The sequence below is a fragment of the Nyctibius grandis genome, chromosome 33 (assembly GCF_013368605.1).
Source record: "Nyctibius grandis isolate bNycGra1 chromosome 33, bNycGra1.pri, whole genome shotgun sequence".
NCBI classification, from domain to species: domain Eukaryota; kingdom Metazoa; phylum Chordata; class Aves; order Nyctibiiformes; family Nyctibiidae; genus Nyctibius; species Nyctibius grandis.
Window position 1 is genome coordinate 5,219,170 of NC_090690.1, and position 67,439 is coordinate 5,286,608.

Genomic DNA, 67,439 nt, shown 5'->3' on the forward strand with positions numbered 1-67,439 from the left:
TACTAGGGGTCCCCAGGCCATGATGTGGGTCCCCAGGCCATATGAGGGATCCCCAGGCCATGGCGGAGTCCCCAGGCCATAGTGAGGGTCCCCAGGCCATACTAGGTGTCTTTAGGCCATGATAGAGGTCACCAGGCTGTGGTGAGGGTCCCCAGGCCATGGTGGGGGCCCTCAGGCCATGGTGGGAGTCCTCAGGCCATACTATGGGTCCTCAGGCCATGGTGAGGGTCCCCAGGACATACGAGGGATCCGCAGGCCATAATGGGGGTCCCCAGGCCATACTAGGTGTCCCCAGGCCGTGGCGAGGGTCCCCAGGCCATAGTGGGGGTCCCCAGGCCGTGCCACCCAGGCCTGGTTCGAGGGCCGCGCCGCGCAAGCACGCCGACCGCCCCACCCTGGCCCCCGCCGCCTAAGCCCCGCCCCACGCATGGCCCCGCCCCCGGAGGTTTGGCCCCGCCCCCGGGAGGTTTCTCCCCGCCCAGCGCGCGCGGCGCTTTGGGGCTGGGCCCGGAGGGGGCGCGGCGGCACGCGGAAGGGGGCGCGGCGACGATGTGACGCAGCGTTCGGGGCGGGGCGGCGCGGGGCGGGGCGGCAGCCGGCAGTTGGGGGCCGCTGTCAGAGCCGGGGCCACGAGCGTGGCGGACGGGCGGACGTGCCGGTGGGTACCGCGCGGGGCCGGGTCCGGCAGCGGGGCGGGGCCGGGCCGGGGCGAGGGCCAGGGCCGGAAGGCGGCGGGAGGGCGCGGCGGGCTGGGGGGGGCCGCGGCCGCTCCCCGGTGTCCTTGGCGCCGCCGCCCGGGCGCCTCGGGGCGGGACTACCGCTAGAAGGGCAGCCCGGCGCAGCCAATGAGAAGGCGGCTCGGCGCTTCACGCTGCTCCTATAGGCGGCGAGACGCGCGATGTCCGGGCGGCGGCGGCGAGCGCTGATTGGCGGGCGCATGAGCGGGGGCGGGCCCCGCGCGCCCGCGTGGGGCCGTGCGCGGCGGGCGGGGGGGTCCCGCGCCCCCTTCCCGCGCCCGCCCGCGCCTGAGGGACCCTGGGACCCCCCCGAGACCCCGCGGACCCCCCGGGGTGCCCCGTCCCGCCCGGCGGGTGGATCCCCCGCTCCCACCCGGGGCGGCCTCGGAGGGCTCAGACCGGGGCGGGGGGGCGATGGTGCAGCCCCCCGGAGAGGGTCAGCGCCTGCCCCGGGGCCCTCGGCTGCTGCGGGCCCAGCGGTGCTGGAGCGGCTGCACCGGGAGCCCGCGGCTCTCTGGGACAGCGCCGGCCCCGCCGCTTCCATTAATGCTGAATTTGTTGTGATTTTAACCCAAAAAAACAAGCGCAGTTCTCAGCCGAGAGCCTTGTGCGGCGGGCGTCATGGATGGCGGCTGCCAGAGGTCAAGTTTAGTGCCTCAGTGTGCGCTCTCAGCTGTTAACGGGGTGAATGTTTGTGTCGTTCGACGTCTTGGTGAGATCTGGGGTGTGATGGGGCCGTTGCCACGAGGGCCCGGCCCACAAACCCCCGGCTCCCTCTCCTTAACGCCTCTTGAGCTTTGTGTTCACGCGTGACCCCGATATCGCTGATCTCAGCCTCGATTTCCTACATCCTTCCTCCTGGTCGTCGTGCGCTGTTTTGATTTGCCTCAGAAAACATCCCTGCTCTGAGCTCACCCTGCTCCGCGGCACCGCCTGGGCTTCCGCGCCTCGGGGAAGCCAACCCTCGCTGCAAGAGGCCCTCAGAGACCGCCCGGTTCTGCTCCGTTTTGGCTCAAACCCTGGCATTAACCCTGCTCTTTTCCAGAGAGGTCACCGGGACGCTGCTGAGCGGCCGCACCGAAACCGGACACCAAAGCCGGAGACGCCGCCGACGCTTTCGTCCTAAAGCTTCTTCTCCCCCTACGCGCGTCCCTGCGCACCGACACCCGCTTCAGTCAGCTCTCTAAAATATCTGCGGGTGTTTTGCTGCTTAAATCCGAGGGGGGTGAGCTGGGAAAACCTCTAGTGCTGCCCCACTCGCTGTCTGGCACCCGCCCGCCGTTTCTTGCCTGTTACAGAATCCCAGAATCACTGAGGTTGGAAGAGCCCTCTGGGCTCATCGAGTCCAACCGTTGCCCTGACACCACCATGGCAACTAGACCAGGGCACTAAGTGCCATGTCCAGTCTTTCCTTAAACCCCTCCAGAGATGGTGACTCCACCACCTCCCTGGGCAGCCCCTTCCAATGGCTAATGACCCTTGCTGAGAAGAAATGCTTCCTAATGTCCAACCTGACCCTCCCCTGGCGCAGCTTGAGGCTGTGTCCTCTTGTCCTATCGCTGGTTGCCTGGGAGAAGAGGCTGACTCCCACCCTGCTACACCCTCCCTTCAGGTAGTTGTAGACTGCACTAAGGTCACCTCTGAGGCCCTGGTTTGGCTGTGAGCAGAAGTGAGCGAGCGGGGTGGAAAGGACGAGTGGTTTCCCTTCTTTCATCGGATAAATCTGTAAAACACTGAATTAGAATTAGAGCAATTCCTGAGGCTCTTTGGACCAAAATCTTGTGTTTTGAGGTGGGAAACGTCGCTGCTGCCGTGGCGAGTAGCCAGAACTAAACTCAGCGAGGCAAATCTGGAAGCTGGGCTGATGAAGCACCGCTAACGAAGGTGTATTTTTGTTTTTTCAATCCCGTTTGCTGCGAAACTTCATTTTAATCTGGTGGACGCACGATAGCTGCTTTGACATTGGGCTGCTGCTCGTTAAACTGCTCAGGCATATGGAAAGCGGCCAGTTGGGTCACCTCCAGCCTCGGGTCCTGCCTCTTGCAGGAGGAGCTGGGTGGAAAGGGCAGCTCCAAGAAGAGCTGGCTCCAAGCGCCGGCGTTTTCCCCGGGACGATCTTGCTCCAGCGCTTTCCCTTGGGCTGCGGCCGTCGGGCAGATGCTTGTGACGAGGAGCATGGTTAACCCCAGGCCTGTGCACCCACCGAGAGCTGCAAGGTGGACATTGCTGGGGGACCACTGAGAGGTCCCACGCTGGCTCTGGGTTGCTTTTCTGGGTTCTCTGGGCAGGGGAGAGCCCTTCTCTGGGTCTGTCATCTGCGTCAGCCTTGGGTCTGAGCTTTAAGGAGAAGTGATCTGTCCTGGAGCCCCCATCCCAAGCGCTTTGCACCATCACACCTCTACTTGGCAAAGGGTTTTCCCCGTAGACTGTTTCTTCCCAGCTTTACCCTGGTGCACGTAACACGAATGGGCGAGAGGAAAACCTTGGCCAAGAAGAGCGGCCGCGGGGTGAGTAACGCAGCAAAAATCGAAGCTGAGACCTTCAAAAAGCTTCCATGGTGGGTCGCCGTGATGAGAGTTGTCCTCCTGTGGCTTGCACAGACCTGGAGGAGCGCTCCCCACTGACTCGCTCAGCTCGACGTGAAGGAAGATGTAATATTCAGCATTAAAATCCAGCTGGTAACAGGTTTTTTCCAGCACCATTCTGGGCAGGGTGCTTTCAAGGGCTTTGCTTTAAACTCGTACGACCGTCTGCGTTGCTGAGAAATGGGAGGTTGAAGGGCCAAAGTTGGAGGCTGAGTTTCCTAGAGAGGATTTTCCTGTTTAAAACGAACAAAAAGAGGATTCTCAGAGGAAGAATTAAAAAAAATCAACAGAAATCAAAGAATGCTTTATGAGTTTATTATTGGAAAAGTGGTAGATGATGTTGGCTAAGGAACTGAAGAAGAAAGCACCGGGGGAACGTGATACCTTATACTGTTAATCCAGGCTGCATTTCACCGTCCAATGGACTTTGTTTCGTACGAAGGTGCCGATATAAAAGGGTGTGGGTGGCTTTGACGCGCAGCCACTCGTGGGTACCCCACCGAGCAAATCTGCTTTTCACCGTCGCGTCGGGGGAGACGACGGTGCCGTGCCGGGACGGGGGAGGCAGACCCAGCCGCGCCGAGCGTCTTGAGCAAAAGCTGCGTGTCCCAGCCCTCGGGGACTCAACCGTGGGATGGGGTGGATGGATTGATCCGAATTAAAAGCTGATCCGAAGCTCAGTTCTCCGTGCTCGGGGCTGACGGGGGGTGTGTGGGGGGTGGTCTCTGCTCTGTGTTCTCCTGCAATAATTTCTAACCCACTTTTCCCTTCCTCTCCCAACAGGAACTTGCGTGAGGCGACGGGACAAACATGCTTAACTTAAGGACTTGTGCAGCAAAGCTGAGGCCGTTGACGGCCTCGCAGACTGTAAAGACAATTTCCCGACACAGGCCGGCAGCGCCCAGGACGTTTCAACAGATCAGGTGCTACAGCGCGCCGGTGGCTGCCGAGCCTTTTTTGAGTGGGACTAGTTCGAGCTACGTGGAGGAAATGTATTACGCTTGGCTGGAAAATCCTAAAAGTGTACATAAGGTAAGGAGCAACCTCGCCAGGATCTTGCCTTCGCTCCTCTCTCTGTGTGCTGGGTGGTGGGTTCAGGTAAGTGCCCGCGTCCTGAGGAGGACTGAATTCAACCGGAGGGGTCGGATGGTTGTGGATGTTCCTTCTGCCTCGCTTTGCCTGAAAGAAACGTCAGCGATTCCTTGAGCAAGAGCCAAGAGGAGCTTCTCTTTGAAGAGGGGACGCCGTGGGCTTGTGGGACGCAGCAGCATCCTGGATCGCAAGCGGATACAAGGAACAGCTACTCCTGGGAATCCACCTTTAACGAGCTCCTGATGCTTTGTTTTTCCCAGTTCTGACGACTCCTCAGGAGGGTTTATTCTGGAGCGGAGGGTGGGGGGAGGCAGGGAGGGTGTTGTCCACATCTTGCCTGGTTTCCTTTTCGTTTCAGGCACAGGGGGTGTGTTACACGTTGGGGCAGACGGACTGGAGCTAAGCTTGACTCTGAGCTTGTGTGCATCAAGCCAGAGCGTTGATCTGCAGCCTGGGGAGGGGGAAGTGGGTCTGGTGGCCAGAGGGATTCCCACCAGCTGCTCCCAAACTTAAAACTGGGAAACCAACCCAGCCATGGGCAGTATGCGTCGAGGTCTGTCTTGGTCTGAATTACTGAAGCTCCTCCAGCGAGGAGAAGGTCAGCTCTTCTACGTAGAGTCCAGCAGGTGGGGGCTCAGCTGGGAAAAGGATTTCTGAAACCCAGCTGCATTTTTCATTTCATAAGGAAAATGTTCCTCTAGTGACTAAGCCTCAGCATAACCTGAGGGGTTTTTAAGACAATTTTGTACATGTGCTGATGTAGAGCAGGGATTTTCTTTGTTCAGTAGCGTGTGAGCAGTCTGTAAACCAGGATGCGATGGTTAAATGAGCAGTCAAGGGTGAGTAAGGGATCTCATGCCCCAACGCCTGCATCAGCGTTGAGCGTGTTGTCGGTGGCACCGATCCCACTCATCCAAAACACATGGGTGCTTTAAAGCTCTTAAGGTGGGATCAAAGCCGGGTTTTCACACATGGTGTTGACTTTATGCTTCTTTCGAGGCAAATGGGTAGCAGAGCTGGGCAATACGGACTCGGAAAACACAAAGTATGTTGGTTTGGGTTGTGTCCTTTGTCAAAGAGCGACTTGAAAGCCAGCCAAGCACACGCCTGTGGTGCAGCCCCGTCCTGCAGAGGCAGGATGTTGAACTAAAAGCCATGAATGTAGTCTGATTGAAAAATGAGCGAGGGTGACGCCACACTTGTCCCAGCGACAGGCACGCTTGTGTCTTTGGCGAAGAGTCTTCACGGTTTGATACCGGCTCTTTGATCTACAGACCCTGCTCAAGTCTTGAAGGTTGCTTTGAGCAGATGTGAGAGTAAATATCAGGAGTAAGGGGGGCAGATGGCTGGGAAGTGTGTTTGGGTCCCAAGGCCGGACCTCTGAGTCTCTTCTGGTCTTGTCTCCACTTTAATGTAGCCCCTGTAGCTTCATCAGCTCGCCTGTAGGTAGGCAGTGCATGCGGTGCCATACAGGAGTCCTCATGGACGCTTGGCTGAAGAAACTGGGGGAGAACTTAGGTTGGAAGGAGCCTCTGGAGGTTCTGCTCTGGTGTGGGTGGCTTGGAGGTGGCATCCAATTTCATGGCCAGACCAGGTCGCTCAGGGTTTTGTGCGGTCAAGTTTTAAGCATCTACAAGGGTGGAGCTCCCACCACCTCTCCAGGACTCCGGTCCAAAGTTTATGGTGAAGAATTGCAAGTGTGTATTAGTCACCCCTGGAAATCAATGTCCCTTGAAGTACTTTTAAGCGCTTGGAGGGCAGTGCAGGAGTTGACTTAAGATTTTGCCTCCAGTGCAGCTGGGCAGGAAGGAAAATCAGCATGAAATGAAACGGGGTCTTATCGCTGCCAGGAAGCGAACCTGACGTTAGCAGTGTAAAAATCAAGTCTTACTGACTGCTTTTTAACCAAAATCAAGCTGGCGTCCTGCTTGGCAGAAAGGAGGTTGGACCAGATGATCTTTGAAGGTCCCAACCCAAACCGTTCTGTGATCCTATGAAATCCAGCTCCAGGTCCCAAAACTGCTGGTGGGGTTGATCCCTGAGGTTTGGTGTGGACTGTGCTGTTGCCCCTTGATGCACTTGACCCTCATACTTGACTCATCTCTCCGGGGTGGATCCCACCTCGTTCCAGTGACCGCTTCCCAGCTCCTAGCTGGGCCCCTTTCTCCTCTCCGTACTTTTTCATGGCTCACCCTGTCCCTGCTGGGACACCGAGCTGTTGCTGTGTGATTGGGATTGTGACCATCCCAGGTCTCAGCTCACGAGTGGTCCCCATCAGCCTGCGTCCCCTCCGACGCGACAGTGGAGCGTGTCACCCCCGTCCCCGATAAACGTTGGCTTCCATCCCATCAGATGTAGGGTCAGATCCGAGGGTGGAGTCTGGCCGTCACACAGACCTGCCTGCGGCTTATCTGTTCCCTGCACGGAGCAGACGGGCTGCGCCTCGCCGGGCTGCTTTTTGCTGGTGAGGGGGAGACCGTCTGCCAGGGAAGAGCTGGGGTTTCTTCGCTGTTGTCACCAAAAACCTAGTAGACTTCCAGCCCTGGCTGGGCAAAATGAATTCAGTTCCTCCATGAGACACTGGTGGTTTAAACTTAAATTTGTTTAGAGTAGAGAAGATTATTTTTTTTTTAAAAAAAAAGCTATTTTAGGTTGTTTTCTGTGTGCAGTCCTTCAGCTGAACTCTGGTTTCTGAGTCTGATGAGCAGATAAGAGCAGAGGTGAGGGTGTGGGGTGTCGGTGGGCTGCTGGGGGTCAGTGCTGCTTGCTCCCAGGACTGCTTCCCCGGGGAAGGCCTCCTTCTGCCCCGCTCTCTGCCAGCTGCTGGTGCTGGCGATGCTGGGCACGGCCCATGCCATCTCCACAGGACCCCGAGCAAGTTGGTTGCTTCAGGGCAGGTGGTGGGAGAGCTTTGGTTGCAGGAGGATGATCATGGAATCATAGTTTTGGTTGGAAAGGACCTTTAAGCTCATCGAGTCCAACCGTCACCCCAGCACTGCCCAGCCCACCACTAACCCATGTCCCTCAGCACCACATCTACACGGCTTTTAAATCCCCCCAGGGATGGTGACTCCACCACTGCCCTGGGCAGCCTGTGCCAGTGCTTGACAACCCTTTCCATGAAGAAATTGTCCCTGATCTCCAATCTAAACCTCCCGTGGGGCAACTTGAGGCCGTTTCTCTCATCCTGTCTCTTGTTACTTGGGAGAAGAGACCAACACCCAGTGTGATACCAACAGTCGTACATCCACGGCAGGTTTAGCCTTCTTAAACAGCAGCCCCTGTGTTCAGGTTAAACTGGTGTAGAGAGATACAGCTCTCCCATATGTACGTACATAGAATCACAGACTGGTTTGGGTTGGAAGGGACCTTAAAGCCCATCTAGTTCCAACCCCCTGTCACGGGCAGGGACACCTTCCACCAGCCCAGGTTGCTCCCAGCCCCATCCAACCTGGCCTTGAACACTGCCAGGGAGGGGGCAGCCACAGCTTCTCTGGGCAACCTGGGCCAGGCTCTCACCACCCTCACAGCAAAGAATTTCTTCCTCAGATCTCATCTCAATCTCCCCTCTTTCAGTTTAAAACTGTTACCCCTCGTCCTGTCACTCCACGCCCTTGTAAAAAGCCCCTCTCCAGCTTTCCTGTAGCCCCTTCAGGCACTGGAAGGTGCTAGAAGGTCTCCCCGGAGCCTTCTCTTCTCCAGGCTGAACAGCCCCAGCTCTCTCAGCCTGTCTCCAGAGCAGAGGGGCTCCAGCCCTCTGAGCATCTTCGTGGCCTCCTCTGGACTCGCTCCAACAGCTCCGTGTCCTTCTTCTGTTGGGGGCCCAGAGCTGGACGCAGCCCTGCAGGGGGGGTCTCCCGAGAGCGGAGCAGAGGGGCAGAATCCCTTCCCTGGACATCAAACAGTCTTTGACATGGACTTGTTAATATGTTTTGTTTTTTTTTTATTGAAAGTGGTTTTATGACCACGCCGTGTTTAGGCCATGCCGTGTGACCCCAGCTTCACCGACACGATGGCAGGAACCCGCAGCAAGGCCAGACCCCCACGCCCAGCCCCAGGAGGTGCCTTTGCTGCGTCCTTTGCCGTTGTGCTCACAAATAGGGGCTGAATTTGGTAGGATTCTCACTTGAGAGTTTGAAACGTTTGGGTTTCATCCCCTGTCTTCAAAAAGGAGCACCCCGGAGAACTGAAAGTCCTTGTTTGTGTTGATAAGGGACAAGGTGATGTGCAGAGCATAAGCTGCTTGACTCTCTACTCTCAGCAAAGGTTACCACCATAAGTTTGGTTTCGGCTCTTCGTCTTCCAGCCTTAAGCTCTGATGTTCCTCCTCTTCTCCCTGCTAAAGCAGGAGGTGCCGCCTGCTTTGCCAACCACGCGGAGCAGGTCTGGTCGGTGCCTTCTGTCCCCTGGTATCCGTGGCAGGAGAAGGAGCAGGGACACAGCCCGAGCTGGAGGTAGAGGCCATGCGTCCCTTGTGCATCTCCCAGCCTGGAGCAGCCCTAGCCCAATCTGAGGTGGGAGATGTCACCCCTCTCCCCTTGCCGTGCGTGCGTGACATCCAAACCGGCTTTGTGGCCGTGGCTGGATCCCACAAGCCTTTTCCAGGAACCGAGACTGATAAACGAAGTGAAAGATGCTGGTTTTGCTTGGTGAGCTGTTTTTGGGGCCGTTCCCAGCAGAGAAGCCCGCGGCGAGCTCTGCTCTCAGAGCTCAGCTCAAAATCCCCCTAAAGCCTGAGCTCTCCGGGCTCACCGCGGTCACTTGGCTCTCTGTCCCGCTTTGCCTGGGCGAACGGCGGGGACGTTCTTGTCCTTGGGTGAGACAAGGGACAAGAACCTTGTCCCTCGGGTGAACGCCTTGTGCCGTGGCTGTGGTGGGACGTGTGGCTGTGGGATGGTCACAGCAGGGGCCTGGGGTTGGTGGCCTTGAGCGTGCTGAGACCTGGGGGCTGCCCGCGTGCTTCGGAGCGGGGAGGTGGCGGCTTCGAGCCCTCTGTGTAAGAGTGAGGTGAAACTGAGCTCTCTTACACCCTATATACACACACCTTATACTCTCTCTGTGTAGGTTATAAACTGGAGGAGCTTTCGCAGGGCTGCCGTGGGCACGGAGAGGCTCGGAGGGGAACAACCTGATGAGCTTTATTACCGCTGTTACCTTTGACAAGTGCTGGATTAAGGCAAAGTCCTTCCCGTGATAAGAGCAGGATAACGCTGATGGGGCTATTCAGCCTCTCCCGTGCGGATACGTGAGCTGCAGAGACACCTCGTGAGCTCCAGGGGCACCTCCCTGGCACCTCCCTGGGTCACCAGAAACCCCCGGGGTGGCCCTCGAATACTCTTGAATTTCGAAACCGAATCAGGAACTTGAAAGCTGACATTTTTATAGCTCTTTATCAGGGCCGCAGCCTTCGCCCGGGGGGGCAAAGCCTGAAATTCTCTGTAATTAATGTTGGGCAATAAAGCGAAAGTGCCCGAGCTGACCGGGCCAGTGCCGCACCTTGTTTGCGAAGCTTAAAATGAACTTTTTCTTTCAGAACAGTAGCAAATTGCCATCTCCAAGAGGTTAATATTGTTGAATGTCAGAAGAGAGGAGGTTATAAAGGCGATATCTGCCTCCTGGCTCTGTCCCTGTCCCGCCGCAGCGCTGCCAGCCCCCTCCCTGGGCTAGCAGATGCTCCCATCCTCTTGCCTCTGTTTTCCAGTACATTAAACAACCTTAAATCACGGAGCAAAGCAGCCATCCAGATTCCTCCCCATCCCGAGGGCACGGAGCCCATCCTGGGGTGCTCGTCCCTCCGATGGCTTCTGGGGCACCCATGAGCTCTGCGAGCCCGGGGAAGGGAAGGGGCTTGGGCTGCTCTCGCAGGCGGCCAGGAGTCAGGATCGTACAAAAGCAGCTCTCCCTCTTTTCCTACTGCCATTTCCTTTAGCAGGCAGCAATCAGAGCTGGGATGGATGTTTTCTCTCTTTGCTTTTTGTTTTGTTTTTCTTCTTTTTTTTTCCTTTGGGGGAGCTATTGTTTATCAGTTACGGTGCCAGATTGTTCCAGATTTTATTTATGTTCCTTCAACGTGACCCGTTTCTAAATTTAATCACCTTGCGCAGCCGTGTGATGGGGCGTCCGGGTAAATCCCGGCTGGAAATAGCTTCCTGGGGCATGTGATGGGCGCTGCAGCCGGAGGAGCTCCAGGGAAGGGGGAGACCTGATGCTCCTCTGGCAAAGGTCAGGTTTTCAGTCCCTTCCACCCTGCTACCAGGCTGCAAAAGCTGCTTTTTCTCCCCCAAACCACCACCGAAGCTGCTCCGAAGGCTCTTTTTGGCTTGATTTAAAGCTGATGGGGTTGGCTGCTGGGTTGGGGTTGGTGCTGGGTTGGGTTTGGTGCTGGGTTGCGTTTGGTGCTCCCCACAGACCTGACGTTGAGGGGTGCGCAGGGTGCTGAGCGCTGGGCTCTTGCTCTTGGTCAGCGGAGAGACCCTTGGGCTAAAACCAGCGTGGATCCGATGGGGTTGGTTTGCTCTAGCTGGCGTCTCGGGCACGTGGAGATGCCACTCTGCTTCGCCCCCGTCCTTTGCTATTGCTCGGTGGCACGTGGGAAGAGGGCAAGGGTGGGAGCGTGATGGGAGGACGTGGACTTGGACTTTGCTCTGCTGGGCTCTTCCCCTTCCCCAGGTGCCTCTTCAAGCAGGCAGATTAGCTCAGGTTTGGCCTGGGATGCCTCGGGGCTCTTCAGGCAGCGCTGGATAAGTCCCACAAAGTTACACCAAGTCTGTCGAGGGCTTTTTTTGGGGGGGTTTTGCTTTGTTTTCTTAACACCTAGAAACGCCCGTCTGCAGAGGAGTGCAGGAACAGAGGTGGTGTCTGCATTGCTAAGGGGGGAGCTGGAACGGGAGTATCCGTGTAGCGCTGGCGTCCCCGTCGCTGAGAGGATGGGGAGAAATGGGAGAGGGGACGGAAAAAGTAAGAAGCCATTGCTGGGACAGCACGGGTCGTGCTGCAACCTGGGGCTCAGGCCGTTTAGACCATGGAAAAGAGGAAGAAGTGTGTTTGATTAAAGGGTAAAAAATACTTTTCAGAACATATTGTGGGTATTCAGAGTGCAAACTCCTGCCCTGGAGAGAAGGGAACGAGAGCCTGAAGACCAGGCTGGGGCTCATTGCTCAGAGTAGTGGTTTTGAGCTGAGCCAGGCATGGGGTGTCACCTGTGTCCTGTCCTGAGCGCTGCTGCCCAGGGAGGGTGGGCTCTGGGGATGGGCTCGTGCCAAAAATAACTGTCCAGATGGATGGGAAGTGGGATAATGGTGTAACTGGAGTAGTGGGAGAGCTTTAGTGCTTTTCTGTCCAAGGCAGGTGGGTGCCTTTGGCAGCGGCTGCGTGGGGCTGGGGCGGAGGGGATGAGGCAGCTCTGCCCCAGGGGGATTTACTCCCCACTGTGGCAATTGAGCTGAGAACCCGTAACTGGGTCGGGGCGATCCCAAGCACAAATCCAGGCTGGCTGGAGAATGGATTGAGAGCAGCCCTGAGGAGAAGGACTTGGGGTGATGGGTGACGAGAAGCTCACCATGAGCCGGCAACGTGCGCTCGCAGCCCAAAGCCACCCGTGTCCTGGGCTGCATCCCCAGCAGCGTGGCCAGCAGGGCGAGGGAGGGGATTCTGCCCCTCTGCTCCGCTCTCGTGAGACCCCCCCTGCAGTGCTGCGTCCAGCTCTGGGGCCCAACAGAAGAAGGACACGGAGCTGTTGGAGCGAGTCCAGAGGAGGCCACGGAGATGCTCAGAGGGCTGGAGCCCCTCTGCTCTGGAGACAGGCTGAGAGAGCTGGGGCTGTTCAACCTGGAGGAGAGAAGGCTGCGGGGAGACCTTCTAGCACCTTCCAGTGCCTGAAGGGGCTACAGGAAAGCGGGAGAGGGACTTTTGACAAGGACATGGAGTGACAGGATGAGGGGGAATGGTTTTAAACTGCAAGAGGGGAGACTGAGATGAGATCTGAGGAAGAAATTCTTTGCTGTGAGGGTGGTGAGAGCCTGGCCCAGGTTGCCCAGAGAAGCTGTGGCTGCCCCCTCCCTGGCAGTGTTCAAGGCCAGGTTGGATGGGGCTTGGAGCAACCTGGTCTGGTGGAAGGTGTCCCTGCCTGTGGCAGGGGGTTGGAACGAGATGGGCTTTAAGGTCCCTTCCAACCCAAACCAGTCTGTGATTCTGTGATTCTATAACCTCAAATGAGGAGGCGTTTGGGTTGCGGGTAATGACCCTGTCACCTCTCTTCTTTCCCTTTTCCTAGTCATGGGACATCTTCTTTCGCAACGCCAATGCTGGAGCTGCTCCAGGCACCGCTTACCAAAGCCCCCCTCCACTGAGTACCAGCCTTTCCATGCTGTCCCAAGCCCAGTTCCTGGTTCAAGCGCAGCCCAACGTAGATAAACTGGTGGAGGACCATCTCGCAGTGCAATCTCTTATCCGGGCGTATCAGGTAAGGAGATGGGCTTTGCGCTGAGGAGGAGTGTGTCCACCACAGAGGGTGGTTGAGGTGGGCTGGGGTTAGGGCGGTCGATGCATGTGTTTTTCATGGAGAGCGTTCAGGATGCGTGCTGGGCTGCCTGGTTGTTAACAGGAGCTGCTGATCTGTTGGGGCAGAAGCTCAGCTGATGCTTTGCTGCATAATAGGAAGATTAAAGCTATTGTCACCCAAACAGAACAATGCCGGTGGCAGGGAGGGGGAGGTCTTCTCCGTGCAGGGTGGTTTGCTGGCTTCTAGAATGATGCTCCTGTGCGGTGGGCTCCTGCCATGCTCAGCAGCAGTGTGGGACACCTATCCCGCTGAGAGAGCTTCTGAGGTCCTAAAAGAAAGAGTTCAGGAAACATTTCCTTGTGATTTGTGACCTGGAAGAGGGCTGCAAGTGGGACTGGTGCTGCCAAAGTCAGCCTTTTGGGAGAAACATCCTCCGGCTGGGGAATGGCCAGTCAATATTTGAACTCGAGAGAACATCTAGATGTGTTTCTACATCTGTGTTGTCCTTTCACCTTTGGGTTGCACTCTGGTTTGTCAGGCATGGGGGCTTTAATTGGGGCTGCGGTGAGAAGTTAACAAACCCAGCTGCTGTCGAGGTGTGACCATGATCTTCTCACCTATTCCTGCAAAGAAGCACGTGGTGCAGGTCATGTTCCTGCTTGGGTACGGGCAAAATCCAACGTACAAGGCCACGGGTTAAGGCAAGAACTGCAGCACTGGGCAGTTCCAAAGGTCTGCCCAGCTTGGCCCTGCTCTCTGCGTTGAAGAAAGTGCCCCTGCCCTGCTCACCTCCGCAGCCGAGGTGCCGACGTCACCGCTGGGGCTCTGCCCTGCTTTTCTTTAAGAAGGGGAAGGTGGGACGTGTTGGTGAGGACCTGCCTCTTCCCTCGTGGCTGATTTCATGGGAGGTGACTGCCCTGCCAGCTCTCTCCAGCTCGGGCGGATCCTGGTGAGCTGTTTCTAAAGGCCATGCAGCTCTCCCTGGTGGAACAAGCGGGAAGATGCCAAGTTCAAGAAAGTGACTGATACAGTTGGAGGCAGCAGCTCCAAGTCAGCGATTTGAACGCAAACTCTGTACCCTCTTCTGCGTTCCTGTCACCTCCTCCATCTCCGAACGGCAGCACTGGGAGGTGATCGCTCTTGGATGTCTCTTCTAAGCTGTCTGCAGGGAGAAACCCACCTCCCTTCCCACCGCGGCGTCACTGTAGGGCTGTAGCTGCAGTGGGGTGTCCAGCTGGGAAAGTTCAGCCCAGTGTATGGAGGTATGAAAGAGCAGGCAGGCAGGAGGAAGCCCTGCCAGTGATGGGTAACCTCCTTAAAACACCAGACAATTAATTTATTAATTGGATTGAGCTGGATTGTCCCTGTAATTATAGGTGAGCAGTGACCCTGCTTGGCTGCGGCATCAGTGATGGCTTCTTAATTGTAGCTGTGGTTGCATGTCCAAGTCATCATTTCTTTTTGAATCACAGGATGGTTTGGGTTGGAAGGGACCTCAAAGCCCATCTCGTTCCAACCCCCCTGCCACAGGCAGGGACACCTTCCACCAGCCCAGGTTGCTCCAAGCCCCATCCAACCTGGCCTTGAACACTGCCAGGGAGGGGGCAGCCACAGCTTCTCTGGGCAACCTGGACCAGGGTCTCACCACCCTCACAGGTGCACGTGGCTGGCTCATGGTGAGCTTCTCGTCACCCATCACCCCAAGTCCTTCTCCTCAGGGCTGCTCTCAATCCATTCTCTGCCCAGCCTGTGTTTGTGCTTGGGATCGCCCCGACCCACATGCAGGACCTTGCACTTGGCCTTGTTGAACTCCATGCGGTTCGCACAGGCCCAGCTCTCCAGCCTGTCCAGGTCCCTCTCGATGCCATCCCTTCCCTCCAGCGTGGCGACCGCACCGCACAGCTCGGGGTCGTCCCCAAACTCACTGAGGGTGCACTCAGTCCCACTGTCCGTGTCCCCACCAAAGATGTTAAACAGGACCGGTCCCAATCCCGACCCCTGAGGAACGCCACCCGTCACTGGTGCCCCCTTGGCCATCGAGCCGTTGACCGTAACTCTTTGAGCGCGACCATCCAGCCATTCCGTATCCCCCGAGTGCTCCATCCGTCAAGGCCGTGTCTCTCCAGCTTAGAGCCAAGGATGTCGTGCGGGACAGTGTCAAATGATTTGCACAACTCCAGGTAGATGACATCAGTCACTCTTCCCTTATCCATCAACTCTGTAACCCTGTTGTAGAAGGCCACCAAGTTTGTCAGGCATGATTTGCCCTTAGTGCAGCCATGTTGGCTGTCACCAACCACCTTTCTGTTTTCGATGTGCCTTAGCGTAGTTTCCAGGAGGATCTGCTCCGTGATCTTGCTGGGCACACAGGTGAGACTGACTGGCCTGTAGTTCCCCGGGTCTTCCTTTTTTCCCCTGTTAAAAATGGGGGTTATGTTTCCCCTTTTCCAGTCAGTGGGAACTTCACCAGACTGCCACGACTTCTCAAAAATGATGGATAGCGGCTTACCAACTTCATCCACCAGTTCCTTCAGGACCCTCAGATGTATCTCATCAGGTCCCACGGACTTGTGCACCTTTAGGTTCCTTAGATGGTTTCGAACCTGATCTTCTCCTATGGTGAGATCAGGAGAATGCCTTTGGATTCTACGACTTGGGTCGTGAGGCTAGAGCACTTGCCGGTGAAGACTGAGGCAAAAAAGGCGTTGAATCACAGAATCACAGAATGTTAGGGATTGGAAGGGACCTCGAAAGATCATCTAGTCCAATCCCCCTGCCGGGGCAGGATTGCCTAGACCATACCACACAGGAACGCGTCCAGGCGGGTTTTGAATGTCTCCAGAGAAGGAGACTCCACAACCTCTCTGGGCAGCCTGTTCCAGTGTTCAGTCACCCTTACAGTAAAGAAGTTTTTCCTCAAATTTAAGTGGAACCTCCTGTGCTCCAGCTTGCACCCATTGCCCCTTGTCCTGTCAAGGGATGTCACTGAGAAGAGCCTGGCTCCATCCTCTTGACACTTGCCCTTTACATATTTATAAACATTAATGAGGTCACCCCTCAGTCTCCTCTTCTCTAAGCTAAAGAGACCCAGCTCCCTCAGCCTCTCCTCATAAGGGAGATGTTCCACCCCCTTAATCATCTTCGTGGCTCTGCGCTGGACTCTCTCTAGCAGTTCCCTGTCCTTCTTGAACTGAGGGGCCCAGAACTGGACACAATAGTCCAGATGCGGCCTCACCAGGGCAGAGTAGAGGGGGAGGAGAACCTCTCTTGACCTGCTGACCACACCCCTTCTAATACACTCCAGGATGCCATTGGCCTTCTTGGCCACAAGGGCACACTGCTGGCTCATGGTCATCCTGCTGTCCACTAGGACCCCCAGGTCCCTTTCCCCTACGCTGCTCTCCAACAGCTCTGTCCCCAACTTGTACTGGTACATGGGGTTGTTCTTGCCCAGATGCAGGACTCTACACTTGCCCTTGTTAAATTTCATTAAATTTCTCCCCGCCCAACTCTCCAGCCTGTCCAGGTCTCTCTGAATGGCTGCGCAGCCTTCCGGCGCATCAGCCACTCCTCCCAGTTTTGTGTCATCAGCGAACTTGCTGACAGCGCACTCTAATCCCTCATCCAAGTCATTAATGAATATATTGAATAGAACTGGTCCCAGAACCGACCCTTGCGGAACTCCGCTAGACACAGACCTCCAACTGGACTCTGTCCCATTGACCACCACTCTCTGGCTTCTTTCCTTCAGCCAGTTCACAATCCACCTCACTACCCGATCATCCAGACCACACTTCCTCAGTTTAGCTGCGAGGATGCTGTGGGAGACCGTGTCAAACGCTTTACTGAAATCGAGATAGACCACATCCACAGCTTTACCATCATCTATCCACCGGGTAACATCCTCATAAAAGGCTATCAAGTTGGTTGAGCAAGACTTCCCGTTGGTGAAGCCATGCTGAGTGCCCCTAATGATCCCCCTATCCTTGATGTGCCTAGAGACAGCACCAAGAACAAGTTGTTCCATCACCTTTCCGGGGATGGAGGTGAGGCTGACCGGTCTATAGTTACCCGGGTCCTCCTTCCTGCCCTTTTTGAAGACTGGAGTGACATTCGCTTTCCTCCAGTCCTCAGGCACCTCTCCTGTTGCCCATGACTTAGCAAAGATGATGGAGAGTGGCCTAGCAATGACTTCCGCCAGCTCCCTCAGCACCCGCGGATGCATCCCATCAGGGCCCATGGATTTATGGACGTCCAGGTTGCTTAATTGGTCCCTGACCCAGCCCTCATCAACCAAGACAGATTCCTCCTCTATCCTGACTTCTTCTGAGGCCGCAGGGGTCCAGGGCTCCTCAGGACAGCTTCCAACAGTATAGACAGAGGCAAAGAAGGCATTCAGTAACTCCGCCTTCTTTTTATCCTCTGTCTCCAGGACCCCCACCTCATTCATCAGTGGGCCTACATTGCCTCTAGTGTTGGCTTTACCTGCAATGTATTTGAAGAAGCCCTTTCTGTTGTCCTTGACCTCTCTTGCAAGGTTTAATTCCAAGGAGGCCTTAGCTTTCCTAGTTGCCTCCCTACATCCTCTGACAACAGACTTATATTCCTCCCAAGTGGCCAGCCCCTCCTTCCACGATCTGTACACCTTCTTCTTCCACTTGAGTTTGCCCAGCAGTTCCCTGTTTAACCATGCAGGTCTCCTGGTACCCTTCCTTGACTTCCTACCTGTTGGGATGCTCTGATCTTGAGCTCGGAAGAAGCAGTCCTTGAACGCTAACCAACTATCTTGGGCCCCCTTACCTTCTAGTACCCTGTCCCATGGGATTTCCCCTAGCAATTGCCTGAAAAGGCCAAAGTTGGCCCTCCTGAAGTTCAGGGTTGCGATTCTGCTAGCTATTCTGTTCCTGCCACATGAGATCCTGAACTCTACCATCTCATGGTCGCTACAACCAAGGCTGCCCTCAACCTTCACCTCTTCAACCAGACCCTCCTTGTTAGTGAGGATCAGATCCAGCAGCGCTCCTCTCCTAGTTGGCTCATCCACCATTTGCATCAGAAAGTTATCATCAATGCACTGGAGGAACCTCCTGGACTGGGGATGGCTGGCTGAGTAGGCCTCCCAGCAAATATCAGGGTAGTTGAAATCCCCCACAACAACCAGGCCCTGTAATTGCGAGACTGCTCTCAGCTGCCTGTAGAAGGCCTCATCACCGTCCTCATCCTGATCCGGTGGCCTGTAATAGACACCCACAACAGTATCACCCCTGCCAGCCTGCCCCTTAATTCGCACCCACAGACTCTCAACTCGCTCCTGATCTGCCTCTGGACAGAACTCAATACATTCTAGCTGCTCACTCACATAAAGAGCAACTCCACCACCTCTCCTTAGCGGCCTGTCTTTCCTGAACAGGACATAGCCATCCATGACCACATTCCAGTCATGCGAGGCGTCCCACCAAGTCTCTGTAATTGCCACTAGATCATAGCCCCCCGACCGAACACGGATTTCTAACTCCTCCTGCTTATTTTCCCAATACTTCAGCCTTCTCCATATCCCAGGTGACCAAGTCTCCCGTGTCCTTCCGGAGAGGGCCCACATTTTCCCTGGTCTTCCTTTTATCACTGACATACCTATAGAAGCTTTTCTTGTGGCCCATGACGTCCCTGGGCAGATTTAATTCCATCAGGGCTTTAGCTTTCCTACCCTGATCCCTGGCTGCTCAGACAAGTTCTCTGTATTCCTCCCAGGCTACCTGCCCTTGCTTCCACCCTCTGTAGGCTTCTTTCTTGTGCCTGAGTTTATCCAGGAGCTCCTTGTTCATCCATGCAGGTCTCTTGGTGTTTTGGCCTGACTTTCTCTTTGTTGAGTTGCATCGCTCCTGAGCCTGGAGGAGGTGCTCCTTGAATACTAACCAGCTTCCTTGGGCCTCTAGGGCTTTATCCCAAGGTACTCTCACAAGCAGGTCCCTGAAGAGGCCAAAGTCTGCTCTCCTGAAGTCCAGGGTGGTGAGCTGGCTGTGCGCCCTCCTTGCTGCCCTAAGGATCCTGAACTCCACCATTTCATGGTCACTGCAGCCAGGGCCATATCTCCCAGCTCTCATTCACTCCTTTGCTTCCAAGGGCAGTTTCCCAAGGGATCCCATGCACTAGTGCCCTAAACAGCCAAAATTTGGCCTTTCTGAGGTGTAGGGTCCTGATTCTGCCTTTTACCCATCCCGTACCCTTCAAGTTTGAGAATTCGACCAGGGTATGATCGCTGCAGCCTGGGCTACCTCCAGTGTTGACCTCTCCGATAAGTTCTTCCGCATTAGTGAGCAACAGGTCCAGCAGTACCTCTCCTCTGGTTGGGCTCTCCATCATCTCTACTAGGAGGTTGTCCTCAACGCACTCCAGTAGTTTCCTGGACTGCTCGTAGTTCTCTGTGCCGCTTTTCCAGCCGATGTCCGGGTGGTTGAAGTCCTCTATCAGTACCAGGGCCTGCGAGCATGATGCTTCCTGCAAATATCTGCTGTGGTCTTGTTCTGGGTTGGAGGCTTCTTGTGTTGGCTTGCGTTGCATGTGCAGAATAACAAGCACCATGGCTCCTACGGGGGAAGAGACCTTCTCTTTGCTCCCACACTGATTTGAGGATTTTCTGTGTACCTGCAAACTGCTGAGTTGACCTCAAAGCCACTGGACACCTCAAGCTCAAAGCTGTTTGCCAGACAAAGTGGCCTCCTGGTCCTGGTGAGAACATCCTGGCCATGGGGAACAGCGTGGTGAGCTTGTGTCCTGCCAACTGCTAAATGATGGGCTAGCCCTGTGCTTTGTTGCAAGATGGGCGAGCAAATAATTCCTAGACAAAGCTGGCCCAGGAGAAGAGCTTTCTGTGTGGCCACCAGTGCTCAAGGGCACGTCATCATCTGGCCCTGCGGAGAGCGTGGCGGGGGATCAGTCTCAGCCATTTGCCTTAACGTCGATGGTTGGTTTTGGGCTCTTTGGCTGGTGAAAACACAAAAATCCTTTCCCAAAATCCCCTTGGGATGCTCTGAACAGGGACAGCTCTCTGGCAAATAAGGTCCAATCGGTGTGTCTGGGTTGTATGAGAGGTTTAGGAATCCCCTCGTATGCGAGTGATTTTTTGAACTGATACCAGATTTGATGGCCACGAGTATCGTTGTCACAGCGTGAAGGCACCATCACACCCTGTACCACGGCAGTAGGGTTTCCTGCCCCGCTCCCAGCATAGCTGAGCCTGAAGCTTCGAGAACAGGAGCTGTCAAGAAAGAAACCATGGCTTGTCAGTTGGAGAGCGCTGGCCACCAAGAGGAAATGAGTTTGCCCATCGAGGTGTGCTGGGGTCCATCTCTGGGCACCATCTCCTCCTGGGAAGGTCAAAAGCAAAACTCCTTGTTACCTCTCATTAGTCTCCGTGGCTCCTGGCATGGTGACTCCTGGCCCTGACTACCACCACCGGGAGCCATCAAGGCTCTCTTGGTGCCAAAGCTCTTCAGTATTTCCACACCTGCCCTTTCCCAGAAGAGTGCTCCAAGTCCTGCTGTGGGCTTCTCTCTCTGGAAGGATGCTGTGAGCTGCTGACCTCTAATAGCACACACAGGCAGATGTTCCTCAGACACGTTCCTCTGCCTTTCACGAGCTGCTGCTGCTGGTGGCAAAGCTTGTTTTCTCTGCGACGTTGGCAGGAGAGCACCTAGACCTGCCAAAATCTGGAAAATTGCCTCTTTCTTTGCTCTGATGCTTAGGAGGAAACCATCGGTGTGGAGTTACTGCATCTGTAGAGAGGAGGTGCTCAGGTTGGACACCAGGCAAGCAGCGGGAGACCCTCGGACCTCAGTTCTGGAAGGTCTCTACTGTGAAGAAGACCTCCGTCTCCCTGCCTGGCTTCAGGCAGAGCAGAGCGGTCCTTGCAGCTGGTGGCACTCACGCCTATGTGCTGTAGCTGAAAGTAAATCCAACTTCTTCCAGGCTTCAGTTGCAGCCAGAAATTGGGGTGGTTCTGCAGAAAATGTAGAGAGGGAAGCTGTTCTGCATGGCTAAAAAAAAAAAAAGGCATGACTTCTTTTCTTTTAAGGAATGTCTTTTCAATTAACCTGTTTTAATGACTAATCTGTGTTATTGCTTCTAGGTCAGGGGTCATCACATTGCAAAGCTTGATCCTCTCGGCATTAGTTGTGTAAATTTTGATGATGCACCCGTAACTGTTTCTCCAAACGTGGGTGAGAATTACTCTGCAAATTAATTCTAAAGTAATTTAACTTTTTTACCCCTCCCCTCTTTTTGTTTTTCTCCCTTTCCCCTTCTCCCCTCTCTTGGTACCTGTTCTCCTTTCCATTCCCGGCCCATTTCATAGATTCGAGGGCATCATGTAGCACAACTCGACCCACTGGGCATCTTGGATGCAGATCTGGACTCCTCCCTTCCAGGCGATATTATCACATCCACAGACAAACTGGGTGAGGGCTTTGAGAGCAGTTAGTGCTGCATTGCTTGAGCTCCTCTTCTCTCTCACGGCTTCGTAGGTAGATCGCTTCACCAGTAAAAGGGAAAAGGTCTTAAGTTTCCTTAGTAATGATCACTTGAAATTTACAGTCGAGCCGGCCGCCGCGGAGCAGTTCTGCCCCCGTCCGGCTGTCACGGCGAATGGGTCTGGTGCCAAAACCCTATTGCTCGGCTCATGTTTCTCCTCCAACCTGTGCCAATTAATTATGTCATTGAACTCGCTCATCCGGGGCTGGCAGCAATTGCATCTTCTGGAAATGCGAAGCAGAGAGGTTTTGTGTTGGGAAGAGCTGGAGTTCTGTTCCCATGGCTCCTCTTGCTGCTCTTGGGGGACCTGAGCGCTGGGTGGGGGGCAACAGGCTGGCTTCGTCTCCGTGGGGCTGAGAAGCGCCTTTTGGCGTGCCCCTGCGGCGATGCCCTGCCCTCCCTCGCTCCCAGCTTTGCTGCAGCATCCATAAATCCCTGAATTGCCCCCTTTTTTTCCAAGACTTGAGCCATGAGTCCCTGCCGGTGATCATAACAAGGAAGCTTTGGGATGCGTTCCCGTCCGAGCAGAGAGGTGGAAATCCCAGTGCCTTCGAGCGAGCGGTGCATGAGTGTCGCACGGAAGCGTGTGTGTGTGTGTGCTGCTTAGGACTTGAAACCCTAATATGAAAGCGCTTCAACTCGGCACCTCTCCACGTGCTTTAGATTTGATCTCTGTAGTTAGTCACGCTGCCAATCCTTCTGAGCTAGAGCGAGGTCGCGGCGCTGAGCTGTTCCACCTTGCCGGTGCTTTCCAAGGGTGGTCACGCCGGCGCCCCGGAGGCATGCTTCTAACGTAGAGTAGAGGTCATGATTACTAACCTTGCACAACCGAAACGGCTGATCAGAGCGTGTGGTGCATGTCAACGATCTTGATTCCTCGTTCAGCCACCAGCGCAGGGACACACCAGCCCTGGACCTGCTGGACCTTCGTACAGGATTACCCGTACTGGGAGTTGGTAGGGAAGGGTTAGGTTTTGGTTGTCCCAGCTTGCTTGGATGATGGAGGAGCTGCTTCATCCTGAGGTCTGGACTTCTGATGTGCTTGTCTGGAGGACCAAGCCTTGGCTGTGCCTTGGGAGCTGACCGGCTCTGCGTTGGAGCAAGCCCTGTGCCTCGGAGGTTTTGATGGGAAGAGGTGGGGAGGTGATGGCCGTGAACCCAGGGGCAGGAGAGGACACAAGTACTTGTAATTGGCACTGTGAGGGGAGCAGGGAGACTTTTTTAGGTGACTTTGAAGCCACCTCCAGTGGCTGGGGAGAGGAAAGGGTGAGGAAAGCATTTTCTAGCTCAGGGTTTTTGGTCTCTGCTGTGGGTGTTGTGGTCCTGAAGCAGAGCAGCAGAAAGCCCTCAAGCCCTGTGCCTGGTAGATGTATTTCCCTTTTGAGAGGTCAGGAGGGTCTGCATGAAACCCAGCACTGGCTGGCTGCAGGTGGTGGCAGCGGTGGCTCTCCCTGAAGAGAAGTGGGAGCTGGGTGTGGGGAGCAGAGGTACCGTGCTGCTCAGTAAGTCATAGACACACAGACTGGTTTGGGTTGGAAGGGACCTTAAAGCCCATCTCGTTCCAACCCCCCCGCCACGGGCAGGGACACCTTCCACCAGCCCAGGTTGCTCCCAGCCCCATCCAACCTGGCCTTGAACACTGCCAGGGAGGGGGCAGCCACAGCTTCTCTGGGCAGCCTGGGCCAGGGTCTCACCCCCTCACAGCAAAGAATTTCTTCCTCAGATCTCATCTCAATCTCCCCTCTTTCAGTTTAAAACCGTTCCCCCTCGTCCTGTCACTCCATGCCCTTGTAAAAAGCCCCTCTCCAGCTTTCCTGTAGCCCCTTCAGGCACTGGAAGGTGCTAGAAGGTCTCCCCGGAGCCTTCTCTTCTCCAGGCTGAACAGCCCCAGCTCTCTCAGCCTGTCTCCAGAGCAGAGGGGCTCCAGCCCTCTCAGCATCTCCGTGGCCTCGTCTGGACTCGCTCCAACAGCTCCGTGTCCTTCTTCTGTTGGGCCCCAGAGCTGGACGCAGCACTGCAGGGGGGGTCTCCCGAGAGCGGAGCAGAGGGGCAGAATCCCCTCCCTCGCCCTGCTGGCCACGCTGCTGGGGATGCAGCCCAGGACACGGGTGGCTTTGGGCTGCGAGCGCACGTTGCCGGCTCATGGTGAGCTTCTCGTCACCCATCACCCCAAGTCCTTCTCCTCAGGGCTGCTCTCAATCCATTCTCCGCCCAGCCTGGATTTGTGCTTGGGATCGCCCCGACCCACGTGCAGGACCTTGCCCTTGGCCTTGTTAAACTCCATGCGGTTCGCACAGGCCCAGCTCTCCAGCCTGTCCAGGTCCCTCTCGATGCCATCCCTTCCCTCCAGCGTGGCGACCGCACTGCACAGCTTGGGGTCGTCCCCAAACTCGCTGAGGGCGCACTCGATCCCACTGTCCATGTCCCCATCAAAGATGTTAAACAGGACCGGTCCCAATCCCGACCCCTGAGGAACGCCACTCGTCACTGGTGCCCCCTTGGCCATCGAGCCGTTGACCGTAACTCTCTGAGTGCGACCATCCAGCCAGTTCCGTACCCCCCAAGTGCTCCATCCGTCAAGTCCGTGTCTCTCCAGTTTAGAGCCAAGGATGTTGTGTGGGACAGTGTCAAATGATTTGCACAACTCCCGGCAGATGACATCGGTCACTCTTCCCTTATCCACCAACGCTGTAACCCCGTTGCAGAAGGCCGGCAAATTTGTCTGGCGCAATTTGCCCTCAGTTTCTGTTTCTTTGTGGCTTTCATACTGAGATATCTGCAACTGGGGTTCCTGATTTAATTACCAGGAATCCATGAATTCGTAGGAAGTAACGAGCCCTGGGACAAAGCTATGCTGGTATCAGCTGGTCGCTCACGCTGGGGTTGTGTCCTGTGGTAGGACCCCAGATTCAAATGGCCGTGTCTAATTAGAGGAGGCTTTATTATCTTGCTGTAAGCATTATTTATGACTGAATAGGCTTTGCCCTGCTATCCCCATCCTGGGAAACCTCATCTGGTCCATCTTCAAATACAATTTGGTGAACATAGCTTGCAAACAACGCTCAGCAAGAGGGGAGGAGAGCAGTGCTGGTGCAGAGCTCCGGCCAAGCCTAAGATCTGGTGTCGCTTGCTTGGGGCAGAGAAAGCCAATTTCTAAGCAGATCCTGCTGGCTTTTTTTTTTTTTTTGCTTTGAAAGAGTCTTTCTTAACGCTTGACAGAGCAGTTAATGACAGGAGTGGTTTTGAGACTTGGAAACAATCTTGTTTCCTCTTTCTGAGCAGCGGAATCCCTAAAGGTCAGCTTTTTGTGGGGCGAGCTCTGCTGCCAACACCTTCAACCGTGGCCGGGCAGTGCTGGGAATTGAAAGGAGCTGCATGGTTAATCTCAGAAATTGATCTTTCTTCTCAATTGCCTTTTGTTTAGCAACTGGTTTGTGTCTGGTTTGGAAGCTCTCTTTGGATGAAGCTTTGGAGAAAATGTAAGGGGGAGAAAACCCGCCCTGGGGGTACTCGGTCTGAGGGAGTGGTGGGGCTGGAGCCACCCAATTCCTCTTTCTCTTGGCTTTTCTTTTTTAAACAAAGTAATCTCATCCTGGTCTTCTGCTGCAGCTGATCTGGCATGGTAAGTGGTGTGAAACAAGGACAAGATGACTGCAGGAGCTTGATGTGAGCTCTCCAAGGAAGTAATCCCTTAGCACGTGGTGTGTGGAAGGCGGTGTGTGTCTGAGCTCTGTCTGTCTGTCTTTCCGTGGAAGGCAGCTGCTCCTGCCTCTTGCCCAGGGGAATTGATGGCAATTGTCCTCCAGCTCAGGAAAAGCCAGGCGAGCCCCTGCGGGGGGATGCGCTGGGAGTGCTGCCTCCTCCCCTTTCCCCGCTTTGAGACCTCACTAACCCAACGTCTCACCTAAATGTACAATTTTTTTCCCCGCTGACCAAAAGGAGAAGTGTTTCCAAAGCCTTTCTTGTAGGTGAGATTGAGGCACTCGGGTCAACTAACCTAGCCAGATAGCTCAGCTCCGGTGACGCACCCTGCGGCAGCCCTGCCTGCACCCGTCCCGGCGTCACCGCGCTTCCACCCACGCTGAGCGTGCTCGAGAAGTCACAGAGTCCCAGCCTGGCTGGGGTCAGAAGGCACCTCTGGAGATCATCCAGCCCAACCCCTGCCAAAGCAGGATCACCCACAGCACGTTGCACAGGGTCACGTCCAGGCGGGTTTGAATATCTCCAGAGAAGGAGACTCCCCCCCTCCCTGGGCAGCTTGTGCCAGAGCTCTGGCACCCTCACAGTGAAGAAGTTTTTCCTCATATTCAGGTGGAACTTCCCATGTTTCAGTTTGTGCCCATTGCCCCTTGTCCTGTCGCTGGGCACCACTGAGAAGAGTCTGGCCCCATCCCCTTGACACCCCCCCTGAGGTATCTGTGAGCATTGATAAGATCCCCCCTCAGTCTGCTCTTCTCTAGCTGAACAGCCCCAGCCCCCTCAGCCTCTCCTCGCAGCAGAGATGCTCCAGCCCTCTGACCGTCTCCGTACCCCTCCACTGGACTCTCTCCAGTAGTTCCTTGTCTCTCTTGAACTGCGGGGCCCAGAACTGGACCCAGTTACTCCAGATGTAGCCTCACCAGGGCAGTGTAGAGGGGCAGGAGAACCTCCCTTGACCTGCTGCCCATACTCTTCCTCACGCATCCCAGGACACTGTTGCCCTTCCTGGCCCCGAGGGCACCTTGTTGGCTCACGGGGAACTTGGTGTCCCCCAGAACTCCCAGGTCCTTCTCCGCAGAGCTGACGGTGTTGTGCGTGCCTGCCTCACCCTTGGTCTTCCTCATTAACAGCCTCCTCATTAACACCCTCCTGCCTGTGCGTGGGCAGCAGCGGTGCCTCCTTGGGGGTGACCTTGAAATCCTCCCAGCAGCGAGGAGCAGAGCAAAACCCACCGGGAGCAGATGGTGGTGGGAGGCAGTTCCCTGCTCTGCAGAGGATAACGCTCCCCTTGGCACAGCGTGGCGAGAAGATACCTGCCTCTTGGTCGTAGGGAAGGTGCCTTTTGGTCGTAGCAGGTGAAGACGCCGTGCCGGGCTGTCTCCCTCTCCCATCCCAGGTGTCCATGTGAGAGGAGGTCTCAAACCATGCAGCTCAACTGCTCCCCAGTGTCTGATGCCCCCGTCCCCCTCCCTACTCCTCCTCCCTCCTCTTGCCAGACTTCCCACGGGGATTTTCTTTTCCACCTAGCGTGTAGTCATCCTCCGTCCCACCCTTCTGCCTCTAATGGTTTTGAACTGTATTTTAAATACTGTATTTTTTTTTGACTTGTGCTTTCCACGACTAGTTTTCACTGTTCCAGGTTGTGGTTTTTTTTTCTTTTTTTTTTTTAACTAACTTTGACTGCGTCTCTCTATCTTCTCCCTTTCTGCACCCCTTTCCCTGCCCACCCCAGATCTCGCAGTATTCAAGGAGCGGCTGAGAGTGTTAACAGTAGGAGGTATGCAATTAATGAGCCTTTAACCCTCTGGAGTGCAGGACTCTCTTTGAATAGGTTATTCTGGGCATGAACCAAGCCGGTAAAGCTGTCCCCTCCCGTCTCGCACCACTCTTGAGTTTTGTAACGTGTTTATTTTTAATTTATCCCGCTAAAAGTCTCCATGTAGGTGCTTGGTTAGTGATGCTTCACCTGTAGAGATCCCCAGCTTAGAGCCTTTTCCCTCCTGTGTGTTTGCATGCCTGGAGTACATGTTTTATTGTGAACGTTCATTTTACGAGGCCTCAATCTCCCCTGGTTGATTCGATTCTCCTAAAAATCCACCCTCTCTCCTGCCTCTGCCCTGGTTTTGTCGCGGTGAAGGTTTGGCGGCTCATCCCCCACCACATCTGATGGTATTGCTGCCTATAAATACTGAGCACCATCAAAAAAAGAGCTGGCAGGCTGCAGCAAAGCAGAAGCAGAGATGTTTAGAGCCCTGAAAACTCCTTGTAAAATCGAACGCCTCCCGCAAAGCGCGCCCGAGGCTTCAAACCCAAACCCTGCGCCGTGGGGCTGGGAGCCGCAGCGAGTTACCGAGGCTTCCCCGAAACCTCCAGCCAGCGGCTTGACTGGGATGCTCCGTCCTAACGCCGCCTCTCTCCAGGGCTTCTGCTCGGATGGGAACCGTGGAGGAGTCCTGGAGCCGCGGGGCCAAACCCTCAGCTCCTGCCAGCCGCGGTTCAGCGCTCCCGCGGCAGCGCGGCTCCGGAGCTGAGCTCCCCGGGCACTGGCTTCCTCCTTCTCCAGGGTCTGGCAGCGTCCAGGAGGGTGATGTGGGCAGAGGAGGGGGTGGACGGCAGCGGCACCAAGGAAAACCTCCGCTCCGGGCTTGCTGTGGGGTGTCCCCAGCCTCCGGCAAGCGCCGTCCTCGAGGCCGCGCAGGGACCAGCCGTGGCCAGCCCTGTCTCCAGCTCGTTCCTGACCGGCGAGCGAGGGGTAGGCTCTTTTTAAGATCAAGTTCAAGGAGGGTCAGCTCTGGAGGGGCCGATTTCTGCCTCCCTTTGCCCGAAGGAAGGTGGGTTACGCCGCCCTGCGGCCTTTAGGCGGTGGCATCCCCCGCACCCTCCCTAAAGGAGACCCCAGTTGGGGTGTTGGGCTGGTTTGGAGGGAGCTGGGTCACCCTTTTAATGCAAACAAACCTATTTTTGTTGGTGGAAATGATTCTTTTGACCTTGCAAGGCAAGGACCTCCTCTGGGGCTCCTGCCCTGGGTTAGAAACCAGCTTGAAACTTGGCAGCTCTGCTCGTCTGCCCCGCTTCCAGCCAAGCTTCTGCTTCGAAAGGGCCTTGGGACTCCTCAGTCCCCTTCCCCGCTCTGCTTCTGCCTTGCTGCATCGGTCCAGCGAGTTCATTGACCCTCCTCCTCCTCCGTGCCTCAGTTTCCCCAAAGACAACCATGAGCTTCAGCCCCCCTCCGATGGCTTTGGGGTGCCGTGGAGCTGCTGCGGGGCCTGGCAGGGACCTGTAACAGCACCAGGTGTTGGAGGTTTCACCTCTAAAACCCCACGTTCGGCTCCCAGTCCTGCTCAGCACCTTCCCCGGGCGCCCACTTAGGAGCTGCCTACAAACCACGAGGTACCAGCACCAAAAAGGAAGGGGTTTGCTGAGCAGAGCTCGGCTAAACCCTTAATTAAAAGGTGGTTAATTGAACGAGGGCAGCAAAACCTGCTGAGGGGCCGGCTGGCCGCCCCGCTCCCGGGCTGAGCTATTCAGGAGAGTCCGTCGCAGCGCCCTGACGCCGGTTTTTCTCTTTCTTGCTTCTCTTTCTCTCCCTCTTTGGGGTTTTGTCTGTTTAACCGTTTCCTTCTCCGCGTTGACTCTTCGTTTTTAATTCCCACCGTGTGACGACACCTCTCTTGTGCTCGGTGACTCCTCGATTCGTCTGTATTTTTCTCTCCCCTCTGTTATAATTTATGGTGTCTTTTTTTTTTTTCCCCGCGTTCTTGGGGCTACAAACTTCCTGACTCTCACCCTGGATTTTAATTACCAATTTACATGTGTATATATATTGCTTTGTGTTTTCGTGTCCTCCGTTACCTTCCGTAATAACCTTGTTGTTCTGCGCTTCATGTCTTTTTGTTTAATTACGGCTTGGTTTTTATCCATATAAACCTCCTTCATGCTTATTTTTGGTTTTATGCTGCTTTTTTTCTTTTTTTTGGCCCTTCCCCACCTCTCCCAAACGTCCCTGCGTGACGGCGTGTCCCCGTCCGCCTTCCTTCCTTCTCTCTCTTGCTTTCGCTTGTCCCACCCATGAAAAATCCTACAGGCTTTTACGGGTTGGATGAATCTGACCTCGACAAGGTCTTCCACTTGCCCACAACCACATTCATCGGTGGAAATGAATCGGCTCTTCCGCTCCGGGAAATCATCCGTCGCCTGGAGGTGAGGAGGGCAGGGGAAGGGCTGCGTGAGTCCTGTTCGCAGCCCCGGGGTCGGGGCAGAGCAGTTGCTTTTTGAAGGTCCTGGGCCCTGCTGCTGCCCCCAGCTTGGGCCAACCTGTAGATTTTAAGCTTTTCAGGTTGGGAGCTGCTCCTCAGCGCTTGCCCCCGCTCGTAGCAGCTGCCCCGTGTTACCTGGTCATCTCTGATCGCCTCCAGCTTCATGCTGCAGTGGGGCAACACATTTGGTGTACCCAAGGTGGAGCGAACCCCAGGCCACTAAATATTGCATTTTTGGAAACCTCTCCAGCTCTATTTTCCAGTTTAAAGCAGCAAATGGTGCTGGGAGAGCACAGGAGCGGGCTGGAGGCAGGCGATACCCCCCTCCGTGAGCTGCCGTGTTGCTGCTGCCCTGCGTGGGGGTCCCTTGGAGGGTCTCAGTGCAGGAGCAGCTCCAGCCTGGGGTTTCCAGCTCTTGCAGCTGGTTTGCTTTTCCTGCCAAATTTCCTACCCTGCTGTGCCCGGTCTGGGAGCGCAGACGGCTCCCAGGCGCGCTCAGATGGTCTCTGCCGAGACAGATTGACCTTGGGAGAAGCAAAACTGCGTCAACGTCTTAGATAAGCTGTGAAAACAGGCTCCTTCTTTTCTGGGGGGGAGGTTCTCTTGCTGATTCTCTCCCTGCCATCCAACGTGGGGTTGTGGGTCACAGCTGATGGCACCGAGAGGGGAAAAAATCTTCCCTCCGAGGTGGATGTGAAGGACGCGAGGGTCTTATCCTGTGCCCCTCGGGGAAAGGGAATTAAACATTTTGATGCTGGGTCACGTGCTGCCCTGCAGCATCCCGGGACGTCCCTTGCAGCATCCCCTTTCCTGGGAGAACAGCTCAAAGCAGGGTCCTGAAACGGGGCTGGCGCAGTGCTCGGGGGTCCCATCGCAGGCAGCACTTGCCGACAGTGCGGCTGCCGGGCAGGAGGGGTTGTGTCTCTGCTGCTTGGTGTCTTGCTGCAAGGTTTAAGAGGGGAATGGAAGAGTCCCTGGCCCCGTGGTTCAATTGATGCCGCACGTGCCGGTCTTTATGGGGGGACGAGGAGGTGCTGAAGCCCTGGCTGTTGTCTCACGGCCCTTTTTCTCCCGTCGGGGTGCGGGGGTGCAGATGGCATACTGCCAGCACATCGGCGTGGAGTTCATGTTCATCAACGACCTGGAGCAGTGCCAGTGGATCCGGCAGAAGTTTGAGACCCCCGGCATCATGCAGTTCACCAACGAAGAGAAACGCACGCTGTTGGCCAGGCTGGTCCGCTCTACCAGGTACCCCGGGACGCTCTTCACCTTCCCCTCATCTCCCCTCGCTGTGCTCAGCTCCCAGCTGGAGCGACGCGGTCACCACCTGAGTCACATCTTGACGTCATCTGTCACGGTCGACTTCATCAGCAGGGTCTGGCAGGCTCAGGTGCTGGCAAAAAGCCCTGAAAACATGGATGATGCTGAAAGAAAAGGTCTAAAAATAAAGGTTTAAATGCAGCACAGTGTCGGGGTGGGGGAGCAGCCAGCCGGGCTCTGCGGGAGGAGACCAGGGTGACCGGGAAGGCTCTCAGGCTGCTGCGTGATGCCTGTTTAAGCATTGTTGGGTGCTGTGGCTCCCTTGGTGCGCTCCCCATCCTTTCTCTGGTTTCTGCCCTCAGCTGGAGCCCTGGCACAGATCCCTCTCTCCCTTTGCCTTCCAGGTTTGAGGAGTTCCTCCATCGGAAATGGTCTTCGGAGAAGCGTTTCGGTCTGGAGGGCTGCGAGGTGTTGATTCCAGCCTTAAAGACCATTATCGATAAGTCGAGTGAGAAGGGAGTGGATTATGTTATCATGGGGATGCCCCACAGGTAACCCTGCCTCCCTCCGCGGCGGTGCTTGGGGCACGGAGGAGGGGGATGCTGCCGGGGTTCGGTACTGGAGGGCACACTGGTTTCTGCCATCACCTAACCTGGGTTTGGCTGGTGGTGAACCTTGGCTGGAGAGCTCAGGCCTTGGCTTCTCTCTGCTCATCACGGTGTTTTCAGCTCCAGCTCTTTTGTAAATTCATCTGGAAGAAGGGGGGTAGCTCAAGGGGCAGAGCTGGGATCCCAGAGCAGGATTCAGCCTGCCCGCTCTGGGGCAGCGGTTGGGATGCTGCTCACGACAAGAAAGACCTCGAGGTGCTGGAGCGAGTCCAGAGAAGGGCAACGGAGGTGGTGAAGGGTCTGGAGCACAAGGAGAAGGGTCTGGAGAGCTTGTGAGGAGCGGCTGAGGGACCTGGGGGGGTTTAGCCTGGAGAAAAGGAGTGACAGGATGAGAGGAACCGGCCTCAAGTTGCCCCAGGGGAGGTTTAGGTTGGAGATCAGGGACAATTTCTCCATGGAAAGGGTTGTCAAGCGCTGGCACAGGCTGCCCAGGGCAGTGGTGGAGTCCCTGTCCCTGGGGGGATTTAAAAGCTGTGTAGATGTGGTGCTGAGGGCCATGGGTTAGTGGTGGCCTTGGCAGTGCTGGGGTAACGGTTGGACTTGATGAGCTTAAAGGTCCTTTTCCAACCAAAACGATTCTATGCAGTGGCAGCCAGTCCATCCCCGTGCTGAGGGGTCTGCGGTCTCGGGTGAAACCACAGAGCCCCCTCCCCGGCTGACCCTACAGCTGTCGTGAGAGGTGTGGGGTTGTCACACCGCCTCTGCGTGACGAGGGGGGATGGCAGGTCACCGTCAGTGCTCCATGCCAGGCTGGCGCTGCTGGTTGCCAACGACGGTCTCGCTTTTGCAGGGGACGCCTGAATGTTCTCGCCAACGTGATCAGGAAAGAGCTGGAGCAGATCTTCTGCCAGTTCGACTCCAAGCTGGAGGCTGCTGATGAGGTGAGTGTCCTCCTCTGCCTGTAGCACGTTGCTGTCGCCTGTCCCCGTGCGGTCCCCCAAGTCTGTGACCATGCAGCGTGAGCTCTCCATGGGCGTACAGCAGCCTTGAGGTGAACAGAATCACAGACTCAATGAGGTTGGAAGAGCCCTCTGGGATCATCGAGTCCAACCATTGCCCTGACACCACCACGGCAACTAGACCAGGGCACTAAGTTCTTAAACCCCTCCAGAGATGGTGACTCCACCACCTCCCTGGGCAGCCCCTTCCAATGGCTAATGACCCTTGCTGAGAAGAAATGCTTCCTAATGTCCAACCTGAACCTCCCCTGGTGAAGCTTGATGCTAAGGACGAGATGAAGGCAAGGTGGCCAGGAGCAGAAGTTGGCTTGTACCCTTGCAGCAGCCCCTGGTCCCCGTATGGGGCCCTAAAGCAGCTCCAAAAGCCCCAAGGCTCGAATCGCTTGTGCCGCAGCCTCTGTTGCTGCGATGCACTCGTGCTCCGGAGCTTCCAGCACCATAAACGGGATGATTTGGCTTTTGGAGAGCTGGGCTGGGCTGGCTTTATCCTGCCGTGCCCTTCAGGTGGGGTTTTGGGGTGAGAAAGCAGCAGCCTGGGTCATCGAGGTGCCCTGACAGGGAGCTGCAGCGTAGTACAAGTGGTGCCAGGGCCGGTTGTACTGCTTGGGTGAGCGTTATCCCAGCTCTGTTTGCCAGCGTCTTCCCCAAACCCACCACACTTATTTCTTCCCCTGCGCCTAGAACCTCACCTAGACAGGCTTGACAAGTGCCTGAGGTTTGTTGGCAGTTTGGTGCCTCAAACAGGCAACTTTTGCCTTGCTGAATGCCAGGTCAGCTCCTAAAGTGAGTGCCTGCTGCTTTCTGCCAGTGCCTCCCGAAAATGCCCCCCTTTTTCCAGCCCCTGGGGTCAGCACCACCCTGCCTCAGGTCTCCTTCCCTGTCCCAAAAGCTGCTCGCGTTCCTGGGGGTGACTCGCACAGAATCACAGACTGATTTGGGTTGGAAGGGACCTCAAAGCCCATCTTGTTCCAACCCCCCCACCACAGGCAGGGACACCTTCCACCAGCCCAGGTTGCTCCCAGCCCCATCCAGCCTGGCCTTGAACACTGCCAGGGAGGGGGCAGCCACAGCTTCTCTGGGCAACCTGGGCCAGGGTCTCACCACCCTCGCAGCAAAGAATTTCTTCCTCAGATCTCATCTCAATCTCCCCTCTTTCAGTTTAAAACCATTCCCCCTCGTCCCATCACTCCATGTCCTTGTAAAAAGCCCCTCTCCCACTTTCCTGTAGCCCCTTCAGGCACTGGAAGGTGCTAGAAGGTCTCCCCGGAGCCTTCTCTTCTCCAGGCTGAACAGCCCCAGCTCTCTCAGCCTGTCTCCAGAGCAGAGGGGCTCCAGCCCTCTGAGCATCTCCGTGGCCTCCTCTGGACTCGCTCCAACAGCTCCATGACTCTCCTTTCCTCTCCCCTCCGTCAGGGCTCCGGTGATGTGAAGTACCACCTGGGAATGTACCACCGGCGCATTAACCGCGTCACCGACAGGAACATCACCCTTTCCTTGGTGGCAAACCCTTCGCACTTGGAGGCAGCTGATCCTGTGGTTCAAGGCAAGACTAAAGCAGAGCAGTTTTACTCCGGGGACACAGAAGGGAAGAAGGTGAGTGGTGCTGAGATGCCCACAGTGAAGTGGCCTGGGCTGGATGGGGTTTGGTGAGAGGCAGGCTGGTGGGAGAGCGAAGAAACCCAGCTGGTTTTTGTTTGCCGTGCCCCTTCCCCTGCTGTCACCCTGACTTTGCTCCCCCATCCTTCTCTGCTGCCTTTGGGGACAACGTTGGTAGGGGCTCACCCACCCTGGGCTCCCATTGCTGCTTCCATCTCTGAGCGACCGGCTCAGCCAGGCTGTGGGGTGCAGCACACCCCAACCCCCTGGGTGGAGAGCAGGGAGATAAGGGGCGCTCCCGAAAGCCACCCCGAGTGTCACAGCTCGAGGGGCTTGGCTGTAGGAGCCTCAAGCTGAAGGATCTCAACGTGACCAGGGAGAACCATTCCTGGGGCTGGGGAAGCTGGAGGTGGCACCCAGCACCTGCACCCAGGTGGGAGCTGGGCTGGGCTGGGGGGTTTTATTTGGGGTGTGACGCCAAGAAGTGGAAAGGTGAGAGCAAAAATGCTTCTTGTCCTCCTACACCCCGAGGGCTGGATATAAATAGACAAACTGTGTCCTCGTCTGGCAGCCAGCCCTCGGGTACGACGGCAAAGTAACGTCACCGAAGGCGGAGCGAGCTCCTGGCCCGGCTCCTGCCCAGGGGTCTGACGGGGTGAAAGCGTGGGGGAAAGGGGCTTTTTCCTCATCTTCCCCAGTTAGAATTAGGCTTTGCTTTGAGAAGGGTGGGAACCTCGTGAAGTTCAGCAAAGGCAAGTGTAGGGTCCTGCACCTCGGGAGAAGTAACCCCATGCACCGGTACAGGCTGGGGGTGACCTGCTGGGAAGCAGCAGAGAAGGGAGTTCTGGGGGACACCAAGTTCCCCGTGAGCCAACAAGGTGCCCTCGGGGCCAGGAAGGGCAATGGTGTCCTGGGGTGCGTGAGGAAGAGTGTGGGCAGCAGGTCGAGGGAGGTTCTCCTCCCCCTCTACGCTGCCCTGGTGAGGCCACGCCTGGAGTAACTGGGTCCAGTTCTGGGCCCCGCAGTTCAAGAGAGACAAGGAACTACTGGAGAGAGTCCAGCGGAGGGGTACGGAGATGGTCAGAGGGCTGGAGCATCTCTGCTACGAGGAGAGGCTGAGGGAGCTGGGGCTGTTCAGCTGGAGAAGAGCAGACTGAGGGGGGATCTTATCAATGCTCACAGATACCTCAGGGGCGGGTGTCAAGGGGATGGGGCCAGACTCTCCTCAGTGGTGCCCAGCGACAGGACAAGGGGCAATGGGCACAAACTGAGACACGGGAAATTCCATCTCAATGTGAGGAAAAACTTCTTCACTGTGAGGGTGCCAGAGCCCTGGCACAGGCTGCCCAGGGAGGGGGGAGTCTCCTTCTCTGGAGATATTCAAACCTGCCTGGACACGACCTTGTGCAACGTGCTGTGGGTGACCCTGCTTTGACAGGGGTTGGGCTGGGGGATCTCAGAGGGCCCTTCCGACCCCAACCAGGCTGGGATTCTGTGATTCTCTGGGTGTTTGGGAATGGGACTCGCCTCCCAGCCGCTGTGTGCTGGGTGCCGTCTCGCTGCCCAGTCGAGGTGCCTCGAGCGTGCTGCTCTTGCTCGGGGGAGAACTGGTGGCCACAGCCTTCTCCCCGGCGGCCCTGCCAGCCATGGGCAGCTCCACTCCAATCCCCGAGAAAACATTGGATGCGTTGACGAGCTGCTCCGTGTCTGGGTCCCAGTTCTGGGCCCCGCACTTCAAGAGAGATGTTGAGCTGTTGGAGCGAGTGCAGAGGAGGGCGACCAAGCTGGTGAAGGGTCTGGAGGGTCTGACCTCCGAGGAACGGCTGAGGGAGCTGGGGGTGTTTAGCCTGGAGAAGAGGAGGCTCAGAGGTGACCTTATTGCAGTCTACAACTACCTGAAGGGAGGTTGTAGCGGGGTGGGAGTTGGCCTCTTCTCCCAGGCAACCAGCGATAGGACAAGAGGACACAGCCTCAAGCTTCGCCAGGGGAGGGTCAGGTTGGACATCAGGAAGCATTTCTTCTCAGCAAGGGTCATTAGACACTGGAAGGGGCTGCCCAGGGAGGTGGTGGAGTCACCATCTCTGGAGGGGTTTAAGAAAAGCCTGGACATGGCACTTAGTGCCCTGGTCTAGTTGCCATGGTGGTGTCAGGGCAACGGTTGGACTCGATGATCCCAGAGGGCTCTTCCAACCTCATTGATTCTGTGATTCTGTGTCCTTTCTGGGACACCGAAGGCTCATGGAGTGAGGCCTGGGCCCTTTCCTGGTGGCTGCCCCACCACTGCAGGAGCGGTCCGGGTCCCCAGTCCGTCCCCGCAGAGCCCCTCCTGACTGCCGTTCCTTCCTGTCTCCCAGGTGATGTCCATCCTCCTGCACGGAGATGCCGCTTTCGCTGGCCAGGGCATCGTGTATGAGACGTTCCACTTGAGCGACCTGCCTTCCTACACCACCCATGGCACCGTGCACGTTGTGGTGAACAACCAGGTGAGGAGCAAATCCCCTGCGTCCGTGGGGTCCGTCACAGACCAGCCTCTGCAGGCTTGGGTCTGGATGGCAGCTGGCAGCGGGCAGTCGCTGTTTCCCAGCCGATGTTCTTGGCAGGAGCCATGGGGTTGGCAGGGGGGACTTTATGCCCAGCTGCTCAACGGGAGCAGCTTTTGAGTCCAGCCTGGCACAGAGGTGGCGCAACCTGATGCTCAGCGTGCGAGATCACTTAGGGACAGCAGGATGGCCATGAGCCAGCAATGTGCCCTTGTGGCCAAGAAGGCCAATGGCCTCCTGGGGTGTATTAGAAGGGGTGTGGTTAGCAGGTCAAGAGAGGTTCTCCTCCCCCTCTACTCTGCCCTGGTGAGGCTGCATCTGGAATATTGTGTCCAGTTCTGGGCCCCTCAGTTCAAGAAGGACAGGGAACTGCTAGAGAGAGTCCAGCACAGAGCCATGAAGGTGATTAAGGGAGTGGAACATCTCCCTTGTGAGGAGAGGCTGAGGGAGCTGGGTCTCCTTACCTTGGAGAAGAGGAGACTGAGGGGTGACCTCATTAATGTTTATAAATATGTAAAGGGCAAGTGTCATGAGGATGGAGCCAGGCTCTTCTCAGTGACATCCATTGACAGGACAAGGGGCAACGGGTGCAAGCTGGAACACAGGACGTTCCACATAAACATGAGGAAAAACAGAGCCGTGTTCCAAATCCTGACCTCTGTGCTGCTCCTGTTCCCTCTCGCCCGCTACAGATCGGCTTCACGACAGACCCCCGCATGGCCCGTTCCTCCCCGTACCCGACCGACGTCGCCCGTGTGGTGAACGCGCCCATTTTCCACGTCAACGCCGACGACCCGGAGGCCGTTGTCTACGTGTGCAACGTGGCAGCGGAGTGGAGAAGCACCTTCCATAAGGACGTGGTGGTGGATTTGGTGAGGAATGTGTCGCGAGGCTTTACCCTCAAGCTGTGGCTGCTCGCTGGTGCCTCCTGGGGTGTATTTTGTGGAAGCTGAGGTTTCTCTTCAGGGCTTGTGAGAGGAGGGAGGAGGTGGTGTAAAGCAAGGCAACGAGGCTGTAATAGCACTTGGAGAGGCGAAACTGTCCCTGTGTGGACATCCCTGTGTTGGGGAGGACACGCTTGGGTCCCTCCTGGGCTGTTTCAGACCCTTCCTAGCACAGACCCAGGTGCTTCTGACCTCAAGCCGTTGCTTTCAAACACTTTTTCCCTTCCCGACAGGTTTGTTACAGGCGTAACGGTCACAACGAGATGGACGAACCCATGTTCACGCAGCCCCTGATGTACAAACAGATCCGGAAACAGAAGCCGGTGCTGCAGAAATACGCAGAGCTGCTGATTTCCCAGGGGGTGGTAAATCAGCTGGAGTACGAGGTACCGACCCCTCGGGGCCTGGGAGGAAAACTGTGGGCGGCATCTGGGTGTGAACGATGTGACAGGGCCCGTGTCTGCTTGTCCTTGTCACCTAAAGGTGGCAGAGCTCTGCTAGGGTTGGGTGAGCACCGCAGACCCGGCAGAGATGGGCTTGGGTGCTCGTCCTTGGACCGTGCCAGCTCTGAACAGCACAGGAACATCTAGTTCAAGGATTGCCCTGGGATCGCTGCAGCACAGACCACGTGGTGCTGAGCCACTGCGGCACGGCTGGGACCCCGGGGAGAGATGGGCTCTGCAGTGCCTGGGCTCGCTGTGGCCTCGGGGTATCTGGGGCAGGTCCCCAGCCCTGGCTCTGCTGCCCTGGCAGCAAGCGTGGCAGCAGCTCTGCCGGCTCTTCCTTGCCCCGGTACCACTTCGGAGCATCTTTAGGGTTGAATGAGGGACTGATGTCGTCTACCAAAGCATTTGACACTGTCCCGCACGACATCCTTGTCTCTAAACTGGAGAGACACGGCCTTGACGGATGGAGCACTCGGGGGATACGGAATGGCTGGATGGTCGCACTCAGAGAGTTACGGTCAACGGCTCGATGGCCAAGGGGGCACCAGTGACGAGTGGCGTTCCTCACGGGTCAGGGTTGGGACCGGTCCTGTTTAAGATCTTTGGTGGGGACATGGACAGTGGGATCAAGTGCGCCCTCAGCGAGTTTGGGGACGACCCCGAGCTGTGCGGTGCAGTCGCCACGCTGGAGGGAAGGGATGGCATCGAGAGGGACCTGGACAGGCTGGAGAGCTGGGCCTGTGCGAACCACATGGAGTTCAACAAGGCCAAGGGCAAGGTCCTGCACGTGGGTCGGGGCGATCCCAAGCACAAATCCAGGCTGGGCGGAGAATGGATTGAGAGCAGCCCTGAGGAGAAGGACTTGGGGTGATGGGTGATGAGAAGCTCACCATGAGCCGGCAACGTGCGCTGGCAGCCCAAAGCCACCCGTGTCCTGGGCTGCATCCCCAGCAGCGTGGCCAGCAGGGCGAGGGAGGGGATTCTGCCCCTCTGCTCCACTCTCGGGAGACCCCCCTGCAGTGCTGCATCCAGCTCTGGGCCCCAACAGAAGAAGGACACGGAGCTGTTGGAGCGAGTCCAGAGGAGGCCACGGAGCTGCTCAGAGGGCTGTAGCCCCTCTGCTCTGGAGACAGGCTGAGAGAGCTGGGGCTGTTCAGCCTGAAGAAGAGAAGGCTCCAGGGAGACCTTCTAGCACCTTGCAGTGCCTGAAGGGGCTACAGGAAAGCTGGAGAGGGGCTTTTTACAGGGGCATGGAGTGACAGGACGAGGGGGAACGGTTTTAAACTGAAAGAGGGGAGATTGAGATGAGATCTGAGGAAGAAATTCTTTGCTGTGAGGGTGGTGAGAGCCTGGCCCAGGTTGCCCAGAGAAGCTGTGGCTGCCCCCTCCCTGGCAGTGTTCAAGGCCAGGTTGGATGGGGCTGGGAGCAACCTGGTCTGGTGGAAGGTGTCCCTGCCCGTGGCAGGGGGTTGGAATGAGATGGGCTTTAAGGTCCCTTCCAACCCAAACCAGTCTGCGATTCTGTGATTCTATGAATGTGAGTTGTTGGTTCGGACGGCAGTAGAGCTGTCTCTTTGGGGACAGGGGCTCCAGGAGCAGCTCTGCTCTCTAAGGCTGAGCTGTGGGGCCCTGGGCTGCTGTGGGGACCAGCCGTGCCCTCCAGCACCCTCACAAGCTTACTCCGAGTCCCCCAGGCTCGGCACCTCGTTTGGAGACCCCCTCGCTAACGCTTTTCCGCCTCTTGGTTCTGCCTTTCAGGAAGAAATTGCCAAGTATGACAAGATCTGCGAGGAGGCCCATGCGAGATCCAAAGATGAAAAGATCTTGCACATCAAGCACTGGCTGGACTCACCCTGGCCTGGTAAGTTGCTAACCATGTTTTGGAGGTCCCTAGCAAAGAGCTTGGCTTCTCTAGAGCCATGGCGGCTGTTTTCTAGTAAATCACTCTGGTGGGAAGGTAGGGTGATGCTCTCCGCTCCTGGCATCCCCACTCTTGCTTGAGGGTGTCCATGACCATGTACCAGCACTAGTGTGGCCAGCAGGACCAGGGCAGGGATCGTCCCCCTGGACTCGGCACTGGTGAGGCCGCACCTCGAATCCTGGGTGCAGTTTTAGGTCCCTCATGACAAGAAAGACCTTGAGGTGCTGGAGCGAGTCCAGAGAAGGGCAACGGGGCTGGTGAAGGGTCTGGAGCACAAGGAGAAGGGTCTGGAGAGCTTGTGAGGAGCAGCTGAGGGACCTGGGGGTGTTTAGCCTGGAGAAAAGGAGGCTGAGGGGAGACCTTCTCGCTCTCTACAACTGCCTGAAAGGAGGGTGTAGCAAGGGGGGTCGGTCTCTTCTCCCAGGGAACAAGCGACAGGACAAGAGGAAATGGCCTCAGGTTGCCCCAGGGGAGGTTTAGATTGGAGATCAGGGACAATTTCACCATGGAAGGGGTTGTCAAGCACTGGCACAGGCTGCCCAGGGCAGTGGTGGAGTCCCCATCCCTGGGGGGATTTAAAAGCCGTGTAGATGTGGTGCTGAGGGACATGGGTTAGTGGTGGCCTTGGCAGTGCTGGTTTAGTGGTTGGACTCGATCTTAAAGGTCCTTTCCAACCAAAACAATTCTGTGGTTCTATGACCTGAGCTCTTCACATGGAGCTGGGCATGGCTCCCACAACCTGGTGGAACCTGCTTCTCCTCCTCCAGGTTTCTTCACTCTGGACGGCCAACCCCGAAGCATGACCTGCCCGTCCACCGGTCTCAAAGAAGAGGACTTGACGCACATCGGTCAAGTGGCCAGCTCGGTGCCGGTGGAGGATTTCACTATCCATGGAGGTAGGAGCTTGTGGAAGCTACGCCAGAGTGGGCATTTGTTCCAGAGAAGATGTGGGATAGGGCTGGAACATAGCCTGGAAGGAAGGGAACTGTTAAGGTGCTTCAATATGTATGGCCAGCAGGGCGAGGGAGGGGATTCTGCCCCTCTGCTCCGCTCTCGGGAGACCCCCCTGCAGTGCTGTGTCCAGCTCTGGGGCCCCCAACAGAAGAAGGACACGGAGCTGTTGGAGCGAGTCCAGAGGAGGCCACGGAGATGCTCAGAGGGCTGGAGCCCCTCTGCTCTGGAGACAGGCTGAGAGAGCTGGGGCTGTTCAGCCTGGAGAAGAGAAGGCTCTGGGGATACCTTACTGCAGCCATTCAGTACTTAAAGGGGGTTGGTAAGAAAGGTGCAGAGAGACTTTTTACCAGGGCCTGTAGTGACAGGAGAAGGGGCGAGGGCTGTAAAGTGGAAGAGGGTTAGTTAGGATTGGACATAAGGAAGAAATGTTTCACGGTGAGGGTGGTGAGACACTGGGACAGGTTGTCTAGAGAAGCTGTGGATGCCCCATCATTGGGGGTGTTTAGTCTGGAGAAAAGGAGGCTGAGGGGAGACCTTCTCGCTCTCTACAACTGCCTGAAAGGAGGGTGAAGTGAGGGGGGGTCGGTCTCCCAGGGAACAAGCAATAGGATGAGAGGAAACGGCCTCAAGTTGTGCCAGGGGAGGTTTAGGTTGGAGATCAGGGACCATTTCTCCATGGGAAGGGTTGTCAAGCACTGGCACAGGCTGCCCAGGGCAGTGGTGAAGTCCCCATCCCTGGGGGGATTTAAAAGCCGTGTAGATGTGGTGCTGAGGGACATGGGTTAGTGGTGGCCTTGGCAGTGCTGGGTTGGCGGGTGGATCGATGAGCTTAAAGGTCCTTTATTCTGTGATTGGCAGTGTTCAAGGCCAGGTTGGATGGGGCTTTGAGCAACCTTATCTAGTGGAAGATGTCCCTGCTCATGGCAGGGGGGTTGGACTAGGTCACCTTTGAAGGTCCCTTCCAACCCAAACCCTCCTGTGAGTCTGTGTGGATTTGTTCATGAGGGAGCTGTGGTTAAGGGCAGTGAACTGAGGAGCAGCTCTTCTTCGGGGCTGCTCCTTCCCTGCAGTCCCCATTCCTCATCCTGCTGGCAGAGGTGGATCCGTTCCTCTGCCCCATGGCATTTGCAGTCTGTGGGCAGGTTGTGGGACAGCAACGGTGTCGCTGGAGCTCCCTCCTGCTCCGGCTACGAACCGGCTTCTATCCCGGCAGGTTTGAGCCGTATTCTGAAAACCCGTGGGGAGATGGTGAAGAACCGGACGGTGGACTGGGCCCTGGCAGAGTACATGGCCTTCGGTTCCCTGCTCAAAGAGGGCATCCACATCCGCCTGAGCGGCCAGGACGTTGAGAGGGGGACGTTCAGGTACAGCCGTGCTTTTGGTGGCCGTAAAAAACGATTCCAGCCTTTCCAGAAGTGAAGGGTGATGAGGAGTAACGCTTTCCCCTCTTCCAGCCATCGCCACCATGTCCTGCACGATCAGAATGTGGACAAGAGGACCTGCATCCCCATGAACCACCTCTGGCCCAACCAGGCTCCTTACACCGTCTGCAACAGCTCGCTGTCGGAGTACGGCGTCCTCGGTGAGCCGGGAGCTCTGCGCCCGCCGCCCCGGGCTGGGCTGAGGCTGCCCCAGGCTGGGGTGAGGCCGCTCGGGGCAGGGTGACCCCCCCTCTCGCTTCTCTCCCACCCCTCAGGATTCGAGCTGGGTTTCGCCATGGCCAGCCCCAACGCCCTGGTGCTTTGGGAAGCTCAGTTCGGCGATTTCCACAACACCGCTCAGTGCATCATCGATCAGTTCATCTGTCCCGGCCAGGCCAAGTGGGTCAGGCAGAACGGCATCGTCCTGCTGCTTCCCCACGGCATGGAGGGCATGGTGAGGACCCCCCACCCACCCCAGCTCGTGGCCACCCAAGGGTGCCCATCGCCTGCCCTGCACCAGAAGCAGAGCCGAGGGCAGTGGCGGCATCGGCTCCTCGTGCCAGCCTTGCCCCCCCCGCTGCTCACTGTCCCCCCGGCTCTGTCCCCGCAGGGTCCCGAGCACTCCTCCGCCCGCCCGGAGCGGTTCCTGCAGATGTGCAACGACGATCCCGACGTCTTCCCCGTGAGTGGCGGCTGCGCTGAGCTCAGCCCGGCCCTACTGGAGCCCACCGCTGCCTTGAAACGGGGATGGGGTGGGGGGAGGCACTAACACCTTCGGTCCTGGCGGGTGTCGTGGGGCTGGAGGCGCGGGAAGCCCTCGGGCTCGTGCTGCAGCCGGGAGGGTTTGGGGAAAGGGGCTGAATGCGGTGCCCGGGCAGCACAGTGTGAGGCCGAGGGGGCCCCAAAAGCGGCGTGGGAGGGGGCTGCTGGCCGCCCCCGTGGCCACCCCAAGGTGGGGGGCACAGACCTGCAGCCTCTCCCGGGTCTCTGTGGGTGTCTGTGAGCTCTGGAGGGGGAGAGGAGGGAGGGCTGGGTGCCCGCCGGAGCTGCGAGGCCAAGAGGCACCGTGTGTTCCCTGAAATCCCCGAGGCAGAAACTGGACGACTTTGACGTGCGCCAGCTCTACGAGTGCAACTGGATCGTCGTGAACTGCTCCACTCCGGCCAACTTCTTCCACGTCCTCCGCCGTCAGATCCTCCTGCCCTTCCGCAAGCCGGTCAGTGCCCGCGGCTCCGTGTCCCGCTCGGTGCCAAGGCCCCCGCGCCCCTGGGGACGGTGCTCGGGGTGGGCTTGTTCTTACACCTGGGTGGCAAACACGGGCACTTTGCATCCGCCTGGGCTGAGGAGCTCGTGGTGCTCGGGGCGGGTTCGGTGCGTGACGTGCCACTGGCCGGCTCGTGCGGGCTTGGGGTGGCTTCGGCGGGGACATCGGGTATCGGTAAATAACCCGGTGCAGCCACGTGCCTTCAGCTCCAACCGTGGGATGGGCAGGTCCCCGGCGGCACCTCGGCCTCTTTCCCAGGGGAAACCCACACTGGGAAAGCTGGCACTGGGGGAACTGGTGCCCAAACGGCGGAGCCCCACAGCCGAGCGAGCAGCAAACCTCCCGTGGCTGCTCCTCTGCTCGGGTGGGGTGGGACGGGACCCCTGCAGCGGGGTGCTCCTGGCCAGGCTGACCCCCTCGCTCTGCCTCTTCTCCCTCCTCCTCCTCCAGCTCATCATCTTCACTCCAAAGTCGCTGCTGCGTCACCCCGAAGCCCGCTCCAGCTTCGACGACATGCTGCCAGGTACAAGCAACCCGGGGGTGGTTGGTTCCCTCCCCGGCTCCGCTCTGCGCAGGGCAGGAGCCGGCTGTGTGGGGTAAAGTCTGCTTGGCAGCGGCCGAGCGAGGCCGAGCTCTGTGCCGGCGCGGCACGCGGGCTGCCTTGCTCCCCTCTGGCACCGCGATGGCGTGCCCGGGGTGTGCCGGCTGCGGGCATCGACCCCGCAAATTGGAGCCGCCCCTCGTTAGCGCCGAGTCTGGCACCCTGGGGAAGACGTGGCTCAGCTTTCTGGGCTTCGCCGCGGTGCTTCCTCCGTCAGCAGCTGCTTCTCACTGCGGGGTTTGGCAGCCCCGCGTCCCAAACAAACAAAACCCGTGATGGTTTGTACTGGGAGCTGGAGTTGGTACGAGCTGGTTTGGCTCTGCCTTTGGGGTTTGCCTGCCCAGGAGGGGCTGGGATGGGGTGCGGGTGCAGGCAGGTGCCGGCGCGGTGGCCCCGGGTGACGGTGCCGTCCTCTCCCTTTGACAGGCACCCACTTTCTCCGCATCATCCCTGACAGCGGCCCCGCGGCGCAGAGCCCCGAGCAGGTGAAGCGGGTGCTGTTCTGCACCGGGAAGGTTTACTACGACCTGACCCGCGAGCGCAAAGCCCGGCAGATGGAGGCCGACGTGGCCATCACCAGGGTGGAGCAGGTGAGCAGGGTCTGGCCACCTCCGAGCCCACGGGCTGGGGGTGCTGTGGCCTCCGTGGCACCGCCATGACACTGCTCCGTGTGCCCCCCGCTCCGCAGCTCTCCCCGTTCCCCTTCGACCTCCTCCAGCGAGAAGCCGAGAAGTACCTGGCTGCGGAGCTGGTGTGGTGCCAGGAGGAGCACAAGAACCAGGGCTACTACGACTACGTCAAACCCCGGCTCCGCACCACCATCAACCGCGCCAAGCCCGTCTGGTAGGGACCTGGGGGGGGGGGATGTGATGGTGTTGGGGGGGTCTGGGGGTTGCAGACCCCCCCCCTCACCCTTCACCCCCTGCAGGTACGCAGGGAGGGAGCCTGCGGCCGCCCCCGCCACCGGCAACAAGAAAACCCACCTGACGGAGCTGCAGCGGCTCCTCGACATGGCCTTCGACCTCGACGCCTTCAAGGACCTGGCCTGAGCGCCAGCGGCAGCATGCGCCCGCCCGTCCCCCTGTCGGTCCCCCCCGTCCCTCTGTCCGTCTGTCCCCCGCTCGCCTCCAACCTTAACTACAGACCGTGTAAAACCCCGCGCTGGCGCCTCCAGTCCTTGTGGGGCTCGCGCCGGGGCCGGCGGTGGTGCAGGCACGAGGGGCTGGGAGATGCCCCCCCCCGCCCCGCACCCCAGCCATGTGCCCAGTGCCACGGGTCCAGCCGCCTCCCAGTTCCTCCCAGTCTGGTCTCGCACGGGGACGCAGGGCCCACGCGGGTCTGGGGGTGCTGGACCCCCCCCAACGCAGAGCTCCCCCCACTCCCCGCCGTTCCCCTCTGCCTGCCCGGCACCGCGGCCTCGAGCCCCCGCGGCCGCCTGGTGCTGGGCGCCGCGTCCTCCCGCAGGGGGTCCGGGGGGGGGTGACCCCGGCCGGGGCTCGCTTTCGGCTTCCCCAATAAACACCGAGTCCCCTCCGGTGCCACCCGGGTCGTCCTTCAGCCACTGGGGGCCGGGAGCTGGGGTGGGTGTGTGTCACACGCACCCACACACCCACGGCTGCTGGCACATGCGTATGCGGCGTCCCGGAGCTGTCACGCACCGGTGGCACATCGTGTCACTGTCACGCGGTCACCCCGGCACAGATGGGGTCCGTGTCCCTGCAGACCCCCCGCTCACACACGCGAGTCACACGCTGTCACGCGCACACGCAGCCCTCGGTGCCACCCCTGCTGTCACACACCGTGTCACTGTGACGTGGTCACCCCGGCACAGACGGGGCCCGTGTCCCCGCAGACCCCCCGCTCACACACGTGTGCAGTGTCACACGCGCGTGTCGCCCCCCATCGCCCCGCGCGCGGTCACACCGTGCACGCGCGGTCGCACCCGCTCACACCCGCGTTGTCACACGCGCGGTCGCACGCGCCCCCCCCACCCGTGTCACCCCCCCCCCACTCGGTGCTCGGCTGCCCGCGCCTGGCGGGGCGGGCCGGGGGGGCGGGGCGTGCATACTGATGAGCTCGCGGCCCCATTGTGCGCGGCGGCGGCGGCGCGGGCTCGGCTCGGCTCGGCCCGGTTCGGCTCGGCTCGGCCCCGCCCCCCCGCCCCGCCCCGCCCCGCCCCCCCCCCGCCGGCGCCATGGAGCCGGGGTCGCGCGCGGGCTGAAAATCCCGCGCAGCTTCCGCGCAGCCGCGCGCGCCCGGCGCCGCCAGGGCCATTTTGGGCCGTTTCGTGACGGTGAGTGCGGGCAGCGCCGGGGCGGGCGGGGACCGGGCTGGGACCGGGCGGGTCCCTGCGCGCAGCCCCGCACCGCGGCTGCAGATGGCCCCGTGCCCGGTTGCCATGGCAGGGGGTGGGGGGGGGGCGGCCCCGGGGCCTGTCCCCGCGGTGCTACCTGGGGGGGGGGGTGTCACTGCCAGCGGGGGTCGCTCGGGGCCGGTGGCCCCGCGGTGGCACCTCCCGGCGCCGGGGCAGGCCCGGCTCGGCGTGGGTGCCCCCCACCCCCCAGCTCCGCACCGTGGTGGCCCCGGGAGGGAACCGAAAGCGCCGGGGTGACCCCGCGGGCCCCCCCTGGGCCGGGCTGGAAATACCCCGGGGCGGCCCCGGCGGGTCCAGGCCCGGGGGGGGGGGGTGGGGGTTGGGGGGCGATGCCGGGGGGGGGCCACGTCAACCCTCTCCCACCTCCCCCGGGTCTCGCCCTGGAAAGTCCCCGCGGTTCCCCCCACCCACGGCCCCGGTGCCAGGCCCGGGCAGGACGCCAAGTCCCGGTGCTGGAGGCCGGGGCGGGGGGGGGCGGCCATGGAGGCTCTGGGTGTCCCCGCCCCCAGCTTCCACCAGGGTCCCTGTCCCCCCGCCTTGTCCCTCCTGGGGGTTGCCACCCCCTCACCACCGTTCTCTCTGCCTCCCGCAGCCCCCGGTGACGGTGACGGTGACGCCGCCGTCCTGCAGCGCCCGCCGCGGCCTCGCAAGACCCACCGTGCGCCCGCCCGTCGCCGATGAACTCCATGAACCCCATGAAACCCACCCTGCCACCCACGCCCCACGGGTGAGCCCCCGGCACCCGCTGCCGCCCCGGCCCGTGCTCTCTGGTCCCTTCGTCCTTCGTTTTAATTAATTTGTTTTTCTTTCTAGTGATGGTTCATTTGCATACGAGGCTGTTCCTTGGCAACCGAGCACCAATCAGCCGGCGGGATCCCTCTCCGTGGTAACCACCGTCTGGGGTGTCAGCAACACCTCCCAGAGCCAGGTACCGGCAGCATCCTCGTCCCCCACCCCGGGGACCCCGCTGTGAAGTGCCACGGCCACCCCCTGCCTGACCCACTGCCCGCCCCCCCCGGCACCCCCCAGGTTTTCGGCAGCCCCATGGGCCCTGGGGGGAGCAGCTCCAGCACCCCGCTGCTGCCCGGCATGGCCGCCACCGGCTCGGGTATGAACTCGCCGTCGTTCCTGCCGCAGCAGCCCTTCGCCGAGGGGACGCCTGGGAAGGGCTACGTGCAACCGGGCATCTACGGCCGCGGCGGCTACCCCGGCGGGCCGGGCTTTGCCGCCAGGTAAGGCCGGTCCCGTGCCCACGCTGTCCCGGCACGCACCGTGCCGTGGGGCCGCCGCACGCCCCTTCCCCGCTTCTCTGTCCTCCAGCTACGCTGGCAGCCCCGGCGGCCCCGGCGGGATGGGGCTCCCCTCGCACGCCGGCCGACCCGCCACTGACTTCACCCAGGCGGCCGCCGCCGCTGCCGTGGCCGCTGCTGCCGCCACAGCCACGGCCACGGCGACGGCAACGGTGGCAGCGCTGCAGGAGAAGCAGAGCCAGGAGCTGAGCCAGTACGGCGCGGTAAGAGCCTGGTCGTGGCAGAGCCGGGGAGCCGGCGGCCACCCCCGCCCCGCAGTGACCCCCCCTCTCTCCGTGCCGCAGATGGGCACGGGACAGCCCTTCAGCAGCCAGTTCCTGCCCCACGCCGGCCCCCGCGGCCCCGCCGGCATGAGCCCGGCTGGCATGGCGGGCGTCATGGCTCCGGCTGGCGTCTCCCCGGTGAGCATGAGCCCTGCGCGGGCGCCCGGCGCCGGTGCCCTGTACAGCGGGCAGCGGGTGCCCCAGCACGCCTACCCCGGCCCCGCCGCGAGCCAGCAGCTCCCGCGCCAGGGCCTCAAGCGGGCGTACTCCAACGAGGTGAGTGTCCGCACCGGGACCGTCCCCCCTCCTCACCGCCGGCGCTGACTCCCCCGCCTCGGCCCCGCAGGGATACCCGGCGCAGCAGTACCTCCAGGGCGGGCAGTACGCCGCGGCCGGTGCCCAGTATGTGCCCAGTGCCCCCCAGTCCTCCGCTCCGTCCCCCTCGTACCCCGGCCACAGGCTGCAGCAGGGCATGGGCCAGTACCTCTCCGCCTCGGGCAACGCCGCACCCTATTATAAGGTACCAGAGCAGGGACAGTGGGTACGGGGTGGGGGGGCAGGGGGGCCTGCTGTCCCCTGGTGCCAACCCCTGGGGACCTTCCTCCTCCTCCTCCCGCAGCCGGCTGACCAGTTCAACGGGCAGAGCGCCGCCGCCTTCGGCTCCTACAGCCAGGCCGCTGTCAACGGGGTGAGTCCCGGCACCCGCTGGGGTCTAGGGGCTGGCAAAGGCAGCCCGGTTGGGTGCTGAGGGTGCGCGGTGCCTCCGCAGCCGGGCCGGTCGCTGCCGGGGTACCCCAGCTCGCCGCTGGCCGGGAACCCCACGCCGCCCATGACGCCGGGCAGCGCCATCCCCCCCTACGCATCGCCGGGTCAGGACGTCAAGTCACCCTTCCTGCCGGACGTGAAGCCCAGCGTCGCCTCCCTGCACCCGTCCCCCTCGGGTAGGTGCCCCCCGGTGGGGTTCGGGGGCTGCTGGTGGGGGGCCACATCGCAGAGACCCCCCCCATGGCCCCAGTGTGGGCCCCACTGGTGTCAGCCCGGTGGCCATTGCCCCTTTAAGGGGGGAGGCCTGGAAGGAAAAGGGCGGGGCTTCAGCACAGGGGGCGTGGCCACAGCCAGGGTTCTGTGGGAGCATGGGAGGGGCCTCGCAGGCACTGCCCAATGAGAGGGTGGGTTGAGGCAGTGGGAGGGGCTTCCCATAAAGGGGGCGGGGCTGTGGGTAGTGGGCGGGGATTGTGAAAAGGGGTGGGGGCTCAGTGGGCGGGGCTTCAGGGGGTGGTTGCCTTGGGGGCGGGGCTTCTGGAAGGGTGGGGCCTGCTGGAGGGGGGGGCTGGGGTGGGAGGGGCCTCTGATGTGGGGGTGGGGCTTCTTTGAGTGGGAGGAGCTTCCTGCAGAGGGGCGGGGCTGCCTGTAGTGGGAGGAGCTTAATCTGTGGGGGAGGGGCCGCCTCTAGTGGGAGGAGCTTCCTGCATGGGGTGGGAGGGGCCTCTTTGTGGGGCGGGGCTTCCTGCAGGGTGGGGGCTTCGCCAGTGGGCGGGGCTTGCTGGGGCGGGCCTGGGTCCCTGGTGATGGCGTTATCCCCCCCGGCAGGGCCGGCCCCGGGGGAGGAGCTGCGCCTGACCTTCCCGGTGCGGGACGGCGTCGTGCTGGAGCCCTTCCGCCTGCAGCACAACCTGGCCGTCAGCAACCACGTCTTCCAGCTGCGCGACTCCGTCTACAAGACCCTCATGATGAGGTGGGGGGTTGCGGGGCGGGTAGAGGGCCGTGTGGCGTGGCATGGCACGGCACGGCATGGCGTTGTGCCGCGTGGGGTCACACAGTGCTGCTCGGTGCGGCACAGCGCAGTGCGGTGACTTGTCACCTCGTGGTGCTGCGTGGCGTGGTGTGGCTTGGCGCGGTGCTGGGTCATGGCGTGGTGTGTGGCGTGGCTTGGTGTGGCAGTACCTGGTGTGGTTTGGCACGTCACGGTGCTGTATGGTGTAGTGGAGCCTGGCCTGCCTTGGCACAGCGTGGTGCTGTGGGTGTGGTGGTACATGGCGTGGCTTGGCACAGCACGGGGCTGTGTGTGTGGTGGTATGTGGCATGGCTTGGCATGGCGTGGTGCTGTGGGTGTGGTGATACATGGCGTGGCTTGGCACAGCGCGGTGCTGTGTGGTGGTGTTTGGCGTGGCTTGGCACAGTGCTGTACGGCACGGTGGTACGTGGCATGGCTTGGCACGGCATGGTGCTGTTTGCGTGCTGTACATGGCGCGGCTTGGCACAGCACAGTGCTGTATGCAGTGGTATGTGGCGTGGTTTGGCACAGTGCTGTGTGGCGTGGTGGTGCTTGGCATAGCTTGGCACGGTGTGGTGCCATGCGTGGTGGTATGCAGCATGGCTTGGCATGTCACGGTGCTGCGTGCATGGTAGTACGTGGCATGGCTTGGCACGGCGTGGTGGTGGGTGGCATGGCTTGGCAGGGCATGGTGCTGGATAGCACAGTAGTACATGGCGTGGTTTGGTGCTGTGTGGTGGGGTGGGGGTGGTTTGGCGCGGCTTGGCACAGTGCCGCATGGCGTGGCGGTACGTGGCGTGGCTTGGCACAGCGCGGTGCTGGATGGCACAGTGGTACATGGCGTGGTTTGGCACAGTGCTGTGCGGCGTGGCCTGGCACGGTTCTGTATGGTGCAGCAGCACGCTCATGGCTCGGCGCAGCGTGGTGCCGTGCGTGGCGTTAGGTGGCATGGCACAGCACAGCACGGTGTGGCACCGCGGTCCCCAGCGTGGCACCCACACCCCCGCCCGTCCCGCCAGGCCCGACCTGGAGCTGCAGTTCAAGTGTTACCACCACGAGGACCGGCAGATGAACACCAACTGGCCGGCGTCGGTGCAGGTCAGCGTCAACGCCACGCCGCTCACCATCGAGCGCGGCGACAACAAGACCTCCCACAAGCCGCTCTACCTGAAGCACGTGTGCCAGCCCGGCAGGAACACCATCCAGATCACCGTCACCGCCTGCTGCTGCGTGAGTCGCCGGGGGGGGGACCGGGGGGTGGCGGTGCTGGGGGTCACGGCTCAGCACCATCTCTCCCCGCAGTCGCACCTCTTCGTGCTGCAGCTGGTGCACCGGCCCTCGGTGCGCTCCGTGCTCCAGGGGCTCATCAAGAAGCGGCTGCTGCCCGCCGAGCACTGCATCACCAAGAGTGAGCGCTGCCCGGCCCCCCCGGGGGCTGGGGGGGTGTGTGGGGGGACACTGTGGTGTGGGGGCTGCAGTGGGGTGGGGGGGCAGTCTGGTTTGGGGGCTGCAGTGGGGCAGGGGGACACGCTGGTTTGGGGGCTGCAGCGGGGTGGAGGGGACACCTTGGTGTGGGGGCTGCAGTGGGGCGGGGGGGACACGCTGGTCCAGGGACTACATGGTGGGGGGACACCCTGGTCTGGGGGCTGCAGCGTTTTGGGGTAGGATAACCTGGTCTGGGGGCTGCAGTGTGGTGGGGGGGACACTCTGGTTTGGGGGCTGCAGTGGGGTGGGGGGACACCTTAGTCTGAGGGCTGCAGTATGGTGGGGGGGGACACCCTGGTCCAGGGGCGACATGGTGGGGGGGGAGACGCTGGTCCAGGGGCTACAAGGTGTGTGTGGGGTGTCACCCTGGTTTGTGGGCTGCAGCGTGGTGGGGGGGACACCTTGGTGTGGGGGCTGCAGCGTGGTGGGGGGGTCACGCTGGTCCAGGGGCGACGTGGTGGGGGGGAACACGCTGGTCCAGGGGCTACAAGGTGTGTGGGGGGTGTCACCTGGTTTGGGGGCTGCAGCAGGGCAGGGGGTCACTCTGGTTTGGGGGCTGCAGCGTGGTGGAGGGAACACCCTGGTTTGGGGGCTGCAGCGTTTTGGGGTGAGACACCCTGGTTTGGGGGCTGCAGTGGGGCAGTGGGACACCTTAGTCTGGGGGCTGCAGTATGGTGGGGGGGGGACACCCTGGTCCAGGGGCGACGTGGTGGGGGGGGGAGACGCTGGTCCAGGGGCTACAAGGTTTGTGGGGTGTGTCACCCTGGTTTGGGGGCTGCAGCGTGATGGGGGGGACACCCTGGTGTGGGGGCTGCAGTGGGGTGGGGGGACATCCTGGTTTGGGGGCTGCAGCGTTTTGGGGTAGGACAACCTGGTTTGGGGGCTGCAGTATGGTGGGGGGGGGACACCTTGGTCCAGGGGCTACAAGGTGTGTGGGGTGTGTCACCCTGGTTTGTGGGCTGCAGCACGGTGGGGGGGGACACCCTGGTGTGGGGGCTGCAGTGGGGCAGGGGGACACCTTAGTCTGGGGGCTGCAGTATGGTGGGGGGGGACACCCTGGTCCAGGGGCGACGTGGTGGGGGGGGAGACGCTGGTCCAGGGGCTACAAGGTGTGTGGGGTGTGTCACCCTGGTTTGGGGGCTGCAGCGTGGTGGGGGGGTCACGCTGGTCCAGGGGCTACATGGTGGGGGGACACCCTGGTCTGCGGGCTGCAGTATGGTGGGGGGACACCTTGGTTTGGGGGCTGCAGTGTTGTGGGGTAGGACAACCTGGTTTGGGAGCTGCAGTATGGTGGGGGGGGGACACGCTGGTCCAGGGGCTACAAGGTGTGGGGGGGGTGTCACCCTGGTTTGGAGGCTGCAGTGGGGCAGGGGGACACCCTGGTGTGGGGGCTGCAGTGGGGCGGGGGGACACCCTGGCTTGGGGGCTGCAGTGTGGTGGGGGTGATGGGGCACCACGGCCAGATGCCACCACGGTGCCATGCCGATCCCGGCGTCCCAGTTCTGACCTCGGTGCACCTCACACCCCCCCCTCTCCACCACCCCCCCAGTCAAGCGCAACTTCAGCAGCGGGACCATCCCGGGAACGCCGGGGCCCAATGGTGAGGACGGCGTGGAGCAGACGGCCATCAAGGTGTCCCTCAAGTGTCCCATCACCTTCCGGAGGATCCAGCTCCCGGCCAGGGGCCACGACTGCCGCCACATACAGGTAGGGATGGTGATGGGGGGGGGCAGGGGGGTGTCCCACACCCCGTGTTCCCCCCACACCAGCTCAGCCACCGCTCTGCCCTGCAGTGCTTCGACCTGGAGTCCTACCTGCAGCTCAACTGCGAGAGGGGGACGTGGCGGTGTCCTGTCTGCAAGTGAGTCGGGGGGTCCCTGCCTGCAGGGGGGGGTCCCTGCCTGCGGGGGGGGGACCCTGCCTGCGGGGGGGGGAGTCCCCTGCCCTCACCCTGCTTCTCCCTGCAGCAAGACGGCCCTGCTGGAAGGACTGGAGGTGGACCAGTACATGCTGGGCATCCTGATCTACATCCAGAAGTGAGTGTCCCCACTCTGTGGCCGCCACCGTCCCAGGGGGGCCGTGCAGCCGATCCCCCCCACCCTGAGCCCTCCATCTCCACCACCCTGTCACCCCCAGCTCGGAGCACGAGGAGATCACCATTGACCCGACATGCAGCTGGAAGCCCGTGCCGGTGAAGCCCGACGTGCACGTGAAGGAGGAGGCGGAGGGGCCGGCGCTGAAGCGGTGCCGGACCCTCAGCCCCTCGCACATGGTGCTCCCCAACATCATGGAGATGATCGCGGCGCTGGGGCCCGGCTCCGCGCCCTTCCCACCGCCGGCGGGTGCCGCGGCCGACTACGGCACCCCGGGTATGGGGGGGCCCTGGGAGCGTCCTGTCCGTGTCCCCCCTCCCAGCCCCAACCACCTCCTTTCCCACTGCAGGTTCCAGCTTTCCGGGCCCCGGGGGCTTCCCGGAGCCATTCCCCCCCGCACCCGGAGCCCCCGGCACGCCGACGCTGAGCGACTTCGCACCGGGACCCCCCCCAATCTCCTACCAATCCGACATCCCCAGCGGCCTCCTGGCCCCCGAGAAGCCCCCTGCGCCCCCCCTCCCTGCACAGGTCAGCTGGGCTGGGGGTGGGGGACTCTTCCCCGGACCCCACATCTCCCTGGGGGGGGTCCCGGTGTGGGGAGGGTCTCACCACCCTGCTCTTCCCACCCTGCCCCCAGCTGCCCCCGCCGGGGCGGATGGAGCCGTCCCACCCCCCGGTACAACCGGGGCTGCACAACCACCCCCCGGCACAGCCGCTGCACCACCGGAGCGCTCCGGCACGGCCCCCCCTGGGCCCCCCGCACGCCGCTGACCTCGCCTTCCCCGCCGCGCCCGCTATGGCCGGGACGGGCGACGGGTCAGAGCCCACCCTTGACGTGAGTATCCCGGGGAGGGGTGCGGCTGGGGGTCCCGCTGCTGGTTCGGGACCCTGGCTGCCATGGGGTGGGGCGGGAAGGAGCTGGGGGAGGGGCCGGTTGTCACCTGCTGCCCCCCCCCTCCAGCTCCTGCCCGAGCTGACGAACCCCGATGAGCTGCTCTCCTACCTGGGCCCCCCAGACCTCCCCAGCAGCAGCAACGACGACCTTCTCTCCCTCTTCGAGAACAACTGAGCCATCCTTGGACCCCCCCCAACACCGGATCCCCCCCCCCCATACCCCACCACAGCGCTGGGCAGGGGGGGGCAATGCCGGCGTGCCCCTACCCGCCGCAGAGCCAGGACCCCCCCCCCAACAACGGGGCTTCCCTGGAAGGGACGCGATGGGACGGACAGACGGATGGGCTCGCCCCCCCCAGAAGCACAAGGCTGTACATAGTGTAGAAACACTACTGCCCCCCCCCAGCCCCCCGTGACCCCCCACCCCGTATTTAAAGGCAAGTGCGTCGCTGTGGGGCCGCCCCATGCCCCCTGTATCCATGTGCACACGCTGCTTCCCCGTGTAACATAACGCGCCCGGTCAGGGGGTGCAGGGTGTGGGGGTCAGCCCCCCAACTGCCCCATAGCCCCCCCCGCCATCGAGTTCCCTGTACCCCCTCGTATCGCTATTAAAGGATTTCGTTTCAGCGGGGCTCATGGGCATTACTGTGTCCCCCTTGGTCCTTTGTCACCTCGCTGTGGGGCTGGCCCTACACCCCCCTCCCCACCCTGGGCAAGGGGGGGTCCCGGGTAGGGGGCTGGATGGCTCCTGTCCCCCTCCCCAGGGCAGCTGAGGCCAGGCCGGGCGCTGAACCGTGCCCGCCATCAATCATTAACCGCGGGCAGGACGGGCAGGGTGGCCGGGGTGGCCCTGCCCGAGGGGGGGCCTTGCCGGGGGCCGGGGGGGGGGGGTGTCTCTGGGGCGGGGGCGCGGCTGGACCCACAGCCCCGGGGCTGGGCACCCCAAATAGAGGCCGCAGCTCCCGGCCCCACACACCCCGTACCGCAGGGCTGCTCCCAGCCTCCCCACAGGCCCCCTTCTGCCCCACGGCGCCCCCATCCTGCCCCATAGCCCCCCCCGTCCTGCCCCACAGCCCCCCCCGTCCTGCCCCACAGGCGGCCCGCCCCACGCTGCGGCGCAGCCCCTTCCCCCGGCCCTACCCCACACCTCCCACCCTCCAGCCTCAGCGTGGCGCCCCGGCCCCCCACCGCCTGTCCCGGCCCCACACGGACCCCCCACTGCCCCACACAGCCCCGACCCCACCCCGGTCCCCCCATCACCGCCCCCACCGCTCCCCCCGCACCGCACCGCGCATGCGCGCCCCGCCCTGCCCAGCCGCCAGACCCGCGCTCTCCCCCCTCCCGCCCCCGCTCCCCCCCCCCCCCTCCTTTTTCAAGCGCGGCGCCGTTTATTGGCCGCCCGCCCCGTCGCTCTGCCACAACGGCGGCAGTCGTTGGCCGGCGCGGCGGAGGAGGCGGGCCCTCCCCGGCCCTATATAAGAGGCGGCGGGCAGCCGCGCTCCTTCTGCTGCGCCGCGCCCGCCGCACGGAGCCGTCGCCAACGCCTCTGACCCGCTCCCGCCCCGCCGCGCCCCGCCATGGCCAACCCCGTCGTCTTCTTCGACATCGCCGCTAACGGCGAACCTATCGGCCGCGTCACCTTCGAGGTGGGGGGGGGTTACGGGGGGGGGGGGGGCTGAGGGGGGGGGAGGGGGCGGGCGGCGGCGCCGCCATTTCCTCAGCGGGACCGCGCCGGGGGGAGGGGCGGGGGGCGCTGCGCCTGCGCGGCCGGGGGGCGCGCGCCGCCTCCACGTGGCTCCCGCGCGCGGGCTGGGGAGGGGCAGCGGCGCCCCCGGGCCCGGCCGGGTGGGAACAAAGGCCCCGGCGCAGCCCCCGGCCCCGGTGCGGGCCCAGCCCCCCGGTGCGGCGGGGGATGCGGTTCGCCTCGCCCGGGGAGCGGTGGCGCGGTGCCAGCCCAGGGCGTGTGTCACCGCCCGCGGGCAGCCCCGGCCCTCCGCACCTGCCGGGCCGTGAGCACCGGCCCCCCCTTGGCCCCGCCGGGGAGGCTCCGCTCCGCCCCGGGGAGCGGTTCGGGGCGGGGGGGTGGGGGGGGAGTGGTGGCTTCCCCTGCTGCGGGATCGGGGCCGCCGCCATTTTGTCCCTGTCCCCCCAGACCGGGGCCGTCAGCAGCCCCCGGGTGCGCCGGAGCCAGCCGCGTCCCCCCCCATTTCCATGAGATGCTTCTGAGGCGCCCGTTGTGCTCCCCGGGCGTGCGGGGAGCGAGAGCGGCGGCGGCGCGATGGCCGCGGGATTGTCACTGCGAACCAAAGCATTTGTCGCCCCGCGAAACGGGCACCCGGGGGTTTGCGAAGCATCTCTGGCACGGCCGGGACCGCGCTCCAGGAATGGCTGCGCTGCGGCTGTCGCAGAGCCCGCGGGGAGCGAGCTCCCCACCCGGCCGCGCCTCGCCGTGCAGATGGCTGCTGGCTGCCCAAAAACCCTCCTGGAGGAATGGGGAGGTGGCGTGTGCGCTGCCGGGCAAGGCTGGAGTCAAAGAGGTTTTTAATTTAATCCCAGCCCAGCGGAACGAATGCACATCTGCCCCGCTGCTGAGGCATGCGGCATATTTAAACTCGTTTGGATGCCATGTCTGTTAGTTCAGAGTTTCCAGATGCTGCCAGATGAAAGCGTGAGGTGGGGAATGCTCTGCAGCCGCAGGCACGGCTGGGATCCACCTCCCGGAGCAGCGAGGGGGGGATCCCCGTGGGCTGGGGGTGCCCCTGGGGGGGGCGCAGCCGATCTTCACCCCAACCTGACTAACGGCCTCTCCTCTCTTTGCAGCTGTTTGCAGACAAGGTCCCCAAGACAGCAGGTTGGTAAAGCGGTCCTGGCCACACCGTGGCTGCACCAAACCCTGATGCTCTCCCGAACTCTGGACAAAACAAGCCCATCATGGTGGTTTTCCTCTTCCTTTGCAGAAAATTTCCGTGCCCTGAGCACTGGCGAGAAGGGATTTGGCTACAAGGGATCCTGCTTCCACAGAATCATTCCTGGGTTCATGTGCCAGGTGCGTGGTGCTCCCGCCGCAGCAGGGAAGTGGGTGGGTGAGGAGATGTGGCGCTCCTGTGGGTTTTGGAGTTGGGTGGCCGCAGATTTGGGGTGGGAAGAGGCTCTGCAGGGCCGCTGCGCCTGGTTCGAGAGGCTTCTGCTTCACCCGGGACCTGAAACGCTGCTTCTTCGCAGGGTGGCGACTTCACGCGCCACAACGGCACCGGCGGCAAATCCATCTACGGGGAGAAGTTCCCTGATGAGAACTTCATCCTGAAGCACACGGGCCCTGGCATCCTCTCCATGGCCAACGCCGGCCCCAACACGAACGGCTCCCAGTTCTTCATCTGTACTGCCAAGACCGAATGGTGAGTCGGGGGCTGCAGGAGGGTGAGCTCGGGGGTCCCCAGCACCCACCTCGGCAGGGAGGTGACATGCCAGGCGTGGGGACGGCGCGTGCCGGGCATTGACTGGTGCTTCTCCTGCAGGTTGGATGGCAAGCACGTCGTCTTCGGCCGCGTCAAGGAAGGGATGAACGTGGTGGAGGCCATGGAGCGCTGTGGCTCCAAAGATGGCAAAACGAGCAAGAAGATCACCATCACCGACTGCGGCCAGCTCTCGTAAACCCTCCTCCTCACGACTGACCATTCCTTCGGCAGCCCGGGCGCCGCGCCCCGCTGCAGCTCTCCCCCTCCCGACCCCGCTCCTGACTTACTGCTGCGTTTCTACTGGGTCTCAGCCCCACGTGCATGGTCCAGCTGGGCCACAGTTACCTTTATGAGTCTAAATAAAACGAGTTAAACCACAGCGACCCCATTCTCTCCCCCTAACTGGGGCAGGCGGTGTGTGGGGCTGGTGGGGGAGGAAGGATGGGGTGTAGGGAGGGGCATGGGGACCCCTGCAAGGTGGCTGCACCAGGTCCTCAATAGGGTCCAGAGTGAACAGATGCAGGCAGCTAGTCCCTGGAGGCCTCAGTGCTGCAAATGGGGAAGGGACACCCCCCCCCCCCCCCCCCCCCCGCCTCCTTCTGCCCCCACTACCATGGGCCCCCTTTGTAGTTGGGCTGCACCACTGCCCCCCAGGTGCACCTGAGGGTGCCTTGTGGGTCAGTGCCAGCAGGTGGCACTGGGGGCTGCTATGCTGGGAACAGGGAGCCCAGTTGTCCCAGCAAGGGAGAGTCCAGGTCTGGGAGGATCCTAGTGCTCCCAGTTTAAGCCCAGTTGGAGGGGGAGCATGGTGGGGGATCCCAGTGGTCCCAGTCTGGGGGTGCCCAGCTCAGTTGAGTTTCCTGGTTTGGCACAGTCCCAGTTTGGGGTGGGGTGGTTGGTGCTCCCAGTTCCAGGGTGCCTGGCTCTAGAATGATCCCAGCGCTTCTGGTTTGAGGGTGCCTGGGTGGGGGGAGACTCCAGTACCCCATGGGCCCACCAAGACAGGGCCTGTACCCCTGTGGGGTGCACCCACTGCTGCCTGTACCCCTGCCTGCACCCAGGGCTGCACCCTCTGTCACCTTCTCCATCTCTGAACGGCAGCACTGGGAGGTGATCGCTCTTGGATGTCTCTTCTAAGCTGTCTGCAGGGAGAAACCCACCTCCCTTCCCACCGTGATGTCACTGTAGGGCTGTAGCTGCACCGGGGTGTCCAGCTGGGGAGGTTCAGCCCAGTGTATGGAGGTATGAAAGAGCAGGCAGGCAGGAGGAAGCCCTGCCTGTGATGGGTAACCTCCTTAAAACACCAGACAATTTATTAATTGGATTGTCCCTGTAATTATAGGTGAGCAGTGACCCTGCTCTGCTGCGGCATCAGCGATGGCTTCTTAATTGTAGCTGTGGTTGCATGTCCAAGTCATCATTTCTTTTTGAATCACAGACTGGTTTGGGTTGGAAGGGACCTCAAAGCCCATCTCGTTCCAGCCCCCTGCCACAGGCAGGGACACCTTCCACCAGGCCAAGTTGCTCCCAGCCCCATCCAACCTGGCCTTGAACACTGCCAGGGAGGGGGCAGCTACAGCTGCTCTGGGCAACCTGGGCCAGGGTCTCACCACCCTCACAGCAAAGAATTTCTTCCTCAGATCTCATCTCAATCTCCCCTCTTTCAGTTTAAAACCGTTCCCACTCGTCCTGTCACTCCATGCCCTTGTAAAAAGTCCCTCTCCAGCTTTCCTGTAGCCCCTTCAGGCACTGGAAGGTGCTAGAAGGTCTCCCTGGAGCCTTCTCTTCTCCAGGCTGAACAGCCCCAGCTCTCTCAGCCTGTCTCCAGAGCAGAGGGGCTCCAGCCCTCTGATCATCTCTGTGGCCTCCTCTGGACTCACTCCAACAGCTCCGTGTCCTTGTGTTGGGGGTCCCAGACTCTTCTAAGGTTGCTACCCAAAGACCATTGTGTACATCGGGGGAAGGTTCATGCTTGGTAGCTCTCCGGGACTCCTCCCAGGCATCTCCAGGACTGTGTTGGTCTTCTCTGGAGACAGCTGAATTTCATAGGTAGCAGCCCTAGACTCCTCCAAGGTAGCTACCTGAGGAGTTTTGTTGATGTTAGAGGCAGGTTCATTCCTGGTAGCTCCCCAGGACTCCTCCCAGGCAGCTCCAGGACCATTTTTCGTTTATCCTCTGGAGACAGGTGAAGTCCCAGACTCTTCTAGAGTGGTTACCCGAAGAGCATGGTGTATCCATGCCCAGTGGCTCTTTTGGACTTCTCTTAGGCATCTCCAGGATTCTTTTGGCACTCTCTGGCGAAACCTGAAATTCCGGGTAGCAGTCCTGGAGACTGCTACCTGGAGAAGACTCCTCCAAGTCTTCTACCCAAGGCGTTTTGTCAATGTTGGAGGCTGGCCTATGCCCAGTAGCTTCCCGGGACATGTCCCAGGCATCTCCAGAATGTTTTTGTCTCCACTGGAGACAGCTGAATTTTGACGGTAGCAGCCCCAGGCTCCTCAAAAGAAGCCACCAGAGGAGCTTTGTCAATGTTGGAGGCAGGTCCATACCCTGTAGCTCCTCTGGACCTCTCCCAGGCAGCTCCCGAATGTTTTGGCCTGCCTTGGACTCAACTGAATTTCACAGACAGCTGCCCCAGACTCCTCCAGATAAACCACCCAAGGAGTTTTGCATATCTTGGTGGCAGCTCCATGTCCACTAGCTGTCCAATGTTCCTCACAGGCATCTCCAAGAGTGTTTTGGTCTTCTGGAGACAGGTGAATTCCCAGGTAGCAGCCCCAGACTATTCTAAGGTCACTACCTGGAGAGCATTTTGTATGTTGAGCAGAAGTCCATGCCTGGTAGCTTCATGAGACTCCTCCCAGGCATCTCCAGGAGCATTTTGGTTTCCTCTGGAGATGGATGAATTCCCAGATAGTAGCCTCAGACTCTTCCAAGGAAGCTACCTAAGGAGTTCTGTTGATGTTAGAGGCAGGTCCATGTCTGGTAGCTCCCAGAAGTTCTCCCTGGCATCTCCAAGAGTGTTTTGGCTTCCTCTGGAGACAGCTGAAGTCCTGGGTAGCAGCCCCAGACTCCTCCTAGGTATTTAATTGAAGAGTTTTGTTCATGTTGGAGGGAGGTCCATGCCTGGTATCTTCCCTGGACTCTTCCAAGCATCTCTAGGAGCATTTTGGTTTCTTCTGGAGACAGGTGAATTCCCAGGTAGCAGCCCCAGACTCTGCTGCAAGTAGTTACGTGAAGATCATTTTGTATGTCAGGGGAATGTCCACACCCGATAGCTCCCCAGAATTCCCCCAGGCATCTCCAGTAATATGTTTACTTCCTCCGGAGTCAGCTGGATTTCGCAGGTAGGAGCCCCAAACTCTTCAAAATACAGCAACCCAAGGAATTTTGTGTATGATGGTTGCAAGTCTATGCCCAGGAGCTCCACTGGACTTCTCCCAGGCACTTTCAAGAGTGTTTTGGCTTCCTTTGGAGACAGGTGAAGACGTGTACAGCAGTCCCAGGCACCTACCTGAGCAGTTCTGTGGACGTTGGAGTCAGGTCCAGGCCCATTAGGTTCCTGTGAGTTTTTCCAGGCAGCTCCTGGAGTGTTTTGGCCTGTCCTGCAGACAGCTGGATTTTTGTCGATGATACCCCAGACTCTTCCACAACAGACACATGAGGCATTGTGTGTATTTTGGAGGAAGGTCAATTCCCGGTAGCTCTCCAGCACTCTTCTCAGGCACTTCCTAGACTCTTTTGGCTTTTTCCTGGAGACAGCTGAATTTCTGGGTAGCAGCCCAAGACTTCTCCAAGAAAGCAATCCCTCAGTTTTGTATATTTTAGAGGCAGGTCCATGCCTTGTAGCTCACTGAGATTCCTCTTGGGCATCTCCTGAAGTGTTTTGGCCTCCTGCGTAGAGAGCTTCTGTCCTGCATATCAGCTGCAGACCCCTGTGAGTCAGTTGTTCCAGACACTTTTTCTTCCTTGGCGGAGGTTTCTCTCCTGGTAACCACAGAACAGACTCAGCTGCCTGTATATTTTCTTCTTTTTTTTTTTTCATTTTTGCTATTCTTTTGAACTCCCAGGTTTCCCCCACGTTGGTTTATTTTTTCAGGGACCAGAGGCTGTGTGATTTTTTTTTTTCTTCTTCACAGAATCAATGAGGTTGGAAGAGCCCTCTGGGATCATCGAGTCCAACCATTGCCCTGACACCACCATGGCAACTAGACCAGGGCACTAAGTGCCATGTCCAGTCTTTTCTTAAACCCCTCCGGAGATGGTGACTCCACCACCTCCCTGGGCAGCCCCTTCCAATGACTAATGACCCTTGCTGAGAAGAAATGCTTCCTAATGTCCAACCTGAACCTCCCCTGGCCAAGCTTGAGGCTGTGTCCTCTTGTCCTATCGCTGGTTGCCTGGGAGAAGAGGCCGACTCCCACTTCACTACACCCTCCCTTCAGGTAGTTGTAGACTGCACTAAGGTCGCCTCGGAGCCTCCTCTTCTCCAGGCTAAACACCCCCAGCTCCCTCAGCCGTTCCTCGGAGGTCAGACCCTCCAGACCCTTCCCCAGCTTGGTCGCCCTCCTCTGGACTCGCTCCAGCACCTCAACATCTTTCTTGTAACTCCGTGCCCTTTGTCAGTCTCTCCCAACATTATGGATTTACGCACGCTGGCCGCTGTAACAGGGGCCAACCCTGGGATCCCGCTGAAAATGCAAAGTCCAAGTGAAGGTTTCCAATTCCTCTTTTATTAGTTCTCAGGTGACAGCTCGACCCGGCTGCCTCCGGAGAGGGACCCTTACCCCAGATCACACCTCTCAATTACACTCGTACCACCCATCACCCAATCCCCAAGTCCAATCACTTAATTCTGGTCAGTGGTCTCTTGATTCCTAATTGGTTTTCTTGGTCGCTGGGCTGGATTTCTTCTGAAGTTACCTCATTCTCTTGGAATTGTCTCCTTGGTCCTTACCTTCTTCTCTCCACTCGTATCTCCCAGATGCAGCTAGTTCTGGGTTAGCAGCATTAGTTTTATCAAAAAACTTTACTCCCAGTCAGCTCTTGCGGCCTAAGGCTTCAACTACTTTAGCTCCTTGTGCTGAGCTACTAATGCTAAAGGAGACTATTCAGAGAGAACACAGTTAATCAAATTTCTTCTATAACAGTCCTCCCTTTGGGTTTTTTTTTCGGGCATCCCTGCCCATCTATAGTTGGTCTTGTATGAGGACTCTTCAATACCCTTGTATAGGCTTCATAAGCATATTCTGTAAACAATTCCAAATACAAGTAAAAACACAGCAGGCTCTCAGATGTGTAACCATCACAGGTAAAAGACCTTTTAGCAATGAACTAAATAAAACTACTAAACCAGGAGGCTAATCCCCATCCAGAGAACAAGTTTTGTAACCACTTCTGGGGAGGTTGTGTGCACTCTGGGCTCCTTTGCGGGCATGTATTTCTGCCTCAGTCACAGAATCGCAGAATCACAGAATCACAGACTGGTTGGGGTTGGAAGGCACCTCTGGAGATCATCCAGTCCAACCCCTGCCAGAGCAGGGTCACCCAGAGCACGTTGCACAGGATCGCGTCCAGGCGGGTTTGAATATCTTCAGAGAAGGAGACTCCCCCCCTCCCTGGGCAGCCTGTGCCAGGGCTCTGGCACCCTCAAAGTAAAGAAGTTCCTCCTCACTTTCAGGTGGAACTTCCCATGTTTCAGTTTGTGCCCGTTGCCCCTTGTCCTGTCACTGGGCACCACTGAGAAGAGTCTGGCCCCATCCCCTTGACAACCGCCCCTAAGGTATCTGTGAGCATTGATAAGATCCCCCCTCAGTCTGCTCCTCTCCAGCTGAACAGCCCCAGCTCCCTCAGCGTCTCCCTGTAGGAGAGATGCTCCAGTCACCTGTTGATATATCTCATGGGAACCATTATTTATATAGGTACAGCACTGAGAGCCAATTAAACACCTCCTTGAGATGCCAGGAGATAATCTAAGGCTAACCTAGTTTGGTTTTGGAGGCAAAAGGTCCTTATTTGCTGCATCTCCTCACTGAGGGATTCAATGGCTGTTCCTAGATCATTGATAGAGTCTTCAAGCTCTAAGGCAACCTTTTCTAAGACCATTTGTAGTCTGATGGTGTATTGACCTACACAAGTAATGGTGGTGCTGGTCACTAATGGAATCATCCCTGAAATGGGACATCCTATTAGTTTTCCCTGTTCGTGGATTTTTCCAGGTGCTACCTAGTGCCTCTTCTAGTCTTTGAAGAGTTTGTTCTCAAGTTTCAATGAGGGGAGTTTCTCTGACAGTCCCAATTGTTTCCTGAGGTAATTTAGAAGTAGTGTGTAAGTATGGCACCCCATGGGCTATGTAACAACTGCCTGTCCAATTGACCGATAGCGTTTTATAAGCTTTTCGGCCACAGATGAAATAATGGCCTTGTAGGGTCCAAATTGGGGAGTAATGTTTACTTGTTAGTAAACTGTATGGAAGATTAAAATCCTATATCTTCCCAAAGGAAGGTCAAAACTGTCTTTGTTCTCTGATATCCAAGTTCCATTTAGACCACATTGTCCTTTACCTTTCCACCACTTATAGATCGTTCTGGTGTCATATGTTGAGAGGTGACTGCAAGTATTCCACTGTGATGTGAAGCTTATAGTTTCAAAAAAACCCAGGGTTTGACCTTTGCAGAAAGTGTGGGTGTTCTTAAACCAGTAACCATCTCTCCACTGGGTTATGAGGCACGAGCTGTTTCCTGCTGGGTAGGCATATTGGTCAGACTGGTTATGAGTAAAACAGAACGCTCCTCTGTTAGCACGGCCATTGTGTACTCCCAATCCTGATATTTGGTCTGAGTTAGGAGAGTCTTATTCCAGAAAGGTGAATTGGAGGGGTTATTAAAAGTTTAGTTCTCTGTCACTTCCAATTCAACTGAGGTCAAAGGAATCATGATAAGGGGTATGCCTGTCCTGGGGGTTAATGGGCTATGGGCACATACCCAACAATCTGTTTGGTTAGTTAGGTTGGCCATGTGATGGGCCAATGACACAAAGGAATTGTGTTCCTTATAACTAAGAGTGGGGGGTATTATTAAAAGCAGTAAAGAAAAGTATTGAACTAACACAGTTTTGAGAATAACTCTCACAGAATGGGGTTGTTGATGCATGGCTGGCATTTTGGCAATGGTTTGCCCGTTGTTTACAATCAAATGTACAAAAGAAAAAGAACCAAAACATCTATACAAAGAAGGGTTAATACCAGAACTAGGGTAGTCACTCTACTCTTGTAATCTTAATCTAATAATAAAACATTGAGTCTCATGGCTAACTCTTCTTCACTGGGCTGCTGGTGCCACCTGCATACACAGCACCCGTTTATGTATCCATCTGCACCTTTCCTGGTTATATTTCCCCAGCCCTGACCTTGATGATAGTTTTTCCCATGACCTTTATTTTATACACCACCCACGATGACATGGGCCACAATTATTGGAGAATAACCAAAGCCAATCATGCTGATGCCATCTCAAAGCTTTCTGTCTTAGACCTGAGCCTGGAGTGATTGCCACTCTGTACAGATGGTGAATACACCAAATGGGACACTGTCCTTGATTTATGGTCTCTGATGGTCCACTTGGCCAAGCAGTGGGTGACTCCCTGGTCCAGGTTGCTCTAGAAAGAAAACAAAACCAACATGGTTCTGGGATCCCTTTAGCCTTTGTAAGCTCAAACAGTCCCAGTTTCCATCTCCAAGGTAGGACTTGGAGTTGGAGTCTTGTGGGGTCGATGGTGGTCCATCTAACTGATGTTCTTTTGGCAGCTAACATGAGTGTGGGGAATCCAGTTATGCTTCTCTGCAACCTTTACATCAAAGAAAGAAGTTAATTACACAGTATACAGACCCTCCCATTTAGGGTCCAACTTTGTTTTGTGAGAGTGGACTTCTATCATGACTGCATCTCCAGACGGGGTATCATGTACTTGCATTCCAGCTGGTACTGGTTGAAACCACCTGGCTTGTGCCTTATTTTGTTGTAGATGTTTCTGGATCCCCAATACAAATTTGCTGACTTGTTCATCTCCACCTAAGAGGCTGGGCCTAGCGGGGACAAAGGTCCCAGGTACAGCTAAGTACCTGCCAAGCACCAGCGTTGCTGATGACAACCCTAGAGGTTGGTGAGGGGTATTTCTAATATCCCATAGCACTGTTCCTAAAACTTCAGGCTGTTTCAAACCTATCTGACTACAAGTTTGAGCAATTCCATTTTTGAGAGTCCTGTTCGTTCTTTCCACCTATCCTGAGGACTGTGGTTGACATGGAACGTGCAATTGAAGCTGTATTCCTAAACTTTTATAGATATTGCTTAGTATTCCCACTGAAAAATGCAAACCCATATCAGATTCTATGGTTTCAGGTATTCTGTATCTGGGAATGATTTCCCGCAAGAGTGCTTTGACCACTCCTGTGGTATGAGCTTTTGGGGTGGTAAAAGCTTCTACCCACCCTGAGAGTTGATCCACGATTACCAGCAGATGCCTAAATCCACTCACCGAAGGCATGTCAGCATAATCACTTTGCAACCTTTGGAATGGGAAGTACGCCCATGGTCGTCCTCCAGCCTCATGTTTGGGTTTTGCATCAGAAAACTTCCAACATGTGGGGAAGAACTCACAATCCTTTTTACTGCCGTACATATTCTGGGGTCTGCCCATGTTTTCTCAATCTGGTTAACAATTGCTGTCATCCCTCCATGTGTTTTATCATGAAACTACCTAGTCGAAGTCATCAAATATTTTCTTGGTAAAATGAGGTTTCCCCCAACAGTCCAAATTCCAGTTTCATCTTTCACAGCCTCCCAACTTTCCCATCGAGCCTGTTCTTCCTGAGTAACTTCTGCAAGTATTTGGGTTGGATTATTGGTATTTGGCAAATCATCAGCAGAGGGACTTGTTATGGCGGTACACTCATACATAAGGTGGATGGGCTGCGGCTTCAGCTGCTTTATCTGCCAGTTCATTACTTCTTTCAATTTCAGTGGAGCCTTTGGTATGAGCTGGGCAGTGTACTACAGCGATTTCTCTTGAAAGCTTAATAGCTTCCAACAGCATTCAGATATCAGTTCCATTAGAAATATTCTTTCCCACCAAGGTAAGGAACCCTCGTTCTTTCCAGAGCATAGCCATTGCACAACACACTCCAAAAGCATATTTAGAATCAGAATAGTTACCTGCTGATTATGTCCCCACCAGGCTGCTGTTGCTAATGCAGTTAATTCAGCCCCTTGGGCACGCACCGAGGGTTGTAGAGGTCCTGCTTCAAGTAAGGAAACTGTGTAACCTTTAGACAGAATCAACTTTTCTTTCAGCAATTTTCCTTTCAGATAAAATAACAGTACTCTCTGAAGCTAACGGCGTGTTTTGAAGACAGGGTCTGCTTCTGGGACTGATAACACTTAGAGTTATAGTCATCACTGACTCTTGCTTGCACTTAGTCTTAGAGAATCCAAGGTCTCTGTTAAATTCCTCACTAATTACAAAGAAGAGCCAGAGATAAGCAAGACTGTGAACAACGTCTTCGTAGCTCTGACGCCAGGAGTAGAGATAAATCCTGTAAGAATCAGAACAGGACCTTTTCCTTGGAGCCACCTGCGTGTGTCAACAGAAAGGCCTCGACCCTTGCGCAGAAGTGGGGTCACACAGCGGACAGCATCACTATGGGGGGTTATGACCACTAGAGACTCCCAGAGCCCGCCCAAGACCCATTCCCCCATTTAGTGCACATGCGCAAAGACGATTACATAATGTATTAGCATATGCATAAGGTTTCTTGGAATAGGT

General features: G+C 58.7%; 3 protein-coding genes across 5 annotated transcripts; all 3 read left to right on the forward strand.

Annotated features, from left to right (window-relative positions):
* Nucleotides 1–548: 548 nt before the first annotated feature.
* Nucleotides 549–45,507, forward strand: OGDH (oxoglutarate dehydrogenase). 2 transcript variants are annotated; one of them, XM_068421330.1, is made up of 24 exons: nt 549–658; nt 4,106–4,354; nt 12,687–12,875; nt 21,265–21,367; nt 26,872–26,916; nt 29,224–29,339; nt 30,489–30,643; nt 31,060–31,206; nt 32,114–32,204; nt 33,696–33,875; nt 36,233–36,361; nt 37,111–37,290; nt 37,596–37,748; nt 39,567–39,669; nt 40,497–40,625; nt 41,897–42,047; nt 42,138–42,265; nt 42,380–42,558; nt 42,715–42,786; nt 43,198–43,320; nt 43,819–43,891; nt 44,396–44,559; nt 44,658–44,812; nt 44,898–45,507. In XM_068421330.1, exons 2-24 carry the CDS (start codon nt 4,133–4,135, stop codon nt 45,016–45,018), a joined length of 3,108 nt encoding a protein of 1,035 aa, XP_068277431.1. In that variant the 5' UTR covers nt 549–658; nt 4,106–4,132; the 3' UTR covers nt 45,019–45,507. The 2 variants fall into 2 exon arrangements, with proteins under 2 accessions (XP_068277431.1, XP_068277433.1); XM_068421332.1 differs by lacking the exon at nt 26,872–26,916.
* A 1,209-nt stretch (nt 45,508–46,716) lies between these two features.
* Nucleotides 46,717–54,788, forward strand: ZMIZ2 (zinc finger MIZ-type containing 2). 2 transcript variants are annotated; one of them, XM_068421362.1, is made up of 18 exons: nt 46,717–47,070; nt 47,157–47,271; nt 47,373–47,575; nt 47,664–47,856; nt 47,938–48,192; nt 48,263–48,436; nt 48,536–48,604; nt 48,686–48,857; nt 49,507–49,651; nt 50,710–50,920; nt 50,993–51,098; nt 52,725–52,882; nt 52,969–53,036; nt 53,143–53,211; nt 53,312–53,544; nt 53,618–53,796; nt 53,906–54,103; nt 54,230–54,788. In XM_068421362.1, the coding sequence occupies exons 1-18, from the start codon at nt 47,021–47,023 to the stop codon at nt 54,335–54,337; spliced, it is 2,706 nt and encodes a 901-aa protein (XP_068277463.1). In that variant the 5' UTR covers nt 46,717–47,020; the 3' UTR covers nt 54,338–54,788. The 2 variants fall into 2 exon arrangements, with proteins under 2 accessions (XP_068277463.1, XP_068277462.1); XM_068421361.1 differs by having other exon boundaries at nt 47,664–48,192.
* Nucleotides 54,789–55,655: 867 nt separating this feature from the next.
* On the forward strand, nt 55,656–57,996 carry PPIA (peptidylprolyl isomerase A). Its single transcript, XM_068421385.1, has 5 exons — nt 55,656–55,808; nt 56,983–57,013; nt 57,120–57,208; nt 57,385–57,557; nt 57,678–57,996. Exons 1-5 carry the CDS (start codon nt 55,740–55,742, stop codon nt 57,811–57,813), a joined length of 498 nt encoding a protein of 165 aa, XP_068277486.1. The 5' UTR covers nt 55,656–55,739; the 3' UTR covers nt 57,814–57,996.
* The last annotated feature ends 9,443 nt before the right edge of the window (nt 57,997–67,439 follow it).

Excerpts from the sequence above, each read along its gene's own strand:
- OGDH (XM_068421330.1), top strand. The coding sequence starts at position 4,133 with ATGCTTAACTTAAGGACTTGTGCAGCAAAGCTGAGGCCGTTGACGGCC. Across the intron at positions 29,340-30,488 it reads AAATCATCCGTCGCCTGGAG|ATGGCATACTGCCAGCACAT; the intron begins GTGAGGAGGGCA and ends GCGGGGGTGCAG. Across the intron at positions 42,266-42,379 it reads GTCGGAGTACGGCGTCCTCG|GATTCGAGCTGGGTTTCGCC; the intron begins GTGAGCCGGGAG and ends CCCACCCCTCAG.
- ZMIZ2 (XM_068421361.1), top strand. The coding sequence starts at position 47,021 with ATGAACTCCATGAACCCCATGAAACCCACCCTGCCACCCACGCCCCAC. Across the intron at positions 48,193-48,262 it reads AGCGGGCGTACTCCAACGAG|GGATACCCGGCGCAGCAGTA; the intron begins GTGAGTGTCCGC and ends TCGGCCCCGCAG. Across the intron at positions 52,883-52,968 it reads ACGACTGCCGCCACATACAG|TGCTTCGACCTGGAGTCCTA; the intron begins GTAGGGATGGTG and ends TCTGCCCTGCAG.
- PPIA (XM_068421385.1), top strand. The coding sequence starts at position 55,740 with ATGGCCAACCCCGTCGTCTTCTTCGACATCGCCGCTAACGGCGAACCT. Across the intron at positions 55,809-56,982 it reads TCGGCCGCGTCACCTTCGAG|CTGTTTGCAGACAAGGTCCC; the intron begins GTGGGGGGGGGT and ends CTCTCTTTGCAG. Across the intron at positions 57,209-57,384 it reads TTCCTGGGTTCATGTGCCAG|GGTGGCGACTTCACGCGCCA; the intron begins GTGCGTGGTGCT and ends GCTTCTTCGCAG.